A 72,089-nucleotide genomic window follows, 5' to 3' on the forward strand; every position below is an offset into this window, starting at 1 on the left:
TTTGACGAAAAAATACAATATCACATTGTACTGGTGTCCATATATGACACCAGGATAAATTTCATGAACAACTAAGTTTTGGATTTATTGAATTTTAAAAATCTATATTCCTAATGTTTTGAAATCTCTTGTATGGGGAAACATGCACCTAGGGTCACATATGATTTTGCAATCCATTTTGGTGCACATGTAGCTCAAATTTGATTTTTGCACATTAAATCCCTAGGAAATCAATCAATGTATAAAAACGGTCGAATGATGTCTGTTTTTTTATTTTAACACGACACTCCTTTGGTCACATGTTCACTACAGAAAAAATTTGACATGCCTCAGAGTGGCTGCGGTGGTGCGGGATGTGTGTGTCTATGTGTGGGGGTTGGGGGAGGGGTCCGGCAGTACACTACGAGTCGTGAACCTCCATGTGGGATTATTGATCATTTTGTGAGTCATATATGCCACATCAAAGTCGTGAATTGGTTATTTAAAGCATTACATAGCCCTTTCATGCATACATGTTCGGGCCACATGCATGGATTGGTGGTCCTCTCAGACACTCTCCCTCATGCACTTATCAGCGACGTGCCCATTAGTTAGCCCGCCAAGGTTTTCAGTTTCCACCGACAACGAGAGGCATTTGACCAAAAGGTGGATTCATCTTGGCATGTGTGTGGTGTGGATCATGGTGAGATTCCATATCAAAGTTCGAGCACGTGCGTACACACCCTCCCACCGGCTTGATGTAGGGGGCTACGCATCTTGGTGTAGTGCGTTTCCGGTTTGCGAAGCATGTGCCACGTCAAAGTTGTGCATTGGGTATTCAAACATCACATAACACACGTGCACATGCACGCGGTGGTTTTGTCCTATGACACTCACTCGCGTGTGAATCTCTCTGTGGGCCCACGAGGTTGTCGTCGACCAGTTGAACGTACAAGGAGAGAGAAGTTAATTTGACCAAAAAGGATGGTTCTTTTTTGGTTTGTGTTACGTATATGCATGGTAGGAGTATGTACATGTCAAAGAGGGGGAAACATGAATACTCTGTATATATGCGTGTCATAACCTCGCTCCATGTGGGGACTTTCCGGTTCCCGAGGTAGGTGCCACATCAAAGTTGTACATTATATTGGTATTCAAACATCACGCAATACCATGCAGGAGGTGGTTGCCCTATAGGAACTCACACGCGTGTGGTGCTTCCATCCGTGGGCATGCGAGGTTGTCCTCCATCACTTTGACCCAACGAGAGAGAGCTTAATTTGACCATCAAGGAATGATTCTTTTTTGTTTGTGCTATACAGTAGAAGTACATATATACCACGCGTCGAATGGGGGCGTACATATAGCACATACCACGCATCATGAACCTCACGCTCTCTGTGGGGACTTTTTGGTTTCCTATATATGTGGTGCCACATCAAAGTTGTGCGGATGGCGCCTCTCTCCCACCTCCACCCACCACCACCACCACCCTACCATGGCGCCTGCTAATCTAGCCTAGCATGGATGGCCTACTGCATTGGGATTTCTCCCCCGTCTTTGCGGTCGCGGCTCAGGTGCGTCAACGCGTTGGATCTTTGGTTCACTTCTCCCCCTTTGGTTTAAGCAAAGAATTCTTTTTGGTTGTTAGTTTCTCGTCGTCTTCCTTCCCTCTCAATGAGGACTCGGTTGCAATTGCTCTTCAATGTTCCATTGGAGGTGTTCCTTTTGGCTTAAATGTTAAACACTTGGATGGACGACGTTTTCGTTTCTCAGTGGCTTCTAATCACACTGGACATTTCATATATGGGCTTAAGGATCGAATCTGGCCAGATTTTGTCTGTCATTTTAGTCTTTCTGACTAGGGGTTCATACTTCTTCAGACAATCCTCTGTCTTGTCATTTGGATCAACCTAACCCTGAGGTCATTTCGAGGTCTCCTATAGCAATGAGATCAAAACATCGTTTTGGGTCTACGGAGGCTGGTGTGGTTGTGGAATCATCTCTAGATGTTCTTTCGAAATCCGGATTCCCCGTGGAAACTAGTCACGTTGTTAATCGTTTGAGCTCTCCGCTGGCGTCTTCCCGGCGGATTCTGGCTAGTCGACAGGATCTTTCTGACAAGGAAAATTCTATGGGTCTTAATGAGTCTTTAATGCCTAATTCCCTAGTCTTCAGGAACTTTAATGTGGATATTCCTGGTCGGCTTACCGGTAATAATGTTGTCAATCATCGGCGTTTTGAGGGGACAAATTTTAAAATTGATTCATGGAATCAAATTCCCGAGTTTATTCTTCGACTTATTCTAGATCATTATCGGGCGGGGATTTCGGAGGACAGAATTGCAACAATATGGAAACTGGCTTCGGTTCCACCTTCGGATTTCATTTATGATAAATTATCCATATGCCACATTTGTGATGACATCGATCATCGTGCTGCTAATTGCCCGGGTCCCTACTGTCAGGTATGTTTTGAAAGACCTTGCATGTGCACCTCTATCGGCCCTGTTACTAGCCCAAGAAATCCATTCAATCAAACTTGCTACATTTGTGATTCTACGGCCCACATATACTTTGACTGCCCGGCTAAATTATTCTGTGGATCTTGTGGGCTTTTGGGTCATCAAAAACAAATGTGTGGATCACCAGGGTCTCGATATCTATTTTGGCAACCAAAAGATTGTGCACGCAAGAATTATTTACCATCAACCGATTTATTTCCTTCCGGTCAAAGATACCGTAGCTGCTGCTTAGGGAATCTATCGCTGGAAGGATAATGATCACGTCTTGTTTGGGATTCATATGCAGAAAATAAATGATACTTCCCTTAAGGATTTACCTGCCACCCGGCACCGCCCTGTCGTTAGATGCTCATCCTGCGGTCTCCATGGGCATATGGTCGAAGCATTCCATAAGTTAGTGCACAAGCATCGAGGGGTCTGGATACCCAAATCCCTGCCCAAGGCGGACGATACGCATTCCTCCTTGCAGTCTGTGTGTTCCTTTGCTCTAGCTCCTCCCACCTCAACAATGGCAAAGTACCCCATCAATGTCGTCCCCTATCTCCCGCGGGGCATGACCATTGAGCTTGGTCCAACTGATCGCAAGGTGTGTGAGGATATGGTGGTGAGCCCAATCGCTCCATTACGTCACGATTTCCTGGCCATTGCAGAGGCGAATTGGCTCATCCCCTTCCACCAGAAAGTTGATCTGCGCAACATCATTGAAGGTTTGCTCCATGAATCACATTACTTCCCATCTGAAGTGGTAGATCATCCTCTTGGTATTGGTCTGTTTGGATTTGCAAACTCTATGGTCCGAGATGTTGTCATTGGAACCACCTTTGAGCTCAATGATAATGAAGTAGATGAGCACAACATTATCTCATTTGTTCGCCATGATGCTGCTTTGAACATGTGTCTGACTACTTTTGGCCCTGAGGTGTGGCTTTTATATGTTGGATTTCCTTACGATTATCAGACTCAACACTACATGCACAAATCTGCGGATTCTTTTGGTGTTCTGGTTGATTGGAACAATCCTAGAGGGGATAGGAGGCTGGTTCTTATTAAGGTCAGAGTAATTCATATGCGTTTGGTGCCCAAGAGTTTGGTCGTAAGGCAGTTAGGAGGTGCTCGCCAATGTTGGACTGTTGCAGTTACAATGTTGCGTAGCAACGATTGGAATGCACACCTCCCTGAAGTGCCGCCGGCTGGAGAGGATCCACTGCCTGCTAATGGAATTCCTCATCCTTTGCATGGTGAAGGTCGGAATGCTGAACAGTTATATCAACAATAGCTTCATAATTGGATGGCACAGAATGTAGTGGTTGATCAAGGTAATGATGTTGAGATACATCCTGAATGAGGGGTGTGGCCTCCTTCACCTCCCCGAGAACCCCCTGTCTTGTATAGTTTTCAGCAATGATTGGCCGGTGAGGGGCTATAGGTAGATCATGGTATTGTGCCCCCACAGAACCTACATGACAATCATGCTGCTACTTGGATTGTCTCAACTTCGATGCACACTAGCTCAGACTCTAGTGCAACTATCTCTGACTCCTATGTTTTGGTGCCTGTTACACTCATGAATCAATTATGGCCTCAAGAAGCTACTAGCTCTACTCTAGCCAACAATGCTAGTTCTGCCATGATCAATTCTGGAACACATCGCTGGCTAGCTTGGACAGCTCTCAAGCTGCTTCTTTGCAACCTAATATTTTTGAAATCTCTCTAAATCTCTCTACAGATGGCTTGCACTTGGACATGTCTTCTCAAGGTAACTTCATACCTGTTATGCTCCTGCGAGATTGCATTCCCATGCTTAGGTTGAACACGTATGTCACATCTGCTGTCAGACCCATTGTTGCTTCATATGGCCCATGGAGAGATCACTATGGTTTTCAACAGGACTTAGTAACTTTTAAGATCACTGTCTCTAAAAATAATGGCCTATTGACTGTTGTTTTTGCCTCTAAGACAATTGCACAAGCTAGATCTTCTGTTGTCACAATTGAAGAATTCACATAGGCCTCCAATTGGGAGCTTGAGCTGCCTTCTTCTCAAAGGGATTGCACTGAAAATGAGGAGGAGATTGTTCCTGCCTAGGATTTCCAATCTGCTATGCCTGTCAATACAGAACTTGAAGAGCTGCAGTGTGATCAGAATGTTTTTGCACACAGCTCTCCTGTACATATTGCTCTTCCTACACCACCAACCTCTGACATAGGTGGTACTTTATCCACTCTTGCCCACAAAGGAAAGGCAGTTGTGCCTGAATGCTATGTAGCTCTGCGTAGGAGTGATCGATCAAATAAGTATGATGGTTTCAAGGTTCATCAGGTGACTGACAGCAAGATAAAAGTCTCCAAGGTCAAGCATAGGACTGTCCCGGCAGCAATCAGAATCAGAGAGGCGTCAGAAGAGCAAATTCCATCACGAACGCCTATCCGGGTGATACAGCAGGTAGGCATTGTGTTGTGTGCTATCGCAGCAGATGAACTCACTGAAGAATCTCTACTGGCTCAACAGGAGGACCAACCTTTGGCTTCGAACCAGACCCTTGCTCAAGATCAATTTATTTACTATTTTAAATGCCTCTTTTGGTGAATTGGAATGTTTTATGTTGGAACGTACGCGGTTTAAACTCTGGGGACAAACAACTCATGCTATCGAATGCTATTACCTCTAGTGGATGTGCGGTTGTATGCTCACAGGAAACTAAGAAAACTTCTTTTGATCTGCCCTTTATTAAATCATGTTGTCCTCGTCGGTTTGATCTGTTTGCCTTTGTGGCTTCTCGTGGAGCTTTTGGTGGCATTGCAACAATTTGGAACGGTTCTATTTTCTCTGCTGATGTGATATTTTCTGAAGACTATGCTCTGGTCACACGTTTTTGATACACTTAATCTGCCCGAACTTGGAGTTTGGTTAATGTCTATGAGCCGTGCCAAGGAGAGCAGAGAGATCATTTTATTCAATGGTTATGTGCCCTTGACATTCCTCCAACTAAAGATTGGCTTTTCGTGGGAGATTTCAATTTTATTCGTGCACCAGAGAATCGTAATAAACCTGGAGGAAGCATGAATGACATGAATACTTTTAATGATCTCATTCGCTCTCAAAGCTTAATTGGGTTACCTATCAAAGGGCGTTCCTTCACATGGAGCAATATGCAATTAGACCCTCTCCTTGAACAGCTCGACTGGTTCTTCACAAGTACAAACTCCACACTTTCATACCCTAAAACCTTGGTCAAACCTCTAGGTAAACTTGTCTCAGATCATATCCCATGTGTTGTTACCATTGAAACAAACATTCCAAAATCCAAATTATTTTGCTTTGATTCTTTTTGGGTTCAACACCCAGGTTTCATTAACATAGTTGAGACATCTTGGGCCAAACCAGTAACATCCACAAACACAGCCAGTATACTATGCCAAAAACTCAAAACCCTAAGACGTGACCTCAAACACTGGAGCAAGGGTATCTCTAAACTATCGGTGGCCATGAGAATTCAAACAAAGCCCTTTGCAAGATTGATGAATTGGAAAATAAGCGTGCACTATCCGTACCTGAATCCAATTTTCGTCAAATAGTCAAGGCACACATTCTGAGGTTACTAAGATACCAACAACTTCACTGGAAAAAGAGATGTACAATAAGATGGGTCCGATTTGGGGACGAGCCATCAAAGTTTTTTTAGGCCATGGCTTCGGAGAGGTATAGGAGGAATAGTATAGCATCGTTGGCAATCGGTGACGGCGCAACTGTTGAAGATCATGCGGGTAAGGAATCCATAAATTTTCAAACATTAAAGGAAAGGATGGGATCTTCACAACCATGCAATATGAAGTTTGATCTTGCTAGAATAATTAAAAAATGTGAAGGGCTTGGTGACCTAACCGTTCCTTTTACCCATGATGAGATTGACAAAGTTATTAGAGAAATGCCAGCAGACAGAGCCCCTGGCCCAGGTGGTTTCACTGAATTTTTTTAAAGAGATGATGGCGAATCATTAAAGAGGAATTTTATAATTTGTGCAATCAATTCCACAAAGGAGAGCTCAATCTTGAAAGCACTAATGAACACTTCATCACTCTTATTCCTAAAAATGGCTCTCCTGAAACTATTAATGACTATAGACTGATCACACTATTAAATTGATGTCTCAAAGTAATCACAAAGATTTTGGCCAATAGACTCCAAAGAATTATTCTGAAGATCGTGCATAGAAACCAATATGGTTTCCCTGAACAGAAGGACCATCCAAGATTGTCTTGCGTGGGCATACGAGTACATATACCAATGCCAATCATCCAAAAGAGAAATCATGCTCCTCAAACTGTATTTTGCCAAAGCTTTTGATACGATTGAACATGAAGCCATGATTGACATTATGAAAAAAATGGGATTCAATGACAAATGGCTAAGTTGGATTCGGTGCATATTTTCTTTAGGAAAGTCATCGGTCCTCCCCAATGGAACTCCTGGCCGTCAATTTCTTTGCAGGTGCGATGTCAGACAGGGTGACCCTCTTTCCCCTCTAATCTTTGTTTTGGCGGCAGATCTCCTCCAAGCTACCATTAATGATGCTTTTGCACGTAATCTAATCCATCTGTCGTTTCCCTCACCAAATAAAAAAGAGTACCCAATGATTGAATACGCTGATGATACAATCCTCGTATTACCTGCATGCACACAATAGGCAACTGTCATCAAGGATTTTTTGACTGATTATGCCATGTCCATTGGGTTGAAAATAAACTTTCACAAATCAACGCTAATACCAATGAACTGTGAAACTGCAAAGATTGCAGAGATTGGTATTATCTTCAGATGTGTGATAGGCAAGATGCCTTTTACTTACTTGGGACTTCCCCTTGGCACTACTTGCCTGACTGTTCAAGAACTCATGCCACCAGTTTTCTCGGTGGAAATACGATTAACGGCCACTCTCAACATGATCTCCTATGGTGGAAAGCTCTCCTTGCCCAATTCAGTGATCACCTCGCTTATTATCTTTGCACTTTGCACCCTTCGGTTGCCAACCAAAATTATCGAGCTTCTAGATAAAATTTCAAGGAAGTGCTTGTGGACCAAGAAAACTGAACAAGGGGATAGGTGCAACTCTCTGGCATCTTGGGATATGGTTTGTCGGCCTAAAGAAAGTGGAGGGCTTGAAGTGATCGATCTCCGAATTCAAGGAGATGCGCTCTTACTGAAATACTTGTACAAATTCTATAATGGTTGGAACATGCCCTGGGTTCAACTTATTTGGGAAATATACTACACGAATCAAATCCCACATGCATCTGACCCCTATGGATCTTTCTGGTGGAGGGATGTCGCAAAGTTGATGCCAATATACAGAGGAATCTCAACCGTACAAGTGGCGAATGGAACTAATGTACTCTTGTGGAAAGAATTATGGACTGACACCATTTTTGCCGAGAAATATCTACGAGCACTTTCTTATGCCATAAATGAAGATTTATCAGTTCGGGATTTCATGTCCATCACATCGCTACGAGAGGCGTTTCAACTTCCCCTCTCAACACAGGCACATGCAGAAGTTCGTCAACTACATTCTGACATCATGGAGGTTGTCCTTTCCAATGAGCCATATATTTGGACATATATTTGGGGTTCAAAGACTTTCATGGCCCACAAATATTACACTCTTTACTTCCGGGAAGTACGTGCACATGAGGCTTTTGGATGGATCTAGAAATTAAAATCCACCATGAAAATCAAGGTCTTCGGTTGGTTGCTACTTTATGATTGCCTAAACACAAGAAATATGCTCAAACTAAGACACTATAATATAGGAGATGACCACGACTACATACTTTGTTGGCTACACATCGAGGAAACTCTAGAGCATCTGTTCTTTTAGTGTCATTTCAACACTGACTGCTGGACCAGGTTTGGTCTTGCCTGGACTCATGGAGAATCAATATTACAAAACATTACTATAGCAAAGAACAACTGGAACAGACCTCTCTTCATGGAGCTATTCTTGTTAGCAGCGTGGAGCATATGGAAAGAACGCAACAACAAACATTTCAAGGGGGTTGTGCCAACAAAGGCCTCTTGGTTAGATAGGCTCAAAAGTGATTTCTCCCTCCTTACCTATAGGGTAAAGGAAAATCACAAACATATCATCCCACTGATCCTTTCTTCTATAATTTAATTGTTCCTCCACCCCCCAAAGGGGGTTGACATGTATATTTTTACCATGTAACTCTCTCATGTAAATTGTTACCTCATTATACTAATACATAAATAGTAGGAGGTTCTCCTACTGTTCAAGGTTCAAAAAAACATCAAAGTTGTGCATTGCGTATTCAAACATCACACAACACTAGTACAACAAGGTGCTATACAAACGGTTTTTAACCCCTTTTTGCGACGGCATTTAGAACCGCCGCCAAGTGAGTGTGGGCGATAGGGGGGGTCCTTCCCACACGACACAGAAACCGTCCTGGATATGCCCTCCTGGCACACACGCTCGGAAAACTGAGGTCGTGTGCAACCGACGAGCGCTCAAATACGGAAATACGTACGGTAGAGCTAAAAAGTACGATTATATAGGCGCAATTGTTTCCGGTCGCAAGTACATCCCACACAGTCAGTCCCTGCTAAACGTTTATGTTTGTATGTACATCCCACACAGTCGCTCCAAGGAAAACTTTTTCGTTCACAGGTACATCACACACAATTTTCCCCGTTAAATTGTTTGTGATAGCATTGCCATTGCACACGATATTAACAATTTTATCGTTTGTGTTAGTGAATGCATCACACACGGTGCTTAGAAGAAACTGTGTGGCAAAGGCTGTCCATCACACATAGTTTTTATGTAGTAAATGTTTGCACGAGGTTGCCTAACGCAAACAATTTTCAAGAGGATGTCGTGTTTGATTGTTCATTAATCTAACACGGTTTATTCCTAGAAACTGTGTGCGTTATTGAATGCATCACACACGGTGTTTTCTCAATAAACATTTGCAATAGAAAACCCCAATTAGCAAGCTAATTATTCGATTATTAATAATCCATTTATTAGTCTAATTAACATTCATATTAAGCACACAATATATTTCATTTTCATAATTGAAATACATCAGAGTACAACATCATATAGCTTCAACACTCAGCTACCCCATTACATAGCTACACCAGCACCAAGTTTCACATGCAACATCTATAACCTTTCAAAATTAGCATCATAGTCGATACATTGATGTTGATGGTCCTTGTAACTTTAGGGCAGTGCCTGTGGATGATTGACCGTCCATCCTTCGTCGTCTTCAGGAACACTTCAATATTGAACCGTGGGTGTTGTATGAATACCTTCCTCGGCTCCTGACCATACAGGTGGTTTGAGAGGTAATCATCAGTGAACTACTTTGGAAAGGCCTGAAAACAAGGATGTGCATAAATATCTTCTCTATATTGGAAATGGGGCAAAGGAATAAAAAAGGCAAGGTATAATAGTTAGTACCATCCTATAGTGAATTGATGTCTTTTTAATTGTGCAAACAAAGATCTTGTTGTTTTTTGTCGCTAATTTCTTTATCCTAACAATCTTTCTGAGTTTCTTGACTTGACTGATATTCATGGACAACTCATTTCCCCATATGCAAAAAGGGTCGAACAGTGTGTCAAAACCTCTGACAATAGGACCTACATGTGCAAGACCAAATTGTTAAAAACCTAAATATTAGAATGGTTCCTGCGATTGCACAATAATGTGCTATTAGACAACGGACCATGCACGTGCTAACCTCGATTGTAAACCTCAGTGCTTCCCATTGTTTCCCTGCAACACATATAAGGTTGTTAGTCATCAGTATAAGTAAGGGTTCGCATGCTATCAGTAAAATATGTTGATGAAATATAAGCACATTGCAGATTCATCATATTAACTCAAGCCACATGGAAAACCCATTTATCCAAACCAAGCATGATTAAGAACTAGGAAATATAACACTTGTATATGTTTCTCATCTATTAAGTGTAGCCAAATTCGATATATTCCTCACATGCACAACAATACAAAATTCTACCTACGACAATTGGACATCGCGTTGCAGAATTGAACCAAGCAGTTAACTAAACACCACAACAAAATGAACCAAACATTAACTGAGCACCACATTGCACAGTATAACATACTCATAATAGAAGATCAGACAGTTAACCAAACAAAGCATGCTTAACAACTTGGAAATATAGCAATTGTATTTGTTTCTCATGTATTTAGTGCAACCAAATTCAATTTATTCCTCACATGGTATACAATAACAGAATGCACCCACAACAATTGAACATCGCATTGCAGAATTGAACCAAACAAAATAGTTAACTAAACACCACAACAAATGAACCAAACATTAACTGAGCACCACATTGCACAATATAACATACTCCTAATAGAAGAGCAGATAGTTAACCAAACCAAGCATGCTTAACAACTTGGAAATATAGCAATTGTATTTGTTTCTCATGTATTTAGTACAGCCAAATTCGATTTATTTCTCACATGGTATACAATAATAGAATGCACCCACAACAATTGAACATCGCATTGCAGAATTGAACCAAACAATCAACCGTGTCACGTCATCAGTGCGCGAGGCATCGACGGTGGCCTCGACGATGAGGTGCTCCTCCAAGATCTGGGGTCGACACGAATGGCAGCCATCACGACCTCATCCGCGCGTGCGGCCGCGGTTTGCTTCTCGGCTGCCAAATTCTCCTTGAGATCCTGGGTATACTGCGCGCACCATGGCTTAGGGCGGTGCTTATTTGGTGGAGGGGTCGGTGATTTGGGTGGAAGGTGTCGTGATGGCAGTCGGAGCATGTGGAATGTGGAAGGAGGAGGAGGATGGGGGTCGGGTGTGGATTACCTGCCTGGAGAGGCGAGGCCGAGCAGCGTGAAGGAGGGTCGCCGGCGAGGAGGCAGCGCTGCAAGCAAGGAGTGAAAGTTTCAATTTGGAATGTGTTGGGAATATAACTTTCAGGTATGACCCGCCCAGGAGAGGCCGGGTCAACCCTAATGGCGGGTTGTTAAGAGAAGCCCAGTAATTTTCAAGGTGATTGTTTATTAAAGAATTGTAGAAGGCCTAAGCCCAGAGGCGGCTTAAGGCCGAATATTGTAAACTTCCATATGTAACGAAAGACTTGTAAAGAAAGGCATGTAAAAGAAGTCACCGAGCCGGACACGTTTTATGAACCGGCCGGGACTCTGTAGGCTGCCAGGCGTCAACCCGTGTATGTAAGGGGATGACCCGGTGGCGGCTTACGGCAAGATATAACAGATCGATAGCCAAGCTAGCGGATTCGCTCCTTGGTCATCGAAACCTAGCAATACAACATCAACTAGACTAGGCCTTACCTTCACCGTAAGGGGCCGAACCAGTATAAACCTCTCGCGTCCTTTGTCCCGATTAATCCCTTTAAGCTTACTAGTTGCGATGGCCCTACGACTAAGTCCTTTCGCTAGGACAACTGCCGTGATAATTCCATGACAGTTGGCGTCCACCGTGGATAATAAGACTTGTTACACTTGAGGACTGTGAATTCTCCAGCAGGCTAGGTGTCGCCTTCGAAGCATCCAAGAGTCATTGTGGATCGCCGGTGAACGAAGTCTGTGAAGGTTTGGAATTCTACCTTGAAGACTTACCAGAGTGATTGGGCGAGGATAGTGTGTCCTTAGCTGAAGGGGAATAAGGTGAAGACGCGGCCTTCTGAGTTGAATCCCAGCCTCCCTAACCAGACGTACAGTTGTCATAGAAACTAGAACTGGTCTACCAAATCCTTGTCTTCATCAAGCTACTGGTTATATCCTTCACTTCCCTTTACTTTATAGTTTGTCTTCGTGAAGTCATTACATGCCTGTATGATCTGATTGACTTCAGTAAGTGAAGACCCTTATTGTTTGTCTTCATACTATCTTCCATCCTGATCCAAACTATCTTGCTGCTGATAGTCTTCGTGTATTCACTTCATTGCTTACTTGACTATGGCTTGTCTAGTGTAGTCTACCTTCCGATGCATATCAATAGGTTAATTTCTATCGTTTGTCTTCAAAGCCCCCGTGTTTTGAAGACTTTCATAAAAATCGCCTATTCACCCCCCCTCTAGTCGATAACTAGCACTTTCAATTGGTATCAGAGCAAGGTGCTCCCCTTGTTCTATGTGATTTGATTTAACCACCAGGAGTTTTAGCTATGTCGACTACAGGGATAATCAAAGTCTCCGCTGTGTGCCTTGTCTTCGATGGCACTAATTACCCCTACTAGAAGAATAAGATGCGCATGCATCTTGAAGCCATTGACGTCGACCTCTGGTATGTTGTCAAGAACGGCATTCCCAAGGTCGGTGAAGGTGTCAATGCTGCTGATGTCAAGAGGTTCATTCATCTGGACTCGACTACCAAGAACATCATTTGGGGTCATCTGACCAAAGGACAGTATGGTCGTGTGAGTGCTCTGGAAACTGCGAAGCTAGTCTGGGACTAGCTCTCCAAGGTCAACGAAGGCGTCTCGACCAAGAGAGACTCAAGGATCAGTGTTCTCCGCAACCTCTTCAACCGCTTCAAGAGAAATGACAATGAGAATGTCAAGCTCACATTTGATCGCCTCACTGATATCACCAATGAGCTTCGTGCACTCGGCGCCACTGAGATCACCAAGCACGAAATCGTCAAGACACTTATGAGATCGCTTGACATCTCATTCGACACCCTTGCCCTGATGATTCAAGAACGCCCTGACTTCAAGACTCTCGATCCGTCAGACATACTTGAGAGGCTCAACACACATGAGTTCCACCAATCTCAGAAAAGATATATCTATGGTCCCAACTATGGACGAACTCGTGCTTCGAAGGCAAAGGTCGTTTCCTCATCTGAAGAATAATCTGACTGCAGTTCCGAGGATCCTGAAGACATTGGAAAGGAGCTTGTTATGCTTGTGAAGAAGTTCCAGAGGTTCGCCAAGAAGAAAGGTTTTAGACAGTCTTCAAGATCCTGCTCAAGAAATGATGAAGCTTCCTCCCGTGACTACAATAAGAGAACGTGCCACAAGTGCAAGAAACCTGGTCACTATATCTCTGAATATCCATAGTGGGACAATGAGACCAAGAAGAAGAATAAGAAGAGCAAGGAATATGATTCTGCTAATAATAAGAAGAAGAAATCCTCAAAGTCTTCTTCCAAATCTTTGTCGAAGTCTTCATCACACAAGAAGAGCTCATCTAGCAAGACTCGTTCATTTGTTGGCAAGGAGATGGATTTTGAGGAGGAGTCTGCATATGAGGAGGCAGAGGTGGCGTCTAAAGAGGAATCTGATTCAGGCATGGCAAGCTTGGCTCTAGCTTCAGCGTACATCGCCAAGTCCATCTTCAACATTGAAGACAATGGACTCGTCGGCAACGCCGAGGCTAATGATGAGGATGACTCTGCTCCCACCTACTGCTTCATGGCATGTGGTGCCAAGGTAAACTCACGTGATGCTTACTTTCAAACATCAAGTGAAGATGACTCTGAGTGTGAATCTAAACCTAGCTACAAAGCACTTGCTAAAATTGCAACCGAGCAACATAATGCTATGGAACATATTCAGAAATTGCTAGACAAAAGCGTTGACATGTTGGATGTGGAAATGACCCGATCTTAGTCCTTAATTGAAGACATCAAAAATCTTCATGTTAAGTACGAGGAACTTGAAAGTCGTCATGAGACTCTATCAGAGACTCATGAAAAGCTCTCCTATGATTATGTTCAAAGTAAGCAAGAACTTGAGAACCTGAGAGTGTATAATGAAGATCTTCAAAAGGAGAACAAGTCACTCCATGCTCAACAGATCAGTTCCGCTTAGGACGGATTTGAACCACCCTGCTTAAAATGTCTTGAGCGTGATAATGCTGTCTCTATTGCTGAATGTTCTACTACTGCTACTATTGCAATATCTTTAACTGCTGATGTGGTAACTTACCTCTCTATTGAGGATACCACTACTATTGCTGATGAGAATGCTAGGTTGAAGACATTGCTTGAAATAGGAATGTACAAAAGTCTCAAAGGGCATCAGACTCTATCTGATGTCCTTAAGAAATAGATTTTGGACCGAAACCCTAGGAAAGAGGGTGTTGGGTTCGAGAGGAAAATGAATGTTGATGGTTCTTACTGGAAGCCTGAGCAGTACCCCAAAACCACATGGGTGGCTGCAAAGGGACCTTTAGTGGATCCATCTACATTATCTAGCTTCACTTGTGCTAACCCGGTCATCATTGATGAATCCTTTGATGCAAACTATAAACTATTTAAGAATCAGAATGGTGAAGTGTTTGCGAGATATATTGGGAATGGACCACCTATGAAGAAGATCTGGGTTCCCAAGAGTTGTCTTGAAAATCTTCAGGTGAATGTCATCATGACACCACCTGGGAAGAAGACAAACCCCAGACCAAAGGCTTCATACAGACAGAGGACTCACCAGAGTCACCCTAACGCCAATGTTTTGCAGGGAAACCATACTCAGACTTATGAATATGAGCGTGTTTCACCAAACCGCTATGTTCATAAGACCAAGAACTATTCTCCTTATTCTTATGGGTATTATTCTCCTCCTGCAAGACTATTTGCTAGGGCTCCAAAGCCAAAGTTCTCAGATGCTGCACTTAGACTCATTGCTTCTAAGCCACCACTACTAGGGAAAAGGCTAGTAGCAGCGCGGGTTTTAGGTGTATCAGTAGCGCGGGGACCGGCGCTACTAATAAGGCGCTACAGCTAACACGTAGTAGTAGCGCGTGCTCACCAGCGCTATTGCTACACAAGTGTAGTAGCAGCGCGCTTAATGGAAGCTCGCTATTGCTAATAGCTATAACGCGCTTCTCCTATGCGCGCTACTACTACTACCGCGCTGCTGCTAACTTTTCTCCACTCGCTACTACTAATTTTAGTAGTTTTTTGTTTTTTCGCCATATTTGTTTTGTATTTGAACAGGCTTTATAGAAGAATCTTTAGCACATACAAATGTCATCATGATACACATACAAATGCCTGCGAGACCACAAATGTAATCATAACATATACATACAAATAGTCTCATCATAATCATCATCCAACACAAAGTGGTATCTTGTCATCTCAAAAATAGTGATACATGCAAGTCTCGAATACTTGCAACTACAACGTCATCCATCTAAACAAAGGTATACGCGAGAAGAGCTATCACTATGAGTGAGAGAGGAACTATGCAGTACATGATGTGGCGGTTACGAGTCCTCTCTCGCGCTAGCGTGAACCTCAAGTAACTAGCTTCTCCTTCTTGTCTGCTTTTGAAGCCTTTATGGCTGGCGCCCGAGAACCCATTCACTTGCGCCTGACACTCATGATAACCCACAAGTATAGGGGATCAATTGTAGCCTCTTTCGATAAGTAAGAGTGTCGAACCCAACGAGGAGCTAAAGGTAGAACAAATATTCCCTCAAGTTCTATCGACCACCGATACAACTCTACGCACGCTTGACGTTCGCTTTACCTAGAACAAGTATGAAACTAGAAGTACTTTGTACGTGTTTTTGGGTAAGTTTGCAAGAAAGTAAAGAACACGAAAATAAAAGCTAGGGGCTGTTTAGATAAAGACACAACTAAATTAGTTTTAGTAGAGAGATTTTGTCAACAAGAAAGTTATTTGTCCCTAGGCAATCGATAACTAGACCGGTAATCATTATTGCAATTTTATTTGAGGGAGAGGCATAAGCTAACATACTTTCTCTACTTGGATCATATGCACTTATGATTGGAACTCTAGCAAGTATCTGCAACTACTAAAGATTGATTAAGGTAAATTTTGGAAATATGCCCTAGAGGCAATAATAAATTGGTTATTATTATATTTCCTTATTCATGATAATCGTTTATTATCCATGCTAGAATTGTATTGATAGGAAACTCAGATACATGTGTGGATACATAGACAACACCATGTCCCTAGTAAGCCTCTAGTTGACTAGCTCGTTGATCAATAGATGGTTACGGTTTCCTAACCATGGACATTGGATGTCGTTGATAACGGGATCACATCATTAGGAGAATGATGTGATGGACAAGACACAATCCTAAGCCTAGCACAAGATCATGTAGTTCGTATGCTAAAGCTTTTCTAATGTCTAGTATCATTTCCTTAGACCATGAGATTGTGCAACTCCCGGATACCGTAGGAGTGCTTTGGGTGTGCCAAACGTCACAATGTAACTGGTTGGCTATAAACGTACACTACAGGTATCTCCGAAAGTATCTGTTGGGTTGGCACGAATAGAGACTGGGATTTGTCACTCCGTGTAAATGGAGAGGTATCTCTGGGCCCACTCGGTAGGACATCATCATAATGTGCACAATGTGATCAAGGAGTTGATCACGGGATGATGTGTTACAGAACGAGTAAAGAGACTTGCCGGTAACGAGATTGAACAAGGTATCGGGATACCGACGATTGAATCTCGGGCAAGTATCGTACCGATGGACAAAGGGAATTGTATACGGGATTGATTAAGTCCTTGACATCATGGTTCATCTGATGAGATCATCATGGAGCATGTGGGAGCCAACATGGGTATCCAAATCCCGCTGTTGGTTATTGACCGGAGAACGTCTCGGTCATGTCTGCATGGTTCCCGAACCCGTAGGGTCTACACACTTAAGGTTCGATGACGCAAGGGTTATAGGGAAAGTACGTACGCGGTTACTGAATGTTGTTCGGAGTCCCGGATGAGATCCTGGATGTCACGAGGAGTTCCGGAATGGTCCGGAGGTAAAGATTGATATATAGGAAGTATGGTTTTGGCCACCGGAAGTGTTCCGGGCATCACCGATAGTGTACCGGGACCACCGGAGGGGTCCGGCGGTCCACCAGGTGGGGCCACCAGCCCCGGAGGCCTACATGGGCCAATAGTGGGAAGGGAACAGCCCCTAGGTGGGCTGGGGCGCCTCCCACCAAGGCCCAAGGCGCCTCCAAGAGGGAAAGGGGGCAAACCCTAGGGCAGATGGGCCCTAAGGCCCACCCCAGGTGCGCCTCCCCCTCTCCCCCTTGTGGCCGCCACCCAGATGGGATCTGGGGGCTGCCGCCACCCCTAGGGAGGGAACCCTAGGTGGGGGCGCAGCCCCTCCCCTTCCCCTATATATACTTGAGGTATTGGAGGCTGCAAGACACACGAGATCCTCTCCCTCTTGGCGCAGCCCTACCTCTCTTCCTCCTCGTCTCTCGTAGTGCTTGGCGAAGCCCTGCTGGAGTTCCGCTCTCCTCCACCACCACAACGCTATCGTGCTGCTACTGGATGGAGTCTTCCCCAACCTCTCCTTCTCCCCTTGCTGGATCAAGGCGTAGGAGACGTCAACGGGCTGTACGTGTGTTGAACACGGAGGTGCCATCCGTTCGGCACTAGGATCATCGGTGATTTGGATCACGACGAGTACGACTCCATCAACCCCATTCACTTGAACGCTTCTGCTTAGCGATCTACAAGGGTATGTAGATGCACTCTCATTCCCCTCGTTGCTAGATTACTCCATAGATTGATCTTGGTGATGCGTAGAAAATTTTGAATTTCTGCTACGTTCCCCAACAGTAAAACCCAACCATACCATTAAAGTATCAAGTCCCCTTTATCCCATACGTAAACAACCTACTTACTCGGGTATGTGCTTCTGTCACTCACGCCACCCACCATAAGCAAATCATAAGCATATTGCAAACCCTACAGCGGGAATCCCTCACGCTTGCACGACACGGAGAGCACCATAGGACAACACCAATAATAAAACATACAACTCAAATGAATCACAATCATCAAATAGCCATTAGGACAAAATAGATCTACTCAAACATCATAGGATAGCCATACATCATTGGGAAATAATATATAGCGTTGAGCACCATGTTTAAGTAGAGATTACAACGGGTAAGAGAGAGGTTACACCGCTGCATAGAGGGGGGAAGAGTTGGTGATGATGGTGGTGAAGTTGTTGGTGAAGATGGCGATGATGATGATGGCCCCGGTGGCACTCCGGTGCCACTGGAAGCGAGGGGAGAGAGCCCCCCTCCTTCTTCTTATTCATTGACCTCCTCCCTATATGGGAGAAGGGTTTCCCCTCTGGTGCATGGCCTCCATGGCACGGGAGGGGTGAGAGCCCCTCCGAGATTGGATCTGTCTCTCTGTCTCTCTCTGGTTCTGCGTTCCGTTCTGGCTCTGTTTCACCGTTTCGTATGTATATGGAGATCCGTAACTCCGATTTTCCTAAAACCTTCGCCGTGATTTTTTTCTGAATATTAGATTTCTTGCGGCAAAAGAAGAGCGTCAACTACCTAACGGTGGGCTTACGAGGGTAGGGGGCGCGCCCTAAGGGGGGGGCCTGCCTCGTGACCACCTCGGGCACTGGTTCGCGTTGATTTTCCTTCCGAATTTTCCATATTTTCCAAAAATAAGCTCTGTCCGTTTTTATCCCGTTTGGACTGCATTTGATATGGATATCCTGCAAAACCAAAAACATGCAATAGATAGGAACTGGCACTGGGCACTGGATCAATATGTTAGTCCCAAAAATAATATAAAAAGTTGCCAAAAGTATATGAAAGTTGAATAATATTGGCATGGAACAAACAAAAATTATAGATACGACGGAGACATATCAGCATCCCCAAGCTTAATTCCTGCTCGTCCTCGAGTAGGTAAATGATAAAAAAGATAATCATGTGGAATGCTACCTAGCATAATCTTGATCATATGTCTAATCATGGCATGAATATTAAGACACGAGTGATTCAAAGCAATAATCTATCCTTTGACATAAAGACAATAATATTTCAAGCATACCAACCAAGCAATTATGTCTTATTGAAATAACATAGCCAAAGAAAGCTCATCCCTACAAAATCATATAGTCTGGCTATGATCCATCTTCACCACACAAAGCATTAACATCATGCACAACCCCGATGACAAGCCAAGCAATTGTTTCATACTTTTGACGTTCTCAAACCTTTTCAACTTTCAGGCAATGCATGAGCGTGAGCCATGGACATAGCACGATAGGTGGAATAGAATATGATGATGGGGGTTATATGGAGAAGACAAAAAAGGAGAAAGTCTCACATCAACTAGGCATATCAATGGGCTATGGAGATGCCCATTAATAGATATCAATGGGAGGAGTAGGGATTGCCATGCAACGGATGCACTAAGAGCTCTAAGTTTATGAAAGCTCGAACTGGAAACTAAGTGGGTGTGATCCAACTTGCTTGCTCATGAAGACCTCGGGCATTTGAGGAAGCCCATCATCGGAATATACAAGCCAAGTTCTATAATGAAAATTCCCACTAGTATATGAAAGTGATAACTCAAGAGACTCTCTATATGAAGAACATGGTGCTACTTTGAAGCACAAGTGTGGTAAAAGGATAGTAACATTGCCCCTTCTCTCTTTTTCTGTCATTTTTTTTGTTTTTTTGGGCCTTCTCTTTTTTTGGCCTTTCTCTTTTTTTTCGTCCAGAGTCTCATCCCGACTTGTGGGGGAATCATAGTCTCCATCATCCTTTCCTCACTGGGGCAATGCTCTAATAATGATGATCATCACACTTTTATTTACTTACAACTGGATATTACAACTCAATACTAGAACAAAGATATGACTCTATATGAATGCCTCCGGCAGTGTGCCGGGATGTGCAATGATCTAGCGTAGCAATGACATCAAAAAACGGACAAGCCATGAAAACATCATGCTAGCTATCTTACGATCATGCAAAGCAATATGACAATAAATGCTCAAGTCATGTGTATGATGATGATGAAAGTTGCATGGCAATATACTCGGAATGGCTATGGAAATGCCATGATAGGTAGGTATGGTGGCTGTTTTGAGGAAGATATAAGCACGTTTATGTGTGATAGAGCGTATCGTATCACGGGGTTTGGATGCACCGGCGAATTTTTCACCAACTCTCGAGGTGAGAAAGGGCAATGCACGGTACCGAAGAGGCTAGCAATGATGGAAGGGTGAGAGTGTGTATAATCCATGGACTCAACATTAGTCATAAAGAACTCACATACTTATTGCAAAAATCTATTAGTCATTGAAACAAAGTACTACACGCATGCTCCTAGGGGGATAGATTGGTAGGAAAAGACCATCACTCGTCCCCAACTGCCACTCATAAGGAAGACAATCAATAAACACCTCATGCTCCGACTTCGTTACATAACGGTTCACCATACGTGCATGCTACGGGACCTGCAAACCTCAACACAAGTATTTCTCAATTTGACAATTACTCAAATAGCACGACTCTAATATCACCATCTTTGTATCGCAAAACTGTTGCAAGGAATCAAGCATATCATATTCAGTGATCTACAAGTTTTATGTAGGATTTTATGACTAACCAGGTGAATGACCTGTTCCTGTCATCTCTCTAAATAGATATACGTGAAGCAAGAGAGTTTAATTCTTTCTACAAAAGATGTGCCCATGCTCTAACAAATATAAGTGAAGCCAAAGAGCATTCTACAAATGGCGGTTGTCTAAGTGAAGAGAAACAGGCAATCCAAACTTCAAATGATATAAGTGAAGCACATGAAGCATTCTATAAAGCCATACTCAAAAGATATAAGTGAAGTGCAAAGAGCATTCTATAAATCAACCAAGGACTATCTCATACCAGCATGGTTCATAAAAGAAAAATGAAAACTAAATGCAAAAGAGGCTCCAAGATTGCACATATCGCATGAACGAAACGAATCAGAAAACATACCGATACTTGTTAAAGAAAGAGGGGATGCCTCTGTGACACTCCAAAAATTTTATTTGGTTTTTAGCAAAAACTTTGTTGGTTTTTGAAAAGAGTCCATTTAAAATTTTTCCAGAAAACCTTCCTCTTAAAAACTTCTTTGGCAAGGGTTTTTATTTTTGTATCTTCTTCAAACTATGGTGTTTGATCATTTAAAACTCTTTCTCTGATGGTTCCCTTCTCAAAGTATATTTTTGGAAATTTTTTCTTTTTCTTATAAAAAGAACTCTATGAATTTTTAGGTTTTTCTTATCTTGAAAACCACCCATGGTTTTACCATGTCTCCTATAGTAAATCTTCTCAAAATCCCTCCCTCCACCTTTGAACAATCTAAATTCTCTGTCTCAACAAGTCCAAACAAGTTTTGGATTTTATTTCAATTATTTTATCTCTCAAATCATTTCTGCCAATTATTTTGAGCCTGAGTGATTTTCAAAGCAAGTACCTCATTGCCTTTGAGTTTTTATCTCAAACCAACTCCTCTGGATTGTCCTTAGCACCTACAACCTAGAACCATCTTGATCCACTCTTCTTCTTTTCAAATTTCACTCACTGCAAGTTTGGACCAGATTTTCCAAATTTGGTGAAATTCATATCTACACTTCCCCAAAAATTCCACCAAAATTCAGGCAGTCTCCTGGTGAAATGAGAGGCCACTCCACCAAAAATCAGCTCAAGCAGAGCCTCCCTCATACCAAAAACATTCTGTCGAACACCTGAGCTGCACTGTTCCTTTGCACATTCAGAAAATTCAGAGAAACTTCAGGGTTCAGTGTCATTTCTCTTCGTCAGATTTCGGTCACGCGGCCACAGTGCCCTTGGCACGTTGCTCCCCGCCTGGCCTGCTTGTCCGGAGCTCCACACGCGCGCTTGGCGCCTTCCTGGCGTCGGTGGCACCCTGGCCCGCCTGCGCCGGCGTGTCTTGCGGCGGCCGAACCACCATAGTGGCCGACAGGGAGCAGAACGGCGGCTCAACGCCGTTCGGCGCCGCCCAATCCTCCTGGTAGCTCCGCGTGGCCATCTCCTTGCCAGCACACGCATGCGGCACCGTCACCGTGGCGCGGCACACACAGAGCGTGCTCCCTGCCGCCGACGGGCCCGTGTTGCCCCGTTCCGTCGAACTCCCCCTAAGCAACCAAATCCCGACGCGGTTAGTACCTAAATGGAACCAGTGGACCTCCACATTGATGCCCAACCTCCTAAACTCCCCGACCGAGCACTTCGCCGCCGTAATCCATCGCCGGAGAACCCCGTTCACGGCCACCGCCTCGGATCGCCTATAAAAAGGGGACCCCGAGCTCGCCCTCGAGCACACACCCTCACTACACCCCACAGACACCCCGCCAGGCCACTAGGAGGACCTCGAGGAGGTCTCCTCCCCCAACTCCGGCTGCCCCGTTCCGCCTCGGCCTAAACCTCGATTCGCTCCGGTGAGGCCGTCTCCGGCGCCCCAACTTCGTCAGCAACCCTCTCGAGAAACTAAGAGTCTAACCCCCACTCCAATTTGATCTTCACAGCTCTCTCCGACGAGGTCCACAACCACCGAAATCACCGTCCGCCGGAGCCAGCGTCGCCGCCGACGTGGTACTCGCCGGCGACCACCACCACCTCCCACAGACGCGGAATGGCGCCCTGAACACGGAGGTACTCTCTGATCTCCCTGCCTCGCCGTGGATCGCCGCCGGCGACCACCGCGGCTCTCGGGCGCCGACGAGCTTCGTCCCCCGTTTGAAAATTCAAACCTGACGGGTGGGACCCGCCCGTCAGCCTCTCAGTTCTTTTCTAAACGAACCGTTTTCTGAAGGCGTCTTCTGCCAAAGTACGTCACCCCTCCGGGCCGGTGTATTTTCAATCGAATCGTTTTCTGTTTTTATAAGTTAGCCCCTGGAAGTTTTCTGTTTCATTACAGATGAGTCCTTGGGTTAAACCCCTTATAACTTTTTAACAGAAAGGAATTTTTGAGTGATTCTTTTTTTGTCCTCTTCAAATTTTTGTCTAGTTTTTTATCATATTTATTTGAAAAATATTTGGAATAATTTTTTTGTGCACCTCACGGTATTTACGATAGCGCGTATATTTTCTTTATGCCGTAGATACCGAAGGAGGTGACCGGACCGCGAACTTCACCGAGCTAGGCTCCGACTACTCTGAACCAGGAAAGCATGTTTGAACTTTTGATATGATGATTGTTTTGGCATGTTTGCATTAAGTAGTTTCATGGCATGTTGATGAGCATACCGACGAATGTCATGTTACATGCAACGATGAGGCAAGTGAGTTTCGAAAATCCATAAGTTGATGGATGTGAGTATGCATGGCCATGTGTTGGCATGAGGATGGGTAAGATGGCAATATTGCAGCATGCCAGTCTTATGCCAGACTATATGACTTCAGTGTCAACCCGTATCGATCCAGTTCCTTCCATTTTTCCTTCCCTGTACTACCACATGTCTTCCGCAAGGAATATGGCTTAGTAAGTTGCAAACCGCTTTCTTGGTACACACCAAAAGGAGAGGCCGTGATGATGGTTCCATGGCCCTGGATTAAAGCCAGTCATCCGGTCAGGGGGCATGGGTGTTTCCGGTTGGGACCGAGAGGGGGGCACCCCTTAGAGCGCGCGTATATAAATTTGATCCCATGCTATTCGAGATTGTGATCTCCTCGTCTCAAAAGTTTTTCTTGGACGATGTCTAGGGTGATTCCTGGCATCAAGAGGTAGGATGGGTGTGTACTAGTTAGCTGTGTTTTCTTCCGAAATACCGTAAACGGAAATAGTCCTTCGTGACTACGGAAATCCGTTGGCTGTGGGAAAAATTTTCGTACAAACTCTGCAGAGTCATATATTCCCTTGAATCATCTATTCCATGTCCAAGTTCGGTATTATCTTGTCCTGACAAATGTCAGTTTTGATGACAGAGACTCCGGTGAATCACATGAGTGCTAAGTCCAGTTAAATGTTTATTCATGTGGATGGACTAACCCATTTATTATCATGAATTGAATATTTATTATGAGTATTATTTACTTGTGAATAAAAGCCCTTTCTGCGATGTCGCTCAGACGTCCGACTGTGGCATTGTTATTATTTACTTTCAATGAAAGCCCTTTCTGCGATGTCGCTCAGACGTCCGACTGTGGCATTGTTATTATTTACTTTCAATAAAAGCCCTTTCTGCGATGCGCTCAGACGTCCGACTGTGGCATTGTTATTATTTACTTTCAATAAAAGCCCTTTCTGCGATGTCGCTCAGATGTCCGACTGTGGCATTGTTATTATTTACTTTCAATAAAAGCCCTTTCTGCGATGTTGCTCAGACGTCCGACTGCGGCAGTACTGTTATTTACTTTCAATATAAGCCCTTTCTGTGATGTCGCCCCGACGTCCGACTGTGGCACGCATGTCTTTTATTTTCAGTTTAAGCCCTTTACGTGGTGTCGCTTAGACGCCCGACTGCGGCATGATCTTTATTTATTTGTTCACCCTTCGAGGCGTCGCTTCAGACACCCGATCGATTTCCTATTATTTCCTTTTGTTGGGTTTTCAGGCGGACTACCACCGATTCCCTTTTTACTTACCTTGCTTGCTAAATTTTGAATGTGCATTGGTAAATTAATCATGACGCATCCATGCATGCATTTGTTATATCTTACGTCCGAACTGTCTTGCGAGTACTTTCAAAGTACTCACCTGGCTTGTTGATTTGGCCAGATGCTGACGAAGGCGATCTCATGGATGAAGATTTTGATAGCGAGTCCGACGCCTAGAGGAATCCCAGTCAGTCTCGTGCGACCCTGGATTTGGTCACTATGTTATATCCGCTTCCGCTACCAAATAAATTCATCGAGCCTCACCTCGACTCTCGATGAGATGCCAGTTTTAGAGTCATGTATCTCACTCCCCGCTGTGATTTTCCACCACCACCCTATCCTCGAGTCAGTAGTATGCCTCCACACCACTGTGTCATATCCGCCATTATGTATAATTATTGGCATGCTTGTAATAATTTGGTTGAGCAACCGTAGCTCGACCCTGTAATATATTTTATGCTACTGGCTTATTGTATCAAGAATTTGTCTACCAGTAAGGAGGATTTTTCTCATACTGGACTCAAAAGATTGGTTTCTCAATAAACATTTTTATTGGAAAACCGGTCATGACAAGCTTGGTACCAGAGCCAGGCTGACTGTAGGAAGCCACTAGGTGCGATCGCTAATTGGTTATTAGCATAAGAGCTAATTTATATTTTTTCAATTGTAGTCATTTTCTAACAGTCAGCATAAATTTATGATCTGACCATTCAGGATTTTTACCTACTTTTGTAGATGGCCGACAACAGCTGCGAGTCTCAGACCTTTGCCAACATGCCCGATGGGTTCATCAAGCTTCTCTCCTTCATCGTTCAGGTCGCGATGGGGCCATCCGTGCGCCCAGTCTTCACACTCTGTCAGCACAGAGTCAACGAAAGTCTGACCATGCACCAGGCCGTGGTGCAGTTCAAGGGAGGGCGTGGTGAGTTATGCCGCTTCCGGTTCTTGGGAAGAGCCATGCCTACGGAGAGGCATGCTATGCAGATGGCATCCCGCGAGACGATAGCTCGTCTCAGGGATGTCCTTCCCGTGATGAAGACTCGTCGTTACCGTTATATTCCATGCCATGTGCCTTACACCTGTCACTACGCATTCTCCTACCCCAGAGGAGAACGAGACGAGGCTTTTGAGATGCTTATTGAGTATCTTCGGGCCCTGGAGGCAGCCTTCGACAACCTGGTGGACGACTTCGTGGCTGCCCGCATGGACTCAGTCCATGGCTGTGCCGCCAACAGGAGGGAGCTCCTGCCCACCGCATCGCCACTGACTTTTGTCTCGTCCTCAGCATCTTATGCACCTACTCGTCGCCTGCCTTCTACCGAAGAGTTCAACCAAGTCATTGCGCCCACTCCAGCGCGCACTGCAGCACCCTTTGCGCCCACTCCTATTCGTGCTGTTCTGCCCCTGGCACCCGCTCCGTCCACCCAGCGCAGCACCACACATATGGAGCCTATCAGTGAGGAGGAAGTCGAGTCCCCAGCCTCGCTACGCCTCACCCTCGGCAGGGCAAAGGAGAGCGTCAACATCTCCGACTAAGTACTCTTAGCCGCCATGCAATGTACCGCTTTGTACGATATGTTTATATGTACATAGGTTGTGAGGAGTAGCTTGTTTGCGCATCATGTAGGAACTGGGAGAAGTGCACTAGGCTAAATAACATGTCAGGAATATGTACGCATATCCTGAGTGATGTATTGTATAATTATCACCCGCGTGTAAGATATGTATGAGCAGTCCTTCTCCGTGCGCAATCGATTTGTTTTTCTTGAGTGATCTTGGTCATTTTAATTATTTGCCAGCTTTGTGCATTTATGGAATTGTTTTTGCGACCCTTTTCGCTTTTCTTATGGGTTTTACAAAATATATCACCAAAGTGAAAAATGTCTCGTCCTTGGACTCACTCTATGCCAACTCCGCCAGAGGAATATTATGACACTCAGCCGGGCAACAATTTCACTCAAGGACATCCGAGTCAACAGGACAGTGAAACGGCATTTTCCCAAATGTGTCGCCTTTATGAGCAGAGTCAGCAACAACATCGGGAAATGATGAACCAAGTCATCAACATGGGAAATCACCATGGACAGTATCAGCAGCATTCCAAGTTATCTGAGCTACAGAACACATGTCCCCAAACATTTTCTCATACAGACAAGCCTCTTGAAGCCGAGGATTGGCTTCGAGATATGGAGAGAAAATTAATTATTGCCAAATGTTCAGACCCCGAGAAGGTACTATATGCCCCGCACTATCTCACAGGAGCAGCTACATCATGGTGGGAGAATTTTCTGCACATGCACCCCAACGAAAGTGATATAACCTGGGATGATTTCAAGGAAGGTTTCCATGGTGCACACATTCCTAAGAGTATTATGAAAATCAAGAAGAGAGAGTTCGATGACCTCAAACAAAGGAACATGACAGTGTCAGAATACAACGGTCAATTTACTCTACTGTCTCGCTACGCCAATGAAGAGCGTATGACTGAAAGCAAGAAGATGGAGAAATTCCTTGACGGTCTGGCGCCCGCGCTTAAATGCCAACTGGTAGTGCACACTTTTCCATATTTTAAGACACTAGTGGACAAAGCCTTTACTCTGGAAAATGAGAGACGTAGCCTGGAGGATTTCCGCAAGCGGAAAAGAGACCAGGCTACTCTTGCGCGCAACCACCGAAGCAAGACAGATTTTCAGAAAGGTGGGACACACAAACCTATGACAAACATCTCACACCCAACCAAGAATTTCCATGCAAGGGACAAGGAGTTCACATATCGCCCAGGCGTTACTTGCTACGCTTGTGGGGAGGAAGGGCACTATGCCAAGCAGTGCCCCAAGCCAAGGAACTTGACCCCAAAGCCGAACAACGGTGGCAATAATTCAGCACGCAAGCGAAACAATTTCAACCCCAACAACAACCACAGGAAGGGTCATCTGAACCACATAACCAAAGAGGAGGCACAAAATGCTCCGGATATCGTACTCGGTACGTTTCCTGTCAACACAATACCTGCAATGGTTTTGTTTGATTCTGGAGTTTCTCACTCTTTCATTTCGAAAATTTTTGCTTTGCAAAATAATTTTTCGATGCTTCCTTTGGAGAAATCCATGATCATCAAGTCCCCTGGGATTCAGCAAGTCACTCAGAATTACTGTCAGGATGTGGTTATTGAGTTTGAAGGATTGAAGTTTCACGCCAATCTTATTGTATTGGAAAATAAAGGACTGGATGTCATCCTAGGGATGTACTGGTTAACCACCAACAAAGGTTTTATTGACTGTTTCAACCGGACCGTAATTCTCACACACCACCACGGGAAGACAATAAGAGTGTCAGCCAAAGAAAGAAAAATACCCCGGCAACCGAGATTGAATAAGGTGGACGTTTCTGAGCTAAACAAGGTTCCAGTAGTGTGTGAATTTCCAGACGTATTCCCCGAAGAACTACCAGGCATGCCACCAGACCGGGAGATAGAATTCAGCATTGAGCTAGCACCAGGAACCACCCCCATATACAAGAAACCATACAGAATGGCACCATCTGAGTTGATTGAGTTCAAGAAACAAATAAAGGAATTGCTGGACAAGGGATACATTCGAGCCAGCTCCTCACCTTGGGGATCACCAATTTTATTTGCCAAAAAGAAGAATGGAACACTGAGATTGTGTATCGATTATCAAGCACTTAACATGGTCACAATCAAGAACAAATACCCGATGCCCCGGATAAACGATTTTTTTGATCAACTCGCTCAGCCCAAGGTATTCTCAAAAAATGACTTAAGGTCAGGATACCATCAATTAAAAGTGCGAACAGAAGATATCCCCAAAACAGCCTTCACCTCCAGATATGGACTATATGAGTTCACGGTAATGCCATTTGGATTAACGAACGCCCCCACATATTTTGTTCACCTCATGAACAAAGTATTTATGAAGTTTACGGACAAGTTCGTTGTGGTATTCCTTGACGATATTCTGGTATACTCCAAGACACCAGAAGAGCACGCGGAACATCTCAGGATTGTGCTAGGAGAACTCAGGAAACATCAATTGTATGCCAAGTTCAGCAAGTGCGAATTTTGGCTAAGACAAGTAGGTTTTCTAGGCCATGTACTGACCCAAGAAGGTATTGCAGTGGACCCGGAGAAAGTCAAGGCCGTACTTGGCTGGAAGTCACCAGCCAGCGTAACGGACATACGAAGCTTCTTGGGAATGGCAGGATATTACCGTAGATTTATTGAAGGATTCTCCACCATAGTCAAGCCAATGACGCAGTTACTCAAGGACAAGAAGTTTAAATGGACAGAAGCCTGCGAGAAAAGTTTCCAATAGCTAAAACGGAAATTAACGACAGCACCGGTATTAATTGTGCCAGACATACACAAGAATTTTGAAGTGTATTGTGACACATCCCGAAAGGGCCTCGGGTGCGTGTTGATGCAAGAAGGCAAGGTTGTCGCGCACGCTTCAAGGCAACTTCGCAAGAATGAGGAAAATTATCCCACTCATGACTTAGAAATGGCAGCAGTCATTCATGCACTCAAGGAATGGAGGCATTTCTTACTTGGAAATTGATGTGAAATATACACGGACCATAAAAGTCTCAAATATATTTTCACACATCCAGAACTAAACTTATGGCAACGACGCTGGTTGGAATTGGTAAAGGATTATGATGTTGGTATCCACTATCATCCAGGAAAAGCAAACGTAGTGGCAGATGCTCTTAGTCGGAACCCCAGCCCGGACGACAACAGTCTGCCAGACTTGAGACCTGAATTCCAACAAGAATTTGCCAAACTCAACTTGATGATGGTCGCGGAAGGCACCATAACAAATTTGGAAGTTCAACCCAACCTTGTGGAGAAAATTAAAGAAGCTCAGCCTGGTCACCCCAGCATCGAAGGAATTAAAAGAAAGGTGAATATGGGCAAGGCCTCGGAGTTCGTCATAGACGATGGAGGAATATTATGGTATGGAGACAGACTCTGCGTGCCAAATATAGAGGACCTCAAACAGCAAATTCTAGCTGAAGCCCACACCGCCCCATATTTGATCCACCCTGGAGGAACCAAAATGTATAAGGATATTCAGGAAAGATTTTTGTGGCACGGTATGAAGAGGGACATAGCCACATTCGTTGCATGTTGCGATTCTTGTCAACGCATCAAAGTTGAGCATCAAAGACCAGTCGGACTACTGCAACCAAACAAAATACCTGAGTGGAAATGGGATGAAATAGGGATGGATTTCATTGTCGGACTACCTCGGTCACGACACGGGAATGATGCCATATGGGTCATCACCGATAGATTAACCAAGGTGGCACATTTCATTCCAGTGAAGACAACCTACAACACTCAGAGGCTTGCCAGGATTTATCTCTCCCGTATAGTTTGTCTGCATGGAGTCCCGAAGACTATAATATCCGACAGAGGCACTTAGTTCATCTCGAGATTTTGGGATCATTTACAACAGGCTCTAGGAACTCAACTAGCCTTCAGTACAGCCTACCATCCCCAGACTGATGGACAGGCTGAACACGTAAACCAAATTCTAGAAGACATGCTGAGAGCATGTGTCCTCACCTATGGGACCAGTTGGGAAGAAAGCCTGCCATACGCCGAGTTCGCGTACAATAACAGTTACCAGGCCAGCCTGCAGATGGTACCATTTGAGGCTTTATACGGACGGAGATGTCGTACCCCATTAAATTGGTCAGAGACCGGAGACAGCTGCATCTTCGGCCCAGGCATGCTCAGAGAGGCCGAGGAAAAGGTCAAGCTAATCAGAGATCGACTCAAGACCGCTCAAAGCCGACAGAAGAGTTATTACGATCAGAAACATCATGGGGTCAGCTTCGAACCCGGTGAGTTCGTGTACCAAAGAGTATCCCCTATTAGGGGATTGCAACGATTCAGGATTAAAGGAAAGCTAGCGCCAAGATTCATCGGACCATTCTGTATAGTGGCACGAAGAGGCACGGTAGCCTACCAGCTAGACTTACCCGAAGAATTATCCAATGTCCACGACGTGTTCCACATCTCGCAATTGAGGAAGTGCGTAAGCAACCCAGAGAAACAAGTATGCCATGAGAACATTGACGTGCAGCCAGACCTCACCTACCGGGAACGCCCAGTAAAAATATTAGAGGAGTCTGAAAGGAGTTCCCGACAGAAAACCATCAAGTTTTTCAAAGTTCAGTGGAGCAACCACACCGAAAGTGAAGCAACCTGGGAAAGGGAGGATTTCCTTCGGACAGAGCATCCATACTTATTTAAGGATCAGCTGAAATCTCGGGGACCAGATTTTTCCTAAGGGGGTAGGTGTTGTGACACTCCAAAAATTTTATTTGGTTTTCAGCAAAAACTCTGTTGGTTTTTGAAAAGAGGCCATTTAAATTTTTTCCAGAAAACCTTCCTCTTAAAAACTTCTTTGGCAAGGGTTTTTATTTTTGTATCTTCTTCAAACTATGGTGTTTGATCATTTAAAACTCTTTCTCTGATGGTTCCCTTCTCAAAGTATATTTTTGGAATTTTTTTCTTTTTATTATAAAAAGAACTCTATGAATTTTTAGGTTTTTCTTATCTTGAAAACTACCCATGGTTTTACCATGTCTCCTATAGTAAATCTTCTCAAAATCCCTCCCTCCACCTTTGAACAATCTAAATTCTCTGTCTCAACAAGTACAAACAAGTTTTGGATTTTATTTCAATTATTTTATCTCTCAAATCATTTCTGCCAATTATTTTGAGCCTGAGTGATTTTCAAAGCAAGTACCTCATTGCCTTTGAGTTTTTATCTCAAACCAACTCCTCTGGATTGTCCTTAGCACCTACAACCTAGAACCATCTTGATCCACTCTTCTTCTTTTCAAAATTTTCAAGTTTCACTCACTTCAAGTTTGGACCAGATTTGCCAAATTTGGTGAAATTCATATCTACACTTCCCCAAAAATTCCACCAAAATTCAGGCAGTCTCCTGGTGAAATGAGAGGCCACTCCACCAAAAATCAGCTCAAGCAGAGCCTCCCTCATACCAAAAACATTCTGTCGAACACCTGAGCTGCACTGTTCCTTTGCACATTCAAAAAATTCAGAGAAACTTCAGGGTTCAGTGTCGTTTCTCTTCGTCAGATTTCGGCCACGCGGCCACAGTGCCCTTGGCATGTTGCTCGCCGCCTGGCCTGCTTGTCCGGAGCTCCACACGCGCGCTTGGCGCCTTCCTGGCGTCGGTGGCACCCTGGCCTGCCTGCGCCGGCGTGTCTTGCGGCGGCCGAACCACCGTAGCGGCCGACAGGGAGCAGAACAGCGGCTCAACACCGTTCGGCGCCGCCCAATCCTCCTGGTAGCTCCGCGTGGCCATCTCCTTGCCAGCGCACGCATGCGGCACCGTCGCCGTGGCGCGGCACACACAGAGCGTGCTCCCTGCCGCCGACGGGCCCGCGTCGCCCCGTTCCGTCGAACTCCCCCTAAGCAACCAAATCCCGACGCGGTTAGCACCTAAATGGAACCAGTGGACCTCCACGTTGATGCCCAACCTCCTAAACTCCCTGACCAAGCACTGCGCCGCCGTAATCCATCGCCAGAGAACCCCGTTCACGGCCACCGCCTCGGATCGCCTATAAAAAGGGGACCCCGAGCTCGCCCTCGAGCACACACCCTCACTACACCCCACAGACACCCCGCCAGGCCACTAGGAGGACCTCGAGGAGGTCTCCTCCCCCAACTCCGGCTGCCCCGTTCCGCCTCGGCCTAAACCTCGATTCGCTCCGGTGAGGCCGTCTCCGGCGCCCCAACTTCGTCAGCAACCCTCTCGAGAAACTAAGAGTCTAACCCCCACTCCAATTTGATCTTCACAGCTCTCTCCGACGAGGTCCACAACCACCCAAATCACCGTCCGCCGGAGCCAGCGTCGCCGCCGACGTGGTACTCGCCGGCGACCACCACCACCTCCCACAGACGCGGAATGGCGCCCTGAACACGGAGGTACTCTCCGATCTCCCTGCCTCGCCGTGGATCGCCGCCGGCGACCACCGCGGCTCTCGGGCGCCGACGAGCTTCGTCCCCCGTTTGAAAATTCAAACCTGACGGGTGGGACCCGCCCGTCAGCCTCTCAGTTCTTTTTTAAACGAACCGTTTTCTGAAGGCGTCTTCTGCCAAAGTACGTCACCCCTCTGGGCCGGCGTATTTTCAATCGAATCGTTTTCTGTTTTTATAAGTTAGCCCCTGGAAGTTTTCTGTTTCATTACAGATGAGTCCTTGGGTTAAACCCCTTATAACTTTTTAACAGAAAGGAATTTTTGAGTGATTCTTTTTCTGTCCTCTTCAAATTTTTGTCTAGTTTTTTATCATATTTATTTGAAAAATATTTGGAATAATTTTTTTGTGCACCTCACGGTATTTACGATAGCGCGTATATTTTCTTTATGCCGTAGATACCGAAGGAGGTGACGGGACCGCGAACTTCACCGAGCTAGGCTCCGACTACTCTGAAACAGGCAAGCATGTTTGAACTTTTGATATGATGATTGTTTTGGCATGTTTGCATTAAGTAGTTTCATGGCATGTTGATGAGCATAATGATAAATGTCATGTTACATGCAACGATGAGGCAAGTGAGTTTCGAAAATCCATAAGTTGATGGATGTGAGTATGCATGGCCATGTGTTGGCATGAGGATGGGTAAGATGGCAGTGTTGCAGCATGCCAGTCTTATGCCGGACTATATGACTTCAGTGTCAACCCGTATCGATCCAGTTCCTTCCATTTTTCCTTCCCTGTACTACCACATGTCTTCCGCAAGGAATATGGCTTAGTAAGTTGCAAACCGCTTTCTTGGTACACACCAAAAGGAGAGGCCGTGATGATGGTTCCATGGCCCTGGATTAAAGCCAGTCGTCCGGTCAGGGGGCATGGGTGTTTCCGGTTGGGACCGAGAGGGGGGCACCCCTTAGAGCGCGCGTATATAAATTTGATCCCATGCTATTCGAGATTGTGATCTCCCCGTCTCAAAAGTTTTTCTTGGACGATGTCTAGGGTGATTCCTAGCATCAAGAGGTAGGATGGGTGTGTACTGGTTAGCTATGTTTTCTTCCAAAATACCGTAAACGGAACTAGTCCCTCGTGACTACGGAAATCCGTTGGCTGTGGGAAAAAATTTCGTACAAACTCTGCAGAGTCATATATTCCCTTGAATCATCTATTCCATGTCCAAGTTCGGTATTATCTTGTCCTGACAAATGTCAGTTTTGATGACAGAGACTCTGGTGAATCACATGAGTGCTAAGTCCGGTTAAATGTTTATTCCTGTGGATGGACAAACCCGTTTATTATCATGAATTGAATATTTATTATGAGTATTATTTACTTGTGAATAAAAGCCCTTTCTGCGATGTCGCTCAGGCGTCCGACTGTGGCATTGTTATTATTTACTTTCAATAAAAGCCCTTTCTGCGATGTCGCTCAGACGTCCGACTGTGGCATTGTTATTATTTACTTTCAATAAAAGCCCTTTGTGCGATGTCGCTCAGACGTCCGACTGTGGCATTGTTATTATTTACTTTCAATAAAAGCCCTTTCTGCGATGTCACTCAGACGTCCGACTGTGGCATTGTTATTATTTACTTTCAATAAAAGCCCTTTCTGCGATGTCGCTTAGACGTCCGACTGTGGCATTTTTATCATTTACTTTCAATAAAAGCCCTTTCTGCGATGTCGCTCAGACGTCCGACTGTGGGATTGTTATTATTTACTTCCAATAAAAGCCCTTTCTGCGATGTCGCTCAGACGTCCGACTGCGGCAGTACTGTTATTTACTTTCAATATAAGCCCTTTCTGTGATGTCGCCCCGACATCCGACTGTGGCACGCATGTCTTTTATTTTCAGTTTAAGCCCTTTACGTGGTGTTGCTTAGACGCCGGACTGCGGCATGATCTTTATTTATTTGTTCACCCTTCGAGGCGTCGCTTCAGACACCCGATCGGTTTCCTATTATTTCCTTTTGTTGGGTTTTCAGGCGGACTACCACCGATTCCCATTTTACTTACCTTGCTTGCTAAATTTTGAATGTGCATTGGTAAATTAATCATGACGCATCCATGCATGCACTTGTTATATCTTACGTCCGAACTGTCTTGCGAGTACTTTCAAAGTACTCACCTGGCTTGTTGATTTGGCCAGATGCTGACGAAGGCGATCTCATGGATGAAGATTTTGATAGCGAGTCCGACGCCTAGAGGAATCCCAGTAAGTCTCATGCGACCCTGGATTTGGTCACTGTATTATATCCGCTTCCGCTAGCAAATAAATTCATCGAGCCTCACCTCGATGCTCGATGGGATGCCAGTTTTAGAGTCATGTATCTCACTCCCCGCTGTGATTTTCCACCACCACCCTATCCTCGAGTCAGTAGTATGCCTCCACACCACTGTGTCATATCCGGCATTATGTATAATTATTGGCGTGCTTGTAATAATTTGGTTGAGCAACCGTAGCTCGACCCTATAATATATTTTATGCTACTGGCTTATTGTATCAAGAATTTGTCTACCAGTAAGGAGGATTTTTCTCATACTGGACTCAAAAGATTGGTTTCTCAATAAACATTTTTATTGGAAAACCGGTCGTGACAGCCTCCCCAGCATCTCCAAGCTTAGACGCTTGAGTCTCCTTGAATATTTACTTGGGGTGCCTCGGGCATCCCCAAGCTTGAGCTCTTGCCTCTCTTCCTTCTTCTCAGATCGAGACCTTCTCAATCATCGAACACTTCATCCACAAAAAACTTCAACAGAAAACTCGGTAAGATCCGTTAGTATAATAAAGCAAATCACTACTCTAAGTACTATTGCAAACCAATTCATATTTTGTTTTTGCATTGTGTCTACTGTAATATAACTTTTTCATGGCTTAATCCACTGATATAAATTGGTAGTTTCATAAAAAACAAGCAAACTATGCATCAAAAACAGAATCTATCTAAAACAGAACAGTCTGTAGCAATCTGGACATTCACCATACTTCTGATACTTGAAAAGTCTACCAAAATTAGGAAAAATAAACAATTTGTATAGGAAGACAGTGCAAGACGAATCAGAACTATTTGACGTTCCAGCTAAAAATGTAAAATCGCGCACTACAGCCAAAGTTTCTGTCCTGCACCGTACAAACCATCAAGCAAATGTAAACATCCTAAAGGCAAACCTGGGCACATTATTTTATATTTGAACTTTATAAAAGCACACAACAGAAATAAATGACTCTCTAAAACTTCCTGGTTGTCTCCCTGACAGCGCTTTCTTTAAAGCCATTAGGCTAGGCATATAGTGCTCAAGTAATGAATCCACCCGGATCCCAAGGTATATCAAAGCCAATTTTAATTAGCAATGATTTGTAATTTAGTAGTGAGCACAAAGCAACATATATCAAGAAACAATGAAGTCTAACTCTCTTCCTATGCATCGGCATGTCATAAAAGAACCATTCATGCACACATAGTAAAGGCCAATGTATAGTATAAACATTATCTTGCAATTTTATCATATTGGAAACATAGAGAGGTGGAGATATAGTTCCTTTCTCATAATATTGGCAAGTAGGAGCAGAAAGCACATGCATATTATATTCATCAAAATCATCATGTGCAACGGTAAAAGGCAACCCATCAATATAATCCTTAATAAAAGCAAATTTCTCTGATATAGTGTAATCGGGAGAATTCAAAAAGAAAATAGGACTATCATGCGTGGGTGCAATAGCAACAATTTCATGTTTAACATAAGGAACTATAGCAACTTCATCTCCATAAGCATAATTCATATTCGCATCTTGGCCACAAGCATAGCAAGCATCATCAAAAAGGGATTTTTCAAGAGAATCAAAGGGATCATAAAAGTCATCATAGCAATCACCCTTCGGTAAGCACGAAGGGAAATTAAACAATGTATGAGTTGAAGAGTTACTCTCACTAGAAGGTGGGCACGGGTAGCTAATCCGCTCTTACTCCTTTTGTTCTTCGCTCTCCTCATCATCTTTTTCATCCAATGAGCTCACAGTTTCATCAATTTCTTCTTCCATAGACTCCTGGAAAATATTAGTCTCTTCTTGGACAGTGGAGTATTTCTCAATATATGGTTTAACATAAGCATTAGAAGCATAATTCTCATAACAATATTCAAGTATGGCAAAATTTTCAGATTTGTGGAAAGTAGCATCATACTTTTCAATCAAAGAAGCAATTTCATAAGCACCCTTAAAAGCAACAAATTCTTCAATTTGTTGAACATCATAGTAATTGTAAACACCCTTAGCATACGAAGATACGATTCCATTATCACTAAACTCACATTGATAGGGAAGGTGTTTCTTAGGGTTTTCAGAGCAACAAGTAAAATCATAAATTTCACATAAATTCCAAGCATAGCATTGCAAATGACGAATTTGACCCAATAGAATTTTCCCTTTTTCAGATATTCGGTGTCGCACATAACAAGCATGCTCATCTAAGGATTTTCCCTCAACTAAGCTAGTTGGGGTTTCAACACGAGCACATAGGGATGGAAGATGATCCAAGTAATAAGCTTCAGCAGTGTGATAGATTTTGAGTGGTTCTTCAACCATTGGTTCAGTAGGTACAACTAATTTTTTTTGGTATTTTGCGTTTCCTACCCATGACTAAAGATAGAAAACAACTAAGAACAGCAAATAAAAATTACTTAGTGATAAAGCAAACAAGCACACACGAGAATATTCACCCCCACGCTATTGCTCCCCGGCAATGGTGCCAGAAAAAGGTCTTGATAACCCACAAGTATAGGGGATCAATTATAGCGTCTTTTGATAAGTAAGAGTGTCGAACCCAACAAGGAGCTAAAGGTAGAACAAATATTCCCTCAAGTTCTATCGACCACCGATACAACACTACGCGCGCTTGTCATTCGCTTTACCTAGAACAAGTATGAAACTAGGAGTACTTTGTAGGTGTTTTTGGGTAAGCTTGCAAGAAAGTAAAGAACACGAAAATAAAAGCTAGGGGCTGTTTAGATAAAGACACAACTAAATTAGTTTTAGTAGAGAGCTTTTGTCAACAAGAAAGTTATTTGTCCCTAGGCAATCGATAACTAGACCGGTAATCATTATTGCAATTTTATTTGAGGGAGAGGCATAAGCTAACATACTTTCTCTACTTGGATCATATGCACATATAATTGGAACTCTAGCAAGCATCCGCAACTACTAAAGATTCATTAAGGTAAAACCCAACCATAGCATTCAAGTATCAAGTCCCCTCTATCCCATACGTAAACAACCTACTTACTCGGGTCTGTGCATCTGTCACTAACGCCACCGACCATAAGAAAATCATAAGCATATTGCAAACCCTACAGCGGGAATCCCTCATGCTTGCGCAACACGGAGAGCACCATAGGACAGCACCAATAATAAAACATACAACTCAAACCAATCACGATCATCAAATAGCCATTAGGACAAAACAGATCAAATCAAACATCATAGGATAGCCATACATCATTGGGAAATAATATATAGCGTTGAGCACCATGTTTAAGTAGAGATTATATCGGGTAAGAGAGAGGTTACACCGCTGCATAGAGGGGGGAAGAGTTGGTGATGATGGTGGTGAAGTTGTTGGTGAAGATGGCGGTGATGATGATGGCCCCCGATGGCACTCCAGTGCCACCGGAAGCGAGGGGGAGAGAGCCCCCCTCCTTCTTCTTCTTCTTCCTTAACCTCCTCCCTAGATGGGAGAAGGGCTTCCCCTCTGGTCCATGGCCTCCATGGCACGGGAGGGGCGAGAGCCCCTCCGAGATTGGATCTGTCTCTCTGTCTCTCTCTGGTTCTGCGTTCCGTTCTGGCTCTGTTTCACCGTTTCGTATATATATGGAGATCCGTAACTCCGATTGGCCTGAAACCTTCGCCGTGATTTTTTTCTGAATATTAGTTTTCTTGCGGCAAAAGAAGAGCGTCAACCGCCTTACGGTGGGCTCACGAGGGTAGGGGCGTGCCCTAAGGGGGGGCGCCCCCCTGCCTCGTGACCACCTCGGGAACTGGTTCACGTTGACTTTCCTTCTGAATTTTCCATATTTTCCAAAAATAAGCTCTGTCCGTTTTTAGACCGTTTGGACTCCATTTGATATGGATATTCTGCGAAACCAAAAACATGCAACAGACAGGAACTGGCACTGGGCACTGGATCAATATGTTAGTCCCAGAAATAATATAAAAAGTTGCCAAAAAGTATATGAAAGTTGAATAATATTGGCATGGAACAATCAGAAATTATAGATACGACGGAGACGTATCAACTCATGCCACTCATTGTACACCCCCGGAACCTTCCCTTTGTAAACGCCATAGCACTTCCATCTCGCCATCAAGAAACTAGGTACCTATTAGAGATGCATGTTCAGGTAGAGGATGTACAATCATATATATGCAACAAAATATACTAGAGCAACACCGAAAAAGAAAGGGTTAGCAACTAGATGCAACATACATTACGCAAATTAATTAAATAGATGTACGCAGGTCATCGTACGCAAACTAACAAAGTAGCGTTACGCAAGTTCGGCAGGGACCGTGGACATCACAAAGTTTCATCGCTACAAAAAGTATACATGTTCAACCGACACACATCATCATCATCGTCGTCATAAATCACTAGAAGTTCCATCCTTCCATATCATCGAGGATGGACCCTAGCTTCTTGAACGGCGTGAGGTCTAGCCCTTGCATGCCTATGCGAGTTCAGACGTCAGCTCGCGATATAGGGCCGTGGTGGAACATCCCCTTCTCATCGACGACTTCATTCATGATGATCGTCGCAATGTCACTTTGGATGTGAAAGAAGTCATCTCTAAGTTTATAATACGCTTCTCCATGAGATTCTAGCCACTTGCGGATATGATCATCATTTCTGCTTTTCATGCGAAGCTTTTGGTGATCCGTGTTGAACTGAATCATGAGATGGACAATGTAGAATCCATCCTTCTTGCTTGGTTTTGGGACATGGATGCAGGAGAAGTTAGTTTTATGCGTGAAACCCATCTTCTTGTTCCTTTGTTTCCTGATCTGCGTGTGGCCACCTCTAATGCTGAAGCCTTGGAGAGCATCATCTAGAATATGCATTATGTGGGTGTAGTCTTTTTTTCGTAGTCTCTGGAATGGTCAAAATACATGGCATGGGAGACTTGCGGGTAAACAATGATAAGGACAGCGCGCCCGTTGCTGCGGGGAAAAGACACCTCAAATTATTCCCCATATGAGAGAGAAGGAATGATGGAAATGTACGAAAGGGTTCTCTAGAATTGACTTACTTTCGATGATAAGGCATGAGGAAAATTTCTCGGTCCTTATTCTGTACCATGAAGTTTTTGAGGTACTCCCTAGCAGTTTCACGCTCAAAGTCGCCGAGACTCAAGAAAGACTCGTGCACGTAGTACGGATCCGCCACACAGATTTGCGAGACTTCTTCACTCTTCATGACTGAGCTCATATGTAGCGCAAAAAGGCGGACGATTGTAAAATCGAGCCGCCTTGTGAGAAACATCTCAAAGATATGGTCAAACCGCAGGAAGAACACCTCCACGGGCTGTGTGTCGACGTAGCACTTCCCCTCAGGCACACAAGCCGCGTATGTCAGATATCCTGGATCCTTTGAGGCTAGTAGGATTTTCTCAGTCGACAGCACATGGTCGTGTAGTCTCCTAAGATCCCCTAATAGTGCCTCCAGCAGTTTCGGCGGTAACATTGGCTCGCCCGTGGGATGGAACATGGCCGCACCTTTCACGGGTACACGCTCTTCAGAATGCATCGTCTGGCTGCTTTGTGCTCTGGCTTGTTTGGAGGCAGTTATCTTCCCCGATCACTTCCTCTCCTTTTTCTTGGGCACACCTTCCAGGCCCTTCCTTAACCCCTGCCCTAGGGTTCCTGGGCTAAGCACTGTACGACCCTCGGATAGTTGAGCCTGTGTTGAGGCGACATCTTCAGGCGTGTCCTGTGAGGAATTCATGAAGAGAGACTTTTTGCAATCCTTCCAACGACCTTCCTGCCCGGGCATATCATCCATATCCTCATTAGTATGTTGATAGCCCGATTCATCATATGGTTGACTCATCAGATCTATCCCACAGTCATACGCGTTTGTATTGAGGAAACCCATAGGGTCGACCTCCGTCTCATCATCCATCTGCTCTACAGGACTGATTACATCAGCCAGTACTATTGCACCCCCTTCATCACGTCGTCCGCCGCTCTCACTCGGCACTACAGGAGCTGGTAATTGCGTAGGCGGGGTGGTGGTCTGCGCACATGCTTGTTGATGTGTGGTTATTGGTGTGCTCTCGGCCGACTCCAAACGAATAAGATTCTTCGGCCATAGTAGCACCCAACCCTTGCAGTTTCTAATCCGTGGCGGGGTCTCGTCATCCTCTCCCACAGAATATACCGGAGGAGGCAAATGCTCGTGCCCCGATTTCACACTGGACAAGTTAACCCTGAAGTGCCCAGCGGGGATCGGCTGGTAGTGGAATGTGGGTTGCATGGGGTTCATTATAATCCCCTTTCCCACGTCCACCTTCTGGCGTTTGATCAAGTAGAGTATGGTGCACGGGGTTTCTTCGCCCTGCAAACACATATGTCTATGGCGTAAAACATCCGAAAGGCAACGCAAATGGAATATTCTATATATATATATATATATGTTGGTGTGACATGTAATTACCGTGACGGCGTCGAGCTCAGCCAAAGACGAAGGACCACCTAGCGCGCCAGAGAGTGAGGACGGGCTGCTATGAGCGGGAGCAACCGCGAGAGGAGGCCCGGTTGTGTGAGAAAGTGTTGGTGCGGTGTTGTTGTTGTTCATGGAGTTGCTCCCGACAAAACTGGGCATCGGGAAATCATGTACCGTCTTGTCTGGATTTTACTTTGTCCAGTTGATGATAGCTGGAACCAAGTTAGTAGCGAAATCATTTCTCAGGCAGTTACAGCTGCATTGACTGCCTATTGTGGCAACTCATTTTTCTCCTCGGCTGTTTTTTCTGCTTCCTCAGCTACTTTTTTCTCGACCGCAAGCTTCACCTTTGCGTCGATGTCCGCCTGACTAAACTTCTTTTTCTACTTCTTGGCCTCCGGGCCCTCGTTGTAAAACACCTTCCATGTGGCATCGTCTCCAGTGCCGTGCACACGACCATATTGCGGCCGCTGGCCCAAAGGGAGTCCCTTAAGTTCATTCAAGGCCCGGTTGAGAGGGGTGTCCCACTTGGGCCTCGTCGGAGAAGTAGGGCTTTCAGCTGCAAGCTGGTGATGCTTCTCCAGTAGTCTAATCAATTTCCTCGTGATCTGGTCTGTGTAAAAAACCTTTTTCTCCTTGTCCCACTTGTAGAGGGCCCTGATGAAGTCACGCTCCAAGGGGTTGGTGAACTTCACGAAGGAGTCTGGGAGACCCGCGGCTTCACGTTCCGCGTCCTCCTTATCCCATATGGGCCTTTTACCGAGGTAGCCACGGCTTCTGAGGCGATGCTTCCCGTGTTCCTCTGCTGAAGGCTCTTGAATTTCGCAGCCTTAGCCTTGGCTGCATCGGTAGCGCAAGTGTCCTTGAACTTTTCGAACTCCTCTTCCGTAAGTGTCGGATTTCCTCCAGAATCTTGGACAGGGGTTCCTCAGCCTCAATAGCTCGTTTCACCCTCCCTTTCCAGGAGGCCAAATCATTGCTAAACATGCCCATGGCGTGATTGTTAATCTTTTTCATCTTCGGATCATCCCACGGTTGTTCTATGTTATCATCCCGCTCGGGGAACTTGAATCTCTTGTGCAACTTCGTTAGGAGCAATTGCGTCAAATGTTCTTTACTCCTTAAGTCATCGTCGTTGATGCTCATGCATTCCCGTAGGATGCATCCTAATTGGTTCCCATAGCACTTGCGAGGTTCTTCCGGCTCTAATGGCTCAAACTTGCCAGGTGCCATCTTGGTGATCACAAGTCGTCGAATCCCTAGTTTGTTAGGTTTTCGTATCCTCTGCTTCTTATGCTTCCTCTTTTCGGTAGCGGCATCGGCGCCGGTACCTTCCCCGCCGGTCTCGGCGCCGCCATCGGTGTCGATGTCGGCATCAGTACCATCATCGAGGCCGACCTGCAAACCTTGCTTAGCAGTCAAATAGTCGAGGTACTCTTGTTCACCCTCATAATCCATCTCGTCTGCATCTTGGTCAGAAGGCCCAGTTTCTTCGTTGTTTGACATGTTTCCTATGATGAAGTGTCCTCGTTTATTTCTAAAAGTATGAATAAATGAGAAATGACATAAAAAAGAAATCTATGTGCCAGCACTCGATATGCCAACTATGTAGCACAAATCATGCCTTTATTCACGGCAAATTTCGGCATGAACTTTGCTAAAAAAATGGACATATCGAGCACCTGAAATTCACCAGAACGGAAATGAATCAACATTCCGGCGTAACATAGGCCACTCAGATCATTTACCAAAATTGAACAAAAACATCACATGTCCAAATGACATGTTCAAATTCCAAACATGACATGTCCAAAACATGACATATCCACATATCACATGTCCAGTTCAAATTTGCATATAAATTTAGCCTACCTAAATTTGCTTTAACAAGGGATGTTGATTTGGACAATTGCTAAATTCATAACTAAATGGATAACCTAATTAACCTACTGCCCTAACTAAAACCTAAGTAAATTAACCGAAGAACCGTAGCTAGCAGAAAGAGAGGGGGGGTTTACAGAGGGTGCAGGGGCGAGGAGGCAGGCCCGACGACGGCCGAGGTTGGGAGGGGAGGAAGCAGAGGAGGGAGGCGAGGGCCTACGGGTTGGGGGCGAGCGCACCAGGGTCAGGGGTGAGCGCCGGGTCGGGGGTGAGCGCCGGGGCGCGGCTGTGCGACGGGGGAGAGAGTGGGGATTTGGGGGGAAAAGAGGCGGGATGAAGCAGGGAGAGTGAGAATTATGGGTTAAGTGGACGTAGCAGTAGCGCGTTTAGACAAAACGCGCTGCTACTACCTTCACTAGCTGTAGCGCGTTTAGACAAAACGCGCTGCTACTACCTTCACTAGATGTAGCGGTTTAGATAAAATGCGCTGCTACAACCTTCACTAGTTTTAGCAGTTTTATAAGGAAATCGCTACTGCTAGCTTGACTGTAGCTGTTTTATAAGGAAATCACTGCTGCCAGTTTTCCTTTTTCTTTTCCTTTATTTTCTCCCACTTTTATTTCCCGAGAGCAGTGAACGAAGGGAAGGCGATATATATTGCATCATTTGACGGTTAAATATATATACAAAATAGGAACATATATATTACACCATTGGACCCATGCATAATAATGGCTAAGTGTGTATACAAAATAGGAACATATATATATTACATCATTTGACTGATAACATACAAAATAGGAACATATATTCCTCAGCGCTGACATTTCTGTTTTTGAGTCAACTTCTTTTCCTTCTTGTTCGTTGAAGAATAATTGAGCCCCTCATTGTGACTTTGCCTTTTCCATGGAGTACGATTTTTCTTGGGTAATGTAGTATTGATTCTTCTTTTGACGTATACTTCATCATCATCGTCATCTTCCCTCATTGGGTTGCCATACTGATCATAGTCTTCCTCGTTGGCGACTCCATCCATTCCAATGATGTTCCTTTTGCCTCTCCTCACGACAACACGACTGGGATTGCATGGGTTGGTTATGAAGAAGCATTGTGTCACGTGCTTAGCGTGTACCCATGGCTCGTTTTTGGCGATAGCGTTCATGGTAGTGCTCTTGGCGTTGGGTATAGTCATGGTAGTGAAAATCCGGTTTTCTCTTTCGACATTCTTAGCCCATTTGACACGAAACATCGTCGTGTTGTGCAGTCTAGAGTAGTCAAGCTCCCAGATCTCCTCGACCCTTCCATAAAATCTTTCAGTTGCGCCGTTGTCGCTGCTGGTCATGCATTCCATCGTCACCCCTGAGTTCTGATCATCACTGTCCATATCTTTGGCCTCCGTGTAGAACGTGTATCCGTGGATATCATATGCCAGATAGGTTACGAGGTTGGGCGAGGGGCCATGTGCTAAGGCGTATATGAGCAATCCGTCCTTAGAGCCCTCCTCCAAGGGATTAGCAATAATATGCTCTTTGAACCAATGCAGGAAAGTGGAGTTGTGCTCTCTAGTAACTTCGGCGTCCGTCCTACATACCCCCTGGTCATGATACTTCTTTGCAATAATTTCTTTGTGGAGTGCCACGAAAGGATCTACCTCGTCTAGGTGTTGTAGCACTACCAAGTTTGCTCTCTCAAAGTCGCTGCGTCGATATGAGTATGCCATGTGCAGTTCCCTGCGACCATTGCAGTGACCTTCTCCTTCAAGCCTCCCATTGTGCTTGTTAACGGGAAAACCAACACTAACACTAGGCGGTTGGTCTGCGCCATATAGAAAATTCTCACAGAAAGAGATGCACTCTTGTGTCACATAGCCCTGGACGATGCTTCCATCCGGATGGGACATGTTACGAACGAATCCATTGATGATCCCATTCATCCTCTCAAACGGCATCATGTTGTGCAGGAATGACGGCCCCAGGTCTATTATGTCATCCACAATATGGACACACAGATGCACCATCACGTCAAAGAACGCGGGCGGGAAGTATATCTCAAGCTCATTCAGTATCACAACGATCTCTTCCTATAGCCTTCGGAGCTGCTTCACACTGATCGACTTTCGAGAGATGAAGTCGAAAAAGTTGCAGAGACCAATAAGCGTGTCACGGACGTGCTTGTCCATTATCCCTCTAAGGGGAACATGTAGTATCTGCGTCATCATCACATGACAGTCATGGGACTTCATCCCGCTGAACCTTTTCTTGTCCGTGTTTAGATATCTGTATATCTTGCCACGGTAACCGGAACTAACTTTGACTCCGATAAGGCACTTAAAGAATTGATGGATCTCAGTCTGACTTAAGGTGAAGCAATAAGGGGGGCAATAATCCTCTTTCTTTATTTTCATGCCCTTATTCTCCCATGCCTCTGTCTCCGTCTCTGTCTCGTCTGACATTTTACGGGGCGGCATGTGCAGATCTTCCCTGATTTTCAAATCTTGCAAGTCTTTTCTTGCCTTCGGCCCATCCTTGGTCTTATCCGGCATGTTTGTCAGTGTTGCGAGCAAGCTCTCAAGGACATTCTTACAGATATGCATTTGATCAAGGCAATGAGGTGAATCGAGTTTGTGCCAGTACTCCAAGTCCCAGAACACAGACCTCGTCTTCCATACCTTCAGCAGCGGCTCCGGCGCCTTTCTCATCGTCTTTCCCGGCGCGGGGCACTCCTTCTAGTTTTTCAACAGCTCATCGATTTCGGCACCGCTCCGCCTACATGGAGGTCCTCGATGCTCAGCGTGACCATTGAATAGATCTCCACGGTTTCTCCACGGGTCGTCTTGTTCGAGCCATCTTCGATGCCCCATGTACACGATTTTCCCAGACCCGCCATCTTTCCTTGACGTTAGCTGCTGAGACGTCGTATCATCCATGCACCGCGTGCATCCGCAATATCCATGGCACACCTGGCCTGCCACATATCCGTAACCGAGATAGTCCTGCACTGTCGTGATCAGCACGGCTCTCATGTTGAAATACTTGCCTTTGCTGGCGTCCCATGTCTTGGCCGGTGTTTTCCATAACATGTATAACTCCTCTTGAAGTAGCCCCTGATACAAATTAATATTATTTCCTGGTTGTTTCGGCCCTTGAATAAGCATGCTCATGTGAATGTACTTCGATTTCAGGCACAACCAGGGGGGAGGTTGTACATCCATACAAACACGGGCCATGTGCTATGGTTGGTGTTCTGGTTACCAAACGGGTTCATGCCATCGGTACACGCGCTGAGCACGATGTTCCTTGCATCACATTCAAAATACCGATAGAAACTGTTCAACGCTCTCCACTGGCTTCCATCCTTGACGTGTCTCAGCTTCGGATCATCTCCATTGTCGGGCTTCTTCCTCTTCGCGTGCCAGCGCATTAGCTTTTCTTCCTTGGGATCTACAAAATACCTCTGGAGACGGGGAGTGATCGGTAAGTACCATACCACTTTCTGGGGACATTTCTTCCCGACCTTCTTGTATCGAGAAGCATTGCACACCGGACAACTTGTTTCTTCCGCGTGCTCCTTCCGATAAATTATGCAATCGTTGATGCATGCATGGTATCTCACGTGTGGCAGATCAAGAGGGCACACGATCTTCTTGGCCTCATCAACACTACTAGGATATAGATTACCCGCGGGAAGAACATCCTTTAGGTACTTGAGATGCTCATTGAGGCTAGTGTCAGTCTATTTGTTTTTAGCCTTCGTCTTTAGGAGTTGGAGCGTGAAACTCAAGCGGGTCACCTCAGGATTGCAACCATCATACAATGGAGTGTTCGAGTCTACCACCAGTTGCTCCAGCTTAGCCTCCTCTCTAGAAGCAGCTCTCTCAGTACTCGTCTCCTTGCGAAGCAATGCTTGAACATGAGGGTCCCACACAATTGAACTTAGTACCGACGAACTCTGCTGCGTGCGGTCCATGTCATTCTCTCCGCTGCCATGTATGGCCCCTTCTCTGCCGCCATGTCCGGCCCCTTCTCCGCCGCCATGTCCGGCCCCTTCTCCGCCGCCATGTCCGGCCTCTTCCCCGCCGCCATTATCGATCATCTCTTCGTCTTACCCCGTGTCATCATTGCCTGCCCCGTCGGCATCCTCAACATCGTCATCCTCATCTTCAATTATCCACCGAGTATAGCCATCCATGAAACCAGTCATGAGCAGGTGCGCTTCGACACGACCATCGTCATGGGGGTCGAGCCAAACTATTCCTTTGCATTTTCGACACAGACATAAAACCTCTGTCCGGTTATTTTCTTTCATGTCCTGCACCGCCGACCGCAACCACCTGTCCACCATCGTTCCACTGACCATCGTCAACTCTGCACGGTAATATAATAAACAAATTGTTTATAAAAATGCGTGCATGCATCAAAGTCATAAAAAAATTCGGCATGACCTTCCTTAAAAATAGGACATATATAGAACTAGAGTTTGCCCGGAATTTGCCGAAACGGAAATAAATCGACATTTCAGCAAAACATAGGCAACTCAAAAGCACAATTTGGCATCAACTCATGCCACACACACAATTTCCATAAACATATCACACACACATAAACATATTTCCATTTTGCAAAAGCATGAAATTTTAATCATCTATATCTTGAGATCGAGCACACGGTGGAGATGATGATGTAGGGAGATCAAAAGTGCACAAAGCTCTTCTTGACAAAGATAGATCTAGTTAGGGGGCAAATAGGTCACTTAACTAAATACTACATCTACCTAGCTACCTAATTTGGGAGGAGACAACTTCAACTAGTGGAGGGGGAAGGAAAAAGAGAAAGGAGATGCATTAATGGAGGTGGTGTAGTTAGGGAGGAGTAATGAAGAGAGAGAAAGGTAGGTAGAAGAGGGAGAGTAATGGGGGAGAAGTATTGAGGAAGAAGAAGAGTGAGAGTGGGAGAGGTAGGGGAAGAAAGGGAGAGGAGGGGGAGGGGGAGGGTGGGTGGGAAAAGTGGTGGGTGCGGGTTAGGAGGAGCGCGGGACGTAAACCGCGCTGCTGCTAAGAAAGTAGCAGCAGCGCGCTTTAGATACAAGCGCTACTGCTAACCGGGACCAAAAGTGTGCTAGATTTGAAAATTAGCAGCAGCGGCCTCAGAAAAACCGCGCTACTGCTACAGCTATAGCAGTAGCGCGGCTCGCGGCACCGCGCTGCTGCTAAATGGAGTTGGGTGGGCACTGTCGGTCCATATTTGTAGCAGCACGGGTTACGCCGAGCGCGCTACTGCTAAGCACTTGTCAGTAGCGGGTTTTCCACACCCGCGCTGCTGCTAATTAGCAGCAGCGCTCCTTTTTGAGCCGCGCTGCTGCTAAGATTCTGTGTATAGGGTTTTCCCTAGTAGTGCACCCCTGAAGATGTGGGTGGTTAAGAAAAAATAACTCTCTTTTGTAGGGAAAGGTATCCAGCCGAAAATCAATGGTGTATGATGATTATGCTGGGGACCTAAAACATTTTGTGGGGCACAAGATAAAATGCCCAAATGGTCTTACTATGTATCTTGTTCCTGGATTTCTCGACAGTCATCCTATCTGCCCTAACTAGGATCTGAACTTTGATAATATGCTTGTTCATCAAATGATTATGCTTCACGTTTCCCTTGGTGAAGCCTATACCCCTAACTGCACTATAGGGTATGATACCAAAGGCTTCTGAGTGGATTATGGACAGTGGATGCACTAACCACATGACTAGTGATCGAAGTCTTCTCATGGACTCAACCTTACGTCCATCTGACAAGAGTCACATCACATTTGCTGACACTGGTAAATGCAAGGTATTGGGTCTAGGTAGAGTTGCAATCTCAAGGATAAGCACATGGATAAAGTGATCCTTGTTGAATCCCTTGGTTTCAACTTAATGTATGTCTCAATGCTTTGTGACTTGAACATGATTGTGATATTTGGAAAATATCGTTGCCTTGTGCTTATGGAATCTGGCAAATCTCTAGTCTTTGAAGGGTATCGAAAGGACGATTTGCATATGGTAGATTTCTCAGCAGGACCACAGTTGGCCGTATGTCTTCTAGCAAAAGCTTCAGAGTGTTGGCTCTACCATCGGAGGCTAGGGCATGCTGGCATGAGGAACTTGTACAATCTCTAGAAGAAGAAGCATGTCATAGGCAACGGGGGCGTCAAGTTCAAGAAGGATCATCTATATGGTGCCTGCGAAGCTGGAAAGATGACAAGGGCCAAGCATCCCTCGAGGACAATCATGACGACATCACATCCCTTTGTGCTGCTTCATATGGACTTATTTGGCCCTACTCATTACTCCAATCTTACTACCACTGCTTGCCTCTACGGTTTCGTCATTGTTTATGATTACTCAAGATATAATGGGTGCATATAATTCTCTACAAGAATCAAGTGCACGATGTCTTCAGACGATTCGCAAATCGTGCCATGACGAACTATGGCATCAAGATCAAGCATATCAGAAGTGACAATGACACAGAGTTCAAGAACATCGGCCTCGACACTTATCTTGATACATTGGGCATCACTCACGAGTTCTCAGCTCCATACACACCTCAGCAGAATGGCATCGTGGAGCACAAGAACAGAATCCTCATTGAGATGGCTCGAATGATGCTTGACGAGTACAAGACTCCAAGGAAGTTCTGGCCTGAAGCCATTGATAATGCATGCCACGTCATCAACAGTGTTTATCTTCACAAGATTCTAAAGAAGACATCCTATGAGCTACTGACTGGTAAGAAGCCAAACGTAAGCTACTTCAGAGTATTTGGTGCTAGGTGCTAGATCAAGGATCCGCATCACACTTCAAAATTTGCACCGAAACCACATGAAGGTTTTATACTTGGTTACGGAAAGGATTCGCACTCCTACAAAGTCTTCAACATCTTTCACTATAAAGTGGTTGAAAATGTGGATGTGCGATTCGATGAAACTAACGGCTCGCAAAGAGAGCACCTGCCAAATGTGCTAGATGAAGTCTCACCAAGTGAATCCATCAAGCTTATGGGTACTGGAGAAATCATACCTTCAGAGGCTCAGGCTGAAGAACAACACATCATTTCTACACCTAATCAACCCCAAGACAATGCACAGCCTGAAGTCAATGCCAACAATGAAGACAATGATCACCAAGACCAAAGTCTTCGTCCAGTACATCCTCGTGTTGCAAATGAAGTGCAGATTGAAAAGATAATCGATAGCATCAATGCACCTGGTCCGCTCACTCGTTCAAGAGCGACACAACTAATAAATTGTTGTGAGCACTTTGCATTTGTCTCTATATCTCAACCCAAGAAAGTTGCTGAAGCCTTCATGGAACCTGAATGGATTCAAGCTATGCAAGAAGAGCTTCAGCAGTTTGAGCTGAACAATTTGGCACCAAATGGATCTATCGCAACAAACAAGATGAGAATGGTCAAGTTGTCAGAAACAAGGCTCGTCTCGTTGCTCAAGGATACACTCAAGTTGAAGGGATTGACTTCGATGACACATTTGCTCCAGTGGCTAGGCTTGAAGCCATTCGCATACTGCTAGCCTATGCCAACCATCACAACATCCTCCTGTACCAAATGGATGTGAAGTGTGTTTTTCTCAATGGCATGATTGAAGAAGAAGTGTATGTTGCACAACCACCTGGATCCCACTCTCCTCATGAATACATACGATGGTGAACTGTTTGTGTGCCAGATCTATATGGATGATATTATCTTCGGCTGCACTGATAAGAGATACAGTGATGAGTTTGGGCACATGACGCAAGAGCAGTATCAGATGTCCATGATGGGTGAGATGAAATTCTTCCTCGGTTTTTAAATTCGTCAGCAGAGCAACGACATCTTCATATCTCAATAGAAATACCTCAAAGATTGCCTGAAGAAGTTTGGAATGCAAGACTGCAAAGGATACACGATGCCAAGGCCAACCAAAAGTTATCTAGGCCCCGGTGACAATGGTAAAGAGTTCGATCAAAAGGTATACCGCTCAATGACTGGTTCTTTACTCTATTTATGTGCATCTAGGCCAGATATAATGCTTAGCGTTTGCATGTGTGCCCAATTCCAAGTGGCACCAAAGGAGTCGCATCACTTAGCTGTGAAGCAAATTCTTCGATATCTGGCTTACACCACAACACTAGGATTATGGTATCCAAAGGGCTCATAGTTTTATCTAGTTGGATTCTCAGATGCTGATTATGCTGGTGACAAGGTTGATCGCAAGTCCACATCAAGCACATGTAAATTTCTTGGACGATCTCTTGTCTGTTGTCTTCGAAGAAGTAGAACTGTGTATCTCTCTCCACCGCTGAATCTGAATACATTGCTGCTAGATCTTGCTGCGCTCAGCTTCTATGGATGAAGCAAACTCTCAAGACCTATGGCATCCATCTGAAGTGCCACTTTACTGCGACAATGAAAGCGCCATCAAGATTGCCAACAACCCAGTCCAGCACTCGAAGACAAGCACATTCAGATCCGTCATCACTTTCTCAGAGATCATGTTGTGAAGGAAGATATTGATATCATTCACGTCAACACTGAAGAGCGATTAGCAGATATCTTCACAAAGCCCTTGGATGAGGAAAGGTTTTGCAAGTTGCGGTGTGAGCTAAATATCTTAGAATCCTCAAATGTCCTATGATTGGACACACATCCTAACGCTTATGCATATTGATGACTTGGATGTGCAACACACGAAGTAACATATATCTTCAATCAATGAATTTGACTTCGGAGCGCCATGATAATTGTGTGCCGTGTTCGGGTCTAATACTTCCTATATGGTGGGTAACGCCACCACCACAATATCTTCGAAGGATTTCATGTGGCGTCATAATTGCATAGTCTTCGCATTTGATTTCTCTTCAACATTATTTTAACTTCAAGGTTTATCTTCGCAATGTTGTGTTGGTATGATATATATATATATATATATATATATATTCATGTCCTGTCCTCTACATCATTCACTTATAGCTATGTCTTCATGCTTGAATCTTAATTGATCTAAGTGAATGTGATCGGACCCTAACCCCCTCTGTGCTTCTATCTCAAATTCTATCTATCCAAATCGAATGCATTCTATTGAAACCCATTGATTGTCTTCTCTGAATCCTTGTCAGCAGAAGACAAAGTGATAAGAGTTTAAAACTTTTTTAATGCCATATCCTGTTTGCCTGAATACCGGAGAAGCCGGAACGACCACCTGACAATCCAGGCATGCGTGGGAACATGGATCAACTCCCAATGAGTTGCATCCAAGCCACGTGTCCTTCAGATGTGAACTGCTAGGGGCACCTGCGTAATTACGCTGTGCTGTCCCTTTCCTTATAAATACACAACTCACCACGGTCATTATCTCTTCTTCCACCTCGTCACCTCACACAAACCCTGGCGCCTCCGCTAGCTCGCGTCGACGCCGGAGATGAAGAGCTTAACTGTCGTGACCTCTCTGACACCGTCCTCACGCCGGCCGTGGACCTCGTCCTCTCCGCCGCTGCCATAGGTGTCTTCCGCCGCCAAGTTAGGGCACGAAAGATTGAACTACTCGGCCTCTCTATCTTCGACCTCATCTAGCAGTTAGGAAGTGGTAAAAAAACCTACCTTTTTACTATTTTTTGATCCATCAAATCCATCCACTACAATCGAAAGTGGTTTCTCAACTTCCAAATCTGGATTTGCCCTTGTCTGCATAACATATCATGCCAAGTATATTCACTTATGCTTCATAAATAGTTAGATTCCTCACTTGTACTTATTCATGGATTCGTACAAATCTGGAACCACTCTCTTCAAATAAGTGAATGTCTTCGCACTATGAGGTCAATGTCTTCAACCTGATTTATCTTCAAAATCTTCTAAGAATGCATATGACCTCTTCCCCTTCCCTCGCACCTTAATGATGTCACAGGTACATGTCGGTGGGAGAATCCCATGGTTCTCATAGTATGCATTCATTTGCAGAGTTTTTGCAGCGTCACATCAACTCTCCTGAAGCCAGTTCCTGTCTGACCAGAAAAAGGAAGCCATTCACAGTTCTGAAGCCCTTCAGTCTGAATCCCATGGCAGCTGAAAAATCTGTTAGGAATGGCGGCAGGCAGTGCTGTGGGGATACAACTAAGGATTTACCTCCTGATCTGTTTGAAATGTACAAGACAGACCCAGAGGAAACCTACGACGAGCGCAAGACCCGAATCCAATGGATTCAAAGATATTGGGCTGAGGAATGGTACAAATACAGATTTGTGACTGCTAAATATGCTGAAAAGAACGCCATCAAGGGCCCCTGTGGAGATATTCTATACAGAAATCTGTAGCCCAAGTCCAAGTCTGAAGCCATTGCTCAAGACTTCTACCGTTGCATGTTCCGAGGGCCACCGCCAGAGAATGCCGACCCATCATCACTATTATGGTGTCGCGATGACAATCTCTTCAAATGCAATTATAAATTTGCCAAGGATTCTGATGTCAAGAACAAGAAGGACCTGGGACTCGACTTCAACCCTGGTCCATCTGCTCCAAGGGCTGATGGCACCTGTGATGCCAATCCAAATTTCATTGGCCCCTTCTACAACCTCGATGGCCTTCTCACTCACATAGTTGTACAAGGGGCCACCGTGGAGTACTCAGCTGATGACGCAGATTCTGACGAAGCGCCAGCCCCACCAAAGCCGCATAAGAAGAAGACAAAGTCTACGAAGCCCTCTGTCCCACCAAAAGGTTCACATGTGCAGCCATTGGCAACTGCACCTCCTGAACCCAGTGTGCAATCTGAAGATCTTTCTCGTGTCTCCAAGAAGACGGAGAAGCCCAAGAAGAAACCCATGAAGATTTCTGGGCATGAACTGACTCCAGCTGTTGTTCTCAGGAACGAGGAAAACACCATTGATCTGTGAGGTGACGAAGACTTTAGTGATGAAGCCCTTGAGATGCTAATCAAGAGCAATCAGCATTGATGATCTTCAGCTTCCTATGGACATCAGCGTCACCTTCCATGGAACCATTGCGAATGAAGTGGCCCTAGTTCAGAAAATCTTCGAGTTGAAAAACAAGATTGGTTATAGAAGGCGTAGTTCAAGAAGAACATGGCAAAGCTCAGCGTGGCTGATGTTCAAAGCTTCAAGAAGATGTTGCATGAGCTCAAGGAACAGCTTCACAAGAAACGTGAAGAAGCTAAAGGCTCACGAGAGCGGATGAAATACTTCACAGAGAAATTTGTTCAAGCACACAATAAGGTAGAGAAACACAAGGCTCTTGGGCGTCCTGGCATTGACCCCAAGATGGCTGCCAAACAGAAGAAGAAGCCTGCTACGGTCCGAACTGAAGCACCAAGGCAGGAAGAACCTCGTATTGTCTTCCCTGCCAGCATGACAGGCTCGAAGCCTAAGGTCCCCTCAGCAACTTCAGAACTGAAGAAGACAAGGGTAGCTGAAGCAGAAGCCAAGAAGCGCAGGAACAAGAATGCTTGTGATGATGCACCTTCAAACAAGAAATTGAAGAAGTCTTCAAAGAAAGAGCGTGCTGTGGCCTCTGAGCCCCTTGTGGTTGAGCCAATTTCTGTTGTACGTCCGGGCTCCACCAACCAAGAGCATAAACTTGTGATTCATGAGCATGCTTCCCCAGAGGCTCCTGAAGATGAAGAAGTTCCAGTTGTTGACCCCATCATAGCTGAATACATTGGTCGTGAAGACAATGTTGAAGATGATGAAGTCCTTCCTCAACTCGAGCATCAACTGGTATCATCGCTTGTTCTTACAAACAACAAGCTCATCAGCATTGGTCGTCCTTTGATGCCAATTGCTCAGGATGATCGTGGGCAGATCGCCCTCAAGAAGACACCCCCATTCATGAAGACACACCCAGAACTCCAACACCTCAAGTCACCACTCCGGTGCTTGAAGATGATAGCTACATGGTACAGACCACTCCATCTCCACAGGCGTCGCCCGCTTTGCCCAGGCTTCGCAAAGGCCACAGGTCACCATGTCGAGCATTCCAGAAGGGGAAGTGTAACACAGCTCAGTAGCATGTCAAGTGTTTCCAGAAGCCACCCCAACTGTGAATGTCTCCGAGTCTGAAGCAAAAACTACTGAAGACATTCCGGCTGTATCGGCCGATGAAAATCAAGAAACAAGAGAAGAAGAAGAAATAGTTGCTACACCACCTCCTACTGAACCAGTCATTCTCAGGGAGAATGAGTTTGTGCCCGACGCTCCTGTCATTAAACAAACGGAGGTTGAAACTACTGAGGCGGACACAAACACTAATGCTGAAGCCAATGACACTGTCATGGCTGAAGACCATGTGGCGCCTTATGAGAAAGTGGCGCCTGAAGATAATATGGCGTTTGAAGCCAATGTGGAATCTGAAGCTAATGTACTGCCTGAAGCTCAAGTTCAACCTAAAGCCACTGTGCATGCTGAAGCCATTGTTCCGTCTCCAAGGCCTCACACAATTAAAACAGACCTTTGATCACGGACAGTTGGTCACTGTGAAATGGCCCGTAATGCTGCCTCCCACTGCTCCCGGACCTTAATATGACTATCATGTGGAGCAGAGGCCACAAGTTCAGAAGCCAAAGCCCAGGCTGCCAAGGCTTCCAGGTGTTGCAACCTCCCCAGGATCGTTCAGCGCGAACAGCTTTAGGGCACACAATACTTTCTTTGACAGTGCCAAGAATCCATACTCGAAGCCCAAGATCTCTTCTCATCTCTTCTGGAGCAGTCAGCAGCTCAGCTACTACTCATGCATCATATACAATCAAGAGTTAAGCTTTCAACACATGTGTCTTGATTGTGAAGCCATTGCTGGGCTGCCCTGTCTGGAAGAAGCCCTTGATTACTTCAGGGAGGTTGGTCTTCTACAATTCGTCACTTTCAAGGAGCACTGGAATGAAGAGCTCTTGGTGCAGTTCTATGCCACTCTTCACATTCGTGGCTACAACAGGGATCCGAAGACATGGATCCTTGAGTGGATGTCAGGCGATGTGCACCATGAAGCCAAAGCTCAAGACATTATTGAGCTTAGTTCCTTGCCCACTCCAGGTGACTTGTATGAGCCTGGTTGTCAGCTTCACAATAATGAATAGCAGAGCATCTTTCAGCGGCCTAAACCAAATATGAGTCAGATGCTCAGGATGATGAAGCCATTGCCTCAAGATGCTGAATATCCCAAGGAATTCTTCGTCAAGGACCTCGAGTACTTTTGCCGCATAGTCTATCACATTCTGAGGCATACTCTATGGCCGATCAAGGGATATACTGCTGAAGCCAAACTTAAAAGAGCCATGAAGACTTTAGTGTTTTACATCGTCAATGGCATCATATTCAACACCCAGGATTTCTTCATCAGACAAGTTGCTGCATCTAGGATTGATCTGTTTGGCCTGAAGTTTTATGCTCCATGGGTGATGCGTCTGATCAAGCTCCTCTCTTCTATTGACTATCAGCCCTCGGCTCACAACCATCTAGTATTTCTGCCTGAGGTTGATTTGTCTGTTGAATCCATCTATCGAGAGCCTGCCAAGGAGCTTCCACTACTGCGGGATGCTTCTAACGCAAAACTACGATCAGAGACCCTTCGAGAAACTGTGTGCGATGCCATAATCGCAAACGGTGCTGTATGAAAATAGTCAAAAAGGTGAAAACGTTTGTGATGGAGGACGGATCAAACACAATTCAGATTTTATTTGCGTGTGCGATCCAGGGCATACAGTTCGGTCCAATGAACTGTTTGCGATGAGGTGGAACAAAAGAAACGGGCAGCCTGATGTAGGCATGTGCGATATAGAGCATACGGTTCACTCGGATGAACTGTTTGTGATTAGGCAACACAAAAGAAACTGGCAGCTAGATGAAGGTGTGTGCGATATACAACATATAGTTCACTCGGATGAACTGTTTGTGATTAGGCAACACAAAAGAAATGGTCAGCCAGATCAAGGTGTGTGTGATTGAGGGCATACACTTCAGACGAATTAACTGTTTGTGATTAGGCAACAGAACAGAAACGGGTAAGCCAGATCAAAGTGTCTGCGATTGATGGCATACACTTCACATGGATGAATTGTTTGCGATTAGCCACAACAAACTGAAACAGTTAGATAGATCAACGTGTGTGCGCTAGACGGGCACACCCATTCTAATTAAAAGACGTGTGCTGACATTGCCTATTGCGGTGCACCCTATGGTGCAAATGCCACGTACGCGGCCGAGAAGGCCTACGTTCCCACGTTACGCCTTCTGGGAATAGTGCCGCACTTATAACCGTCAGTAAATTTTGATAATGCGTCCCATCACATTCCAAATTGCAAACATGTTCACACTGATCAAAACCTAAACGGTTTCCCACTTAGGAGTGTATTACTACGCGGTTATAAATACGACTTGTCAGATTTCGGGTTCCGGCAGACCCTTGAGGTTCGAACACTAGGGTGCGCGCGGAGATTTCGCCTCCTACCTGCCTGCGCACCTCCGCCTTGCTAGGATCTAAACTAAGGAAAGAACGACACAAGTGACACAGGGTTTATACTGGTTCGGGCCACCGTTGTGGTGTAATTCCCTACTGCAATGTGTGGTGTGGTGGATTGCCTCTTGGGCTGATGATGATGAATAATAAAAGGAAGAACAGCCTCGCAAGGGTCTGTTCTTGGCAGGGGCGATGAACTGCTGGGAGGAGCTCAGTCGCCCTTCAATCTCTCTCTCTCTCTCTCTCTCTCTCTCTCTTTTGCCCTTTGTCCTTCCAAAACACTCGGCCTCCTTTTGCTCTGTGGGTGGCTGGTCCTATTTATAGAGGCCCTGGTCCTCTTCCCAAATATCGAGCAGGAAGGGAGCCAACAATGGCGGGCTAATTTGAAGGGGGACAGCTAGTACAAGCTACCCTGACAAAAGTAGTCTTCGCCTGTGCAAAGCTCTGGTGATGACGCCGTCTTGGGCTCCACGGTGACCTCCGTCTCGTAGTCCTCCTGGTCTTGGTCTCGTTGCACCGAAATGGCAACCTTTGCCTGATGCCTTGGTACTCTGCGGCTGCGCTTGCCCCCCTTGCACCAAAGAGGGAAGGAGGACGCTGCGCGGGCCGGCACCCGCCTGGCGCCCTCGGTCGTCATGGCTTGCGTCACGGGCACCTCGTGAGGTACCCCGCCTTGATCTCTCCGCCTCCTCATGAGCCAGCCTGATGAGGCCATGCCTGAGGAAGCTCCGCGTCGTCCGCCCCGCGAGTCTTGGCCCCTCGCGAGGGTCTTGGGTTTGTGTTGGTGCAGATGGGCCGCGCTAGGCCCCCTTTTGAGCCACGCCGCAGGCCACAGGCAGGCAAGTTTGGGGACCCCCGTTCCCAGAACGCCGACAGTAGCCCCGGGGCCCAAGGCGCGCCCGGACTTGGCTGTGCAGGGAGGCAGAAAGGCAAGAGCGAAGCCCCGCGGGCCCTAACAGCCTGCGGCCTTGGGCGCCGCGTGGCAGTTGGTTGGTCATGGGCGCCTTAGCAACCGCGTGAGTTGATTAAGGGGCGGCACCCACCTAGGCTTTGCTCCTTGCTTTCCCCGGTTGCTGCTCAGATCCCCTTTCTTGCACCTCTCCTTCCTTCCTCCAAAATTTCCAGATCCGCTCCGACCGTGTGACCTAGGAAGCCATGGCGCCTCGTCAGCCCCCGGCTGTAGCTTGGTACTCGTATGCCCTGGATCCGCCGAATGTGTCAGAGGCGAGCCTCGCCCGGTTGCGCTGGATGGCGACAGCGCGGGGCGTCAACGGGGCGAAGGTGTTTAAAGCCGGCTTCGCCACCCCTGATGGTCAAGGGAGCACCTTCTATCCGCTCTTCGTAAGTGCCATTACCCCTGGCCTGGTGCCTCCCTTCTCCGAGTTCTTCTTCTCTATCCTCCGCCACTATAAGCTGCAAGCCCTGCATCTCCACCCCAACTCCGTCCTTCTTCTGGCAATCTTCGCTTATTACTGCGAGGCTCACGTAGGGGTGCAGCCCTCAGTGGCCTTGCTGCGCCACTACTTCTACCTCCGGACCACTCGCGGTACTGCTTCCGCGTGCGTGAGCTTCGTCGCGTACGGTGGCACCATTGCCATTTCGAACCCCGGGAAAAGGATTGAGGGCTTTAGGAGCAAGTGGGTCTTGGTGGATGCTGGGCGCATCCACCCTCGGCTGATCTTGCCAACGGAGCAGCCCACGAGCTCCAGCAATTGGGGTCGAGCGGAGCTCACGGACCCCCGCGCGAAGCTGATGTTGGAGAAGATGGACGCGGATCTGAGGCCGGCCAATTTGGCGGCGGCGAAGCTGACCGGCGCGTCGCTGCTGAGGGAATTCCTGGAGCACCAGCTGGCTCCACTTCGGCAGTACTCGCTTTCGATGTGGAGGCCCCGTCCGAGCCCCACGGCCTTAGCCGACGGAGATCTGGCTGCTGTCCTCCAATCTCTGGTCGGGGGTGATGTGGTGAGGTCGGTGGAACCGGTGGACGTGCCCTCCGACGATTCCAGCGAAGAGGAGGAAGGAGGGGAGCGGGGAAAAGGGCCTGACTCCGAGGCGACTGACGGAGAGTCGAGGGCTCCCCTCCCCCGGCGCGGGTCCCGCGTTCTCCGCCTCCCTCCGAGCGATGACGACGAGGATGACGATGAAGACGATGACGAGCAGGACGGCGGGAACTCACCCCTGATCCCGAAGAAGGACAGGACCGGGCTGATCTCCCGAGGGTCGGCCCCGGCCCCAGGGCGGACCGCGGATGCACCTTCCGCCTCCAAGCTTCCCGAGGTTGACCCTTCCAGCCGTCTTTCAGGCTTCAAATTTGGCAAGAAGCCGCTTGAGCTCGCTGGCGACGACCCGTAAGCATTCGATTCCTGTCTTTATCTCTCGCTCTGCTTCTGAGGCTTGACGTCCGCATCTCTTGGATAGGCTGGCGCCAGCAGCAAAGAAGCCGAAGGGGGCTCCCGAGGTTCCATCCGTGGCAGCGCCTCTGCCTGCGAAGGAGGGTGACCGCGACGCACAGGCTTCTCCTGCCCGGTCGTCCTTGCGAGGCCTGGCTGAGCCGGCTGGGGCAAGCTCAGCCCCCACGGTCCAAGTGGCTCCTGAGGTGCTCTCACCTTCCGCCGCCACCACAGCTGTCGGGGCGCGGCAGACTCCGCCTCAGGATGCTGCGGCCGCGCTGTTGCCTTCTCCTCCTACTCCACCGGCTGCTATCTCTCCGACTCCTTCTGCCGTTCTGGATCATGCTGTTGCTGAGCTGGACCGACTGCGGTAGGATCTTCTCGGCGCCGACCCCCGCTTGGTGGCCGGGCGCTTGGAGCTGGCTTCAGGATGGGTTCGCTCTGATGCTTCGATTCGGGCGGCGCTGGTCCAGGCCTCGACGGCATGTGGCGAGGAGAAGCAGGCCATCCTTGAGGCGAAGGCTGCCCGTGACGCAGCCCTGGGGGAGGCGGTCGACGTCCGTGGGCGTTGCAAGGCGCTGGAGGGCGAGCTGCAAGATTTGCGGGACCAGCTCGCGAACGAGGTCCGCCTTCGCCAAGAGCAGGAAGAAGGCGTGAAGGCTCGCGAGGCGGCTCTCAAGGAGAGGGAGGCCAAGCTCAAGAAACGCCACGACCGCCTAGGCGCGCCGGAGCAGGAGTTGGGGGCGAGGAAGGCCAAGCTGGACGATGAGGCCCTGGTTCTTGCTGAGGACCGCGTGGCCTTCGCGGAGATGGAGGCGAGGGCTCGCTCCTCACTAATTACGCTTTACGATAGCGGCCTGGAGAGCCCACTGGCCGGCGCCGAGGACGGCCCCGCCAAGCTGCTTCCCTTCCTGCTTCACGCCCTTGAAGATGTCGCCCTTGGCCTCGCCCCCGTGGCCGAGGCCGAGGCGCGTGTCCTGTCTTCTGCAGCCATGACGCGGGTCCTCACCCACATCTACCTTCGCGATCCCGGTGTCGACCTCGACAGCCTGCTGGAGCCAGTGAGCGGCGAGCGTGCCGCTGCCGCTGCCGAGGCCGTGAAGGGTCGCGCAGAGGCCCTGTTGGGGAAGTTCCGGGCCTTCAGCACCAAGCCAGAGCAAGGCGCTGCCGACCCCACCGCTCCGTGAGGCGTACCCAATCCACGCTGCCCCATCGCTGACAAGTGACTCCGTCGCGGCTCCTGTCCTGCCTTTAATTCCTGCACATGTATCATGCCTCGGGGAGGCGTTTAAACTTGCGTTTGACATTGGGGTAACAGTGTGGACTGTAATATTTGCTTTTGAATTCCTTGAAATTTGTGCCTTTCCTTCCAACTTGCTTATGTTCTACGCCGGTAGAGCCCGGCCCCGCGCATGCCTCACCCAGCGTTGGTCCTGACCGGAAACCAGGATGGGGCCAAGGAGTGAGGGGCCACGTGACAAGTTAGTCTCCTGAGTCACGATGCTCAGGAGTCCCCCTTGGCACACGAACAGCAAGTAGGGAGGTGTGATGCAGGTGGATCTACCATTCTACGTCTGCAGAGCCCGGCCGTGCGCGTGCCTCACCCAGCGCTGGTCCCGACCGGAAACCAGGACGGGGCCACGGAGTGAGGGGCTACGTGACCAGTTAGGCTCCTGAGTCACGATGCTCAGGAGTCCCCCTTGACGCTCAAACGGCCTTCGTACCTTGGCTCCACTCAGGGAGAGACGCGCGACGAACCAGGCCCGGGGGGACCTGGCTGGGCGGCATGCGTCTGGGTGTGACCCAGGCGCAGCCCCCGTGCCCAGCCCCCTCACGCGGCAATCCCGAGGGGAGGCGTTACGATGAGGCTAGACACTGAGCTTCGGGCTCCCTGAGGTTGATGCGGCCCGGGGGCCACCCTCAGTTGTTTATCACCAGCGCGGAGCATAGCTCTACCGTATGTGTACAGGCATAGCCGCTCCTCGGCAGTGTCGTCAGCCAGCGCGGAGCATGGTGCTTCCACTGGTACGTGGGAGGGGGGCCCCTCCGGGAGGAGCCCCCGGGGCGTGTACAGCCCCGCCCTGACACGTGGGTGGCACGGTAGGGCCTGGCGAGGTGTATCTGGGCACCCGTGAGCCAACGCGGGACTCATGGGGCCCTACCTCTAGGCGGGTTGCGCCTGGCACTGGGCCTTATCTTGTGATGTGTCCCTACAAGTTTGGCTAGATGTCGGCACTCTACGTCCTCGGGTCCCGGCCCTTGAGCTGGTCTCAGCCGTCGCTGGTATGCCAGGTCGCGATGCCATGGACAAGGCCAGAGGGTGAGGGCTGGAGAGCCAGTAAGAGCCCTGAGTCACGATGCTCAGGTACCCCCCCTTTAACGTGCAAGTGGTCGGCATGGAGAAGAAGAGGTGCCGTGGACCGGCATCAAATAATCAAGCATGGTAGGTCTAACGCATAATCGGAAATAAATGCAAATGGGATACATGCCACTGGGCCTGGCCCGAGCGGCTTGGGGGGTCATGTAGCCCGAGGGGCGCCCCCAACAAGGTAAGCTAACAACTTGGAATAAAAAGGGATACACGCCGCAGGGACGGACCCACGCGGCCTGGGAATAATGCAGCCCTGAGGGAGAGCTCCCAGCTGGAAGTAGAACTAGAAAGGTGTCACCTGATGATGTTGAGGACGAAGGAGCGTTGATGTAGCAGGCTCGGCGGGCTGCGGGAGCAGATCCTCACGAGCCCCCAGGCCTAGGGTCCTCGGGAGGCTCCAGAGGCGCTGGCGGCTCCTCACGAGCCATCTCCATCCCTGCCAGGGCAGCGGTACGCCTGGCCTCTCGTGCCTCCGTGATGCCCCTCATGAGGCGCTGGTACGTGTCAGCCGCATTCGGCAAGCCGTAAGGCATGCGAACGTAGCTGTGGGGTGGGCCTCTGTAGCGCCCCACTCGCGAGGGCCAGAGGCGCTCCAGGGAGGCGACTTGGCTGAGCCCTGGTATGTCGATGCAGATGCGCAGCCCACCATCCTTGCCTGGATGGGGAGCAACTGCTGGTAGGCGGCGGCCGCCTTTCATGACTCTTGACTCCTGTAGCTCCTGAATGGCCTTGCTGACGAACTCCTGAGGGTCTGGGTCTCCTTGTCTTGCTCCTTCTTGAGGGAAACGTGCTTCGAAACACGCCTCCATGTGGTGCCCAAGCGCCTCCCTCATGACCCTGGCTAGGTCGGTGGCCCTCCAGGGGAGAGCCCCCGAGCCCTGCCTGAGGAGGGCGTCGGGCGCTCTTTCCTATTCGATGGAAGGAGGTTCCCCCTGGGCAGGCGCGGGCCCAAAGGGGCCTGCCTCCTGAGGGGTCGGGCCGGACGATGTCTTCTTCTTCTTAGGGGCGGTCTCGGGAGGCCTCCTGCTTCCACGATCCGGGTCTTCCAGTGACGCGGCCTGAAAGGCTCGTTCCAGGGAACACACCGCGTCCTTCTCTTCACAGGGCACCATGATGACTCCGCCACTTCCTGGCATCTTGAGGACGTTGTAGCCGTGGTGAGTTACGGCCACGAACTTGGCCAGTGCTGGGTACCCAAGGATGGGGTTGTACGGCAGGCGAATGTGAGCGACGTCGAAGTCGATGAGCTCGGTGCAGTAGTTGTCGTGTGCCCCGAAGGTGACAGGGAGGCGGACCTGCCCAATCGGGACCGTGGTGCTGTCAGTGATACCGGAGAAAGGCTTGGTTGGCTGAAGCTGGCTGTAGGGAACTTGGAAGTTGTTGAATGTTTCCATTGACAGGACGTTGAGCCCTGCCCCGCCATCGATGAGGGTCTTGGTGACCACCACGTTGCTGATGATTGGGGAACAAAGCATCGGTAGGACTCCGGCTGTAGCCGCACACTTGAGCTGATCTGCTGAGCTGAACGTGATGGCGCACGCCGACCACCTGAGAGGGCGCGTGGCTTCGAGCCTGGGGAGGACTGCGTTCACTTCGCGGGCGAACTGCTTGAAGATGCGCTGAGAGGCTGGGGCTTGTGCCCCGCCCAGGATGCAGGCGATCGCGCGCGGCTCCTGGAAGCCCCCAGCCCCCTCGTCCTGGTGGCGGTCTTCGTTTCTTCTTGGCTGCGGCGGCAGCGGTGGGAGGCCTGCGTTGCCTTGCGGGCGATCCTCGCGAGGCTGATCCCTCCAGTCTCCTTCGCGAGGCTGATCCCTCCAGCCTCCCTCGCGAGGCGGGTCTTGCCAGCGATCCTCGCGAGGTTGGTCGCGCCACCCTTGGCGCGGGCCACGGTCTTCCCAGTGTCCTGCGTTCCTTCCTCCTCCTCGGCCATAGCCCCGGTCACTGCGGTCAGGGCGACGGCTGATCCTTCCTTCTCGCACGGCTCGGAGCTCTTGACATTCGTTGGTGTTGTGGGTGTGGAGGTCGTGGTACACACAGTACCGGCCGCCCTTGGAAGGTTCTGGCTGATCTCTGCCTCACTTTGTGTCTGGTTCTGCCGTGAGCATGGCAGCCCCCTTGCGCTTCACATCTTTGGCCTTGGGCTTCTTCTCTTCTGGGTCCGCGGCTGGCAGCTCGAGGAGGGAGAGACGCCCCTCCTCGGCCCTGGCGCACTTGGTTGCCAGGTCGAACGGCTCCAAGGAGGTGCACAGGTCTTCATGCATCGCCAGCGCCTCCTTCATCTTGACGTCGCGCACGCCGTCGGAGAAGGCCGAGATGATGGCCTCCTCAGTCACCTTGGGAATCTTGAGGCGCACGTTGTTGAAGCGCTGGATGTACTTCTGCAGGGTCTCCCCGGGCTGTTGCTTGATGCGGCGCATGTCGATTACGGCGGGTGGCCGGTCGCGGGTGCCTTGGAAGTTGGCCATGAAGCGAGTGCACATCTCGTCCTAGGAGGAGATTATGCCTGGAGCCAGGTTCAGGAGCCAGGTGCGGGCCCCGTCCTTGAGTGCCATGGGGAACCAGTTCGCCATGACCTTCTCGTCTCCGTTGGCAGCTTCGATGCCTAGCTCGTAGAGCTGGAGGAACTCCGCAGGGTCAGCCGTGCCGCCGTAGCGAGGAGGTAGGTCTGGCTTGAACTTTCCGGGCCACGCGACGTTGCGTAGCTCGGCGGTGAAGGCGCGACAGCCTGCTGTGGCCACGGGAGGCCTTGGATGACGGGGAACTTGGTCTTGCATGTCCCCACGCGCTGCAACTGGGAGCAGTGCAGGGTCTTGACGCGCGGGAGCAGGAGCATGGTTGCGACATGCTGGAGCAGGGAGCGCCCAGGCAACTTCTTGCGGGCGAGGGACTTCTTGACAGCTCTGCTCTTGTTGCGCCGGCGCCTGACGGAGCGGGTTCCGCCCAGGGGCCACGCGTCTTGGACCCATGGCGCCTTCCTGAGGAGGAGGCGGTCGGGGCGCCGCCGGAGCTTCATTGCCCGCGCGGGGTGGGGTGCGGTGCATCGGAATGGACGGCGCAGGAGAGCCCCTTGCGGCGCGGACGAGCTCGGTGACGCGGTCGAGCCATTCTTCATAGACATCGTCAACGGGGCGGTAGCGCAGGAGCTCGTTCGCCGCCATGAGTGCCGCTCGAGCCTCCATGGGCGCGCGGGGCGCGCGGGACGAAGAACCAGCTGGGGTGAGCGAGGGAGTCGCGGTGCGCCCTTCTTGCCACAAGGACGGATGCTGGGATGATGCTTGCTGCTCGTCCCCCGCCGGGCCGGTGGCAGCATTGACGGCAGGTGACGGGGAACGGCGAGGGCGCCTACCAACAGGGGCTGTCTGGGCGACGTGGGAAGCGAGCGCGGCCCGGCGCTCGGCGCGGGCCCGACGTGCGTCAGACATGGGCGTGATGGTCGGAGGAGAACGGGGTGGTGGAAGAGGAATCCCGGCGCACCCCTACCTGGCACGCCAAATGTCGGATTTCGGGTTCTGGCAGACCCTTGAGGTTCGAACACTGGGGTGCGCGCGGAGATTTTGCCTCCTACCTGCCTGCGCCCCTCCGCCTTGCTAGGATCTAAACTAAGGAAAGAACGACACAAGAGACACAGGGTTTATACTGGTTTGGGCCATCGTTGTGGTGTAATACCCTACTCCAGTGTGTGGTGTGGTGGATTGCCTCTTGGGCTGATGATGATGAACAATACAAGGAAGAACAGCCTCGCAAGGGTCTGTTCTTGGCGGGGGCGATGAACTGCTGGGAGGAGCTCAGTCGCCCTTCTCTCTCTCTCTCTCTCTTGCCCTCTGTCCTTCCAAAACACTCGGCCTCCTTTTGCTCTGTGGGTGGCTGGTCCTATTTATAGAGGCCCTGGTCCTCTTCCCAAATATCGAGCGGGAAGGGAGCCAACAATGGCAGGCTAATTTGAAGGGGGACAGCTAGTACAAGCTACCCTGACAAAAGTAGTCTTCGCCTGCGCAAAGCTCTGGTGATGACGCCGTATTGGGCTCCACGGTGACCTCCATCTCGTAGTCCTCCTGGTCTTGGTCTCGTTGCACCGAAATGGCAACCTTTGCCTGATGCCTTGGTACTCCGCGGCTGCGCTTGCCCCCCTTGCACCAAAGAGGGAAGGAGGACGCTACGCGGGCTAGCACCCGCCTGGCGCCCTCGGTAGTCATGGCTTGCGTCACGGGCACCTCGTGAGGTACCCCGCCTTGATCTCTCCGCCTCCTCTTGAGCCAACCTGACGAGGCCGTGCCTGAGGATGCTCTGCGTCGTCCGCCCCACGAGGCTTGGCCCCTCGCGAGGGTCTTGGGTTTGTGTTGGTGAAGATGGGCCGTGCTGGGCCCCCTTTTGAACCACGCCGCAGGCCGCAGGCAGGCAAGTCTGGGGACCCCCGTTCCCAGAACGCCAACACGACTACTCCAAGATGACTGCACATTCCTCCTCAACTCCTCATCCACAAAAAGTCAAAAACAAACAAGTCATTCATCATCGTTCCCTTGCGTCCGCCATGGCCAACGTGAGTTTTGGGTTGAGAGATTGCGACCGGGGAGAGGCAAGCCTTGAGGTGGGAGCACGAGAGATGTCCCGACTCACCGCGATAGCAGCCAACATGTCCCGCCACACGGCCGTAGCAGTAGAGAGGTCCCGCCGTGCCGCCGAAGCAGCGCGGAGGACCCGTCGCGCCGTCGATGTAGCAGACTGGTCTGGCCGTGCTGTGGAAGCAGAAGAGATGTCCTGCCGCACCGCGAATGCAGCAAAGCTGTCCTCCCTTGCCGCGGCGGCCTGGGAAAATGCCTCGAGGGCAGGCACGGACTCTTATAGGTGCATGCGTGCCCTCGTCCATAGGCAGATGGATCATATCTTCAGGTGGGTGAGGTTGCAGGATGACCTGCAAGCCTCGTTTGAACAGTGTACCGACGTCATCAGGCAACTAAATGAGAGCAATGCGAAGCTCCGGGCCGAGCGCGACCTCCTAAGGGTGAAGATCGTCGGAAGTTTGGAGCACCAGGAGCATACCACTTCCTTGTTGAAGAGGACCGGCGTCATCGTCGAAAAACTTATGAACGAGAATAACAAGCTGCACATCAAGTGCAGAAGGCTGGTGGAGGAATCCATGGATGCTCTCAAGCAGCATGTTGAGGACAAGAAAGAGCTCATCGGTGCTCGCCGCGGAGACTAGTTCCCGCGGCCTGCAGCAAAGCATCAAGAAATTAGAGATCAGCGAGCCAGATCGTTGTCTTCCTTCTTCTTTTGCCCTCGTGTATTTTGGGCGTTGCCACATGTGGCTTTTTTAATTATGTTTCTAAATATGTCAGACAATTATTATCCACTAGCATCGTCCTTATATTCATCATGCTTGCTATAAGTCGTAGTCAATGCTATATAGGTCTGTCAGATCTTACATCAAGATCCGTGCAAAACTTTCTTTTCACATTTTCATTTTTCTCCCTTAAATCTCAGCCAGTGAGACATAGCCACGCAGTAGAAGGCAGTGTACATTACTTCTATCTGGTCTAATCTGGCTTTGTACAAAAAATAAGACGGGAGAAGGCAGTGTACGTATATCGTTTCACGCACGGAGGTGACACGTTCCCTCTTGGAAACACGAGCCTTCTTGAGGGAAGCTCCGGTTTGCAAGAAGCTTCCACCAAAGATTGTCCCAATTCGGCCAAAAATATTACTACAACATGTTGGTGCCATGTCATGACACCATGCCAAGTTTCATGATTTTAGGCGTGTTTTGGAATTACAGGAATTAAAAAACAAAATTTCTCAATATTTCTGGCCGAGCCACGACGCCCAAATGTTTCAATTTCACTCCCATCTCTTGAATGGGACCTAGAAATTCACCCAAGGAAACACATGTGATTTTTCAAACAACTTTGGTGCACTGGAGCATGTGCTTGTAGTCAAATTTGAATTATGCACATTAAATGCCCAGAAACTCAATTAATGTATAAAAAAATACGAAACGAGCCCGGAATAATTCCAAAATTTAGCACGGTACTTCTATTCTGTCTAATCTGGCTGTGTAAAAAAAGGCGGGAGAAGGCAGTGTACGTATGTCGTTTCGCACACGGAGGTGACACGTTCCCTCTCGGAACCACAAGCCTTCTTGAGAGAAGCTCCGGTTTGCAAGAAGCATACCCTAAAGCTTGTCCCAATTTGGCCAAAAATATTACCGTAGCATGTTGGTGCCATGTCATGACACCATGCCAAGTTTCATGATTTTCAAGCGTGTTTTGGAATTACAGGAATTTAAAAATCAAGTTTCTCAATCTTTCTGGCCGAGCCACGATGCCCATATGTTTGAATTTCACTCCCATCTCTTGCATGGGACCTAGAAATTCACCCAAGGACACACATGTGATTTTTCAAACAACTTAGGTGCAATGGAGCATGTGTGCTTGTAGTTCAAATTTGAATTATGCACATTAAATGCCTAGAAACTCAATTAATGTATAAAAAAGGCGAAACGCGACCGGAATAATTCCAAAATTTAGCATGGTACTTCTATTTGGTCTAATATGGTTGTGTAAAAAACATAAGGCGGGAGAAGGCAGTGTACGTATGTTGTTTCACACACGGAGGTGACACGTCCCCTCTTGCAACCACGAGCCTTCTTGAGGGAAGCTCCGGTTTGCAAGAAGCTTACACCAAAGCTTGTCCCAATTCGGCCAAAAATTTACCGCAGCATGTTGGTGCCAAGTCATGACACCATGCTGAGTTTCATGATTTTCAGGCGTGTTTTGGATTTACAGGAATTAAAAAACCAAGTTTTTTAATCTTTCCGACCGAGCCAGGACGCCCAGATGTTTGAATTTCACTCCAATCTCTTGCATGAGACCTAGAAATTCACCCAAGGACACACATCTGATTTTTCAAACAACTTTGGTGCACTAGAGCCTGTGCTTGTAGTTCTAATTTGAATTATGCACATTAAATGCCTAGAAACTCAATTAATGTCTCAAAAAGGCGAAACGAGCCCGGAATATTTCCAAAATTTAGCACAATACTTCTATTTGGTCTAATCTGGATGTGCGAAAAAATTAAGGCAGGAGAAGGCAGTGTATGTATGTCGTTTCGCACACGAAGGTGACATGTTCCCTCTCGGAACCACGAGCCTTCTTGAGGGAAGCTCTGGTTTGCAAGAAGCTTACACCAAAGCTTGTCCCAATTTGGCCACAAAAATTACCGCAGCATGTTGGTGCCATGTCATGACACCATGCCAAGTTTCATGATTTTCAGGCGTCTTTTGGAATTACAGGAATTAAAAACCAAGTTTCTCAATCTTTCCGGCCGAGCCACGACGCCTAGATGTTTGAATTTCACTCCAATCTCTTGCATGGGACCTAGAAATTCACCCAAGGACACACATGTGATTTTTCAAACAACTATGGTGCACTGGAGCGCGTGCTTGTAGTTCAAATTTGAATTATGCACATTAAATGCCCATAAACTCAATTAATGTATAAAAAAGGCCAAACGAACACGGAATAATACCAAAATTTAGCACGATACTTCCCATTGGTCTAATATGCCTGTGTAAAAAAATTAAAGCGGGAGAAGGTAGTGTACATATGTCGTTTCGCACACGGAGGTGACACGTTCCCTCGCGGAACCAGGAGCCTTCTTGAGGGAAGCTCGGGTTTGCAAGAAGCTTACACCAAAGCTTGTCCCAATTCGGCTAAAAAATTTACTGCAGTATGTTGGTGCCATGTCATGACACCATGTCAAGTTTCATGATTTTAAGCCGTGTTTTGGATTTACAAGAATTAAAAAACCAAGTTTCTCAATCATTCCGGCTGAGCCACGACACACAGATGTTTGAATTTTATTCCCATTTCTTGCATGGGACCTATAAATTCACCCAAAGACACACATGTGATTTTTTTCAGCAAACTTTGGTGCATTGGAGCATGTGCTTGTAGTTCAAATTTGAATTATGCACATTAAATTCCCAGAAACTCAATTAATGCATAAAAATGCCAAACGAACCCAGAATAATTCCAAATTTAGACACGACACTCATGTACTAGTTGCATGTTCACTGTACGTAAATGTTCTAGCAATTCAAACACCATCCTTTCCCTCTGTAACACTATTTTTTCTTTCAAAACATAATAAAAAAATCAGGTATACCACAAACAGTTTACTAGAAAGAATCATGTGGGATGCGATATAAAATATCTGGGCGCACCGTCTTGTCTGGCTTACGCAGGAAGCTTCGTCTACAGCCCACTGCCCTCGCTTGAACCACACTTGCGCGCTGGTTTTTCGCTGCACCGAGTGAAATTTTTTGCCACCGCGGAAATATCTATCTCCCCGCCCCCTCCCTCCTACCAAAATCCACATTTCCACTGTTCCTCCTTGCTTTCCAAGTTCAAACCTTCACTGCTGCTTACTGGCAGCTCAGCCTCCTTCCCGGCGACCCTTCTTCTAGCTGCGCCGCCTCCTCGCCGGCTACCCTTCTTCTTGCAGCGCCACCTCCTTGCCGGCGACCCTTCTTCTTGTAGCGCCGCCTCCTTGCCGGCGACCCTTCTTCTTGTTGTGTGGCCTCCTCACCACCGACCCTTCTTCTTGCTGCGCGTCCTCGTCGATATGGTCAGGTAATCCACACCCCACCCACACCATCCTCGTCCTTCCCCGTCCCACATGCCCCGACTGACGGAGCGACACCTTCCACCGAAATCACTGCCCCCTCCTCCAATTAAGCGCCACTCACAGCCATTTTACACATAGTATACCATGGAGCTAAGTAGCATGCGGCCACACGCGCGAACGAGGTCGGTATGGCTGACATGCATGTTGACCGCCAGAACTTGGAGGAGCACCTCGTCTTCAAGGCCACCGTCAACACCGCCGCGCGGTTGTCTACTTTGAAATATAGTTTGTGATGTTTTCTCGAGGCCGCCACCAGTGCCTTCTAGTGATTTGTCCTCAGTAATGTTAATATGCAATCTAATGTTCAGTTAACAGTTTGGTCCTCTGAAATGTAATGTTCAGTTAACACTTTAGTCCGACAATTGCTACATTTCGTAGTACTGTTCTTACGCATTCTTTGTTTTATTAACTGTCTTATCTTCTAGTACATGTTTCTACTATGTAATGTTGTGCTCAGTTAACTATTTTGATTCATTTGGTCTGCTATCCATTTAACTGTTTGGTTCAGTTCTGCAATTTGATTTTCATTTGCTGTGGGTACAATTTTGTATTGTTATGCATGTGACACCAATCGAATTTGGCTGTACTCAATAC

The sequence above is a fragment of the Triticum urartu genome, chromosome 3A (assembly GCF_056163025.1).
Source record: "Triticum urartu cultivar PI428250 chromosome 3A, HENAU_Tu73, whole genome shotgun sequence".
Lineage (NCBI taxonomy): Eukaryota > Viridiplantae > Streptophyta > Magnoliopsida > Poales > Poaceae > Triticum > Triticum urartu.